Source organism: Stomoxys calcitrans, chromosome 1 (assembly GCF_963082655.1).
Source record: "Stomoxys calcitrans chromosome 1, idStoCalc2.1, whole genome shotgun sequence".
Lineage (NCBI taxonomy): Eukaryota > Metazoa > Arthropoda > Insecta > Diptera > Muscidae > Stomoxys > Stomoxys calcitrans.
In genome coordinates this window covers 103,738,264-103,810,352 of record NC_081552.1, presented here as the reverse complement: position 1 = coordinate 103,810,352, position 72,089 = coordinate 103,738,264, and the positions used below count along the sequence as shown (strand labels likewise).

The following is a 72,089-nucleotide window of genomic DNA, read 5'->3' as shown; positions in this document are numbered from 1 at the left end:
GACATCATGAGAATATCTTATATACCATCCACAATGGATCGCATTTGTCGAGCTCTTGCCACGATATCTCTTTTAGGCAAACAAAGGTAAACGAAAATAATTGCTATGTTATTGGTACAATATCAAGTTATGGTTCATTTCGGACCATAATTGAACTGAATATTAGAGACCATAGTAGAAGTCATTATGTAAAATTTCAGACAAATCTAGTAAGTATTGCGCACTTTAGGGGTTGAAGAAATAAAATAGGGAGATCGGTTTAAGGGGAGCAGCATTAGGCTGTAAACCGATTCATGCCATTTTCGATACATATGTAAAAGGTCATGAGAGAAGCCGTTGTACAAAATTTCAGCTAAATTGGATAATAATTGCGCCCTCTAGTGGCTCAAGAAGTCAAGACCCCAGATCGGTTTATATGGCAGCTGTATCAAAACGTGGACCGATATAGCCCATTTACAATCCCAACCGACCTACACTTAAAAGAAGTGTTTGTGAAAAATTTCAAGCGGATAGCTTTACTCCTTCGAAAGTTTGTGTGCTTTCGACACACAGACGGACGGACATGGCTAGTTCGACTTAAAATGTCATGACGATCAAGAATATATATACTTTATGGGGTATTGGACGAATATTTCGAGGAGTTACAAACAGAATGACGAAATTAGTATACCCCCACCCTATGGAGGAGGGTATAACATGTAAAAGAGTGCTTAGTTCTGCCGGGCAGAATCTTATATACCCTCCATTATGGATCGCATTTGTCGAGTTCTTTTCCCGGGATCTCTTCTTAGGCAAAAAAGGATATAAGAAAAAATTTGCTCTTCTATTAGAGCGATTTCAAGATATGGTTTGGTTTGGACCACAATTTAATTATATATTGGAGACCTGTGTAAAATGTCTGCCAATTCGAATAAGAATTGCGCCCTTTGGGGCTCACGAAGTAAAATAGAGAGATCGATTTATATAGGAGCTGTAAACAAGTATATTGATGGTCATGAGGGAATTCGTGATACAAAATTTCAGGCAAATCGGTTAATATTTGCGACCTCTAGAGGCTCAAGAAGTCAAAATCCCAGATCGGTTTATATGGCAGCTATATCAGGTTTTGAACCGATTTGAACTATATTTGGCGCAGTTGTTGGATATCTTAACATAACCGGATGAGAATTGCTTCCTCCAGTAGCTCAAGAAATCAAGATTCATGATCAGTTTATATGGTAGCTATATCAGGTTATGGACCGATTTGAACCTAACTTTGCACAGTTGTTGGAAGTCATAGCGAAACTCGTCATGCAAAATTTCATTCCAATCGGATAAGAACTGCGCTCTCCAGAGGCTCAAGAAGTCAAGTCCCAAGATCGGTTTATATGGCAGCTATATCAAAACATGGACCGATATGGCCCATTTACAATCCCAACCAACCTACACCAATATGAAGTATTTGTGCAAAATTTTAAGCAGCTAGCTTAACTCCTTCGAAAGTTAGCGTGCTTTCGACAGACAGACGGACAGACAAACTGACGCACATGGCAAGATCGACATAAAGTGTCCCAACGATGAAGAATATATATACTTAATGGGGTGTCAGACGAATATTTACTACTCGAAATATTCGGATGACGAACTTAGTATACCCCCATCCTATGGTGGAGGGTATAAAAATCAATTTGTATTTGTTTGTATGTTTGTTTGTGTATTCTTTATAGACTCAAAAACGGCTGAACCGATTTTCTTGAAATTTTCACAGATGGTGCATAATGATCCCGTGGTGAAAATAGGGTACTACATTTTTTATATCTGAAGGAGGGGCGGACCCTCCCATTACCCTAATTTTCAGAGCGCCAGATCTCGGTAAAGTGTGATGCGATTTAAGCGAAATTTTGTGTGCTTTCTTATAGTAACCTAAAAATAAAAATTTGGTAACCAAATTTCGGATGGAGTACCTAGGGGGGCAGCCCCACCCCCCAGTACCTACAAAAAAATATATATAGACCAATCATGATAATATGGGACTGAAATGAAAGGAATTTAAGAGTAGAAAACGTATCTGATATCCAATTGTCGGACTAAGTGTTTGGAGGACCACCCCAACTCCAAAAACAACACCAAATTGGACATATTTACCGACCTTGACAGTATGGGACTCAAATAAGAGGTATTTACGAGAAGAAAATGGATTTTTTTATCCGAATGTGGGACCAAGTTTTTGAGGGTGCACCCCTTTCCAAAACACCCCCCAAGCAGGACTTATTTACTGACCATGGAAATATGGGGCTCGAATAAAAGGTATTTAAGTGTAAAATACGAACCTGATATCCAAATGTGCGACCAAGTGTATGGGGGACTGCCCCTTCCAAAAAAAACCCCAAAGAGGAAAAATATAGTACAATTTCAATATGGGGCTCAAATAAGAGGTCTTTGGGAGTAAAGCGCGAATTTGATATTAATATTCCGGAAAAAAGTGTGTATGGGGCCACCCCACCGCCATAACACCACCCATATAGTGCTGTAATAAGGAGTATTTTACAGTAGAACACGAATTTGATATATATTTTCAGAACCAAGTAACCAAAAGACCCCCCAAAATGATCATATTTGCTGGCTATGAAAAAATGGGTCTCAAATGAAAGGTATTTTGGAGTAGACCATGCATTTGATATAAATATTCGAGACAAACAGTCTAGGTGACGTCCCACCACCATAACAACCTCAAAAAAGGACAGTGGAGCTCGAAATTCATAGTTTTTAGGGCCCATACCCCAAACCGGACATATTTCCTGGCTTTTGCAACAAGGGTTTTAATGAATGGTATTTGCGATTAGAAAACGAATTTGATATCCAATTCTGAGGCCAATGGCAATATGGGTTTCAAATAAATGATATATAGACACATGAGAATAGAGCACGTTGCCGATATATTTTTAGGGCTTAATGTTTGGGTCACCACCCCACTCCACAAAACTCCCATAAATCGGGCATATGCACCGACCATGACAATGTGGGGCTCAAATGAAAGTTATTGGGGGGTAGAGAAGGAATTGATACCCATTTTCGGGACCAATTTTCATTGGGAAAAGGGGTAGACCACTCTTCCCAAAATACACCACAAACAGCAATTTTTTACTGACCATCGCAATATGGGGCTCAAATAAAATTATTTGGTATTTCTCAAACCACCACCCATATGGTTAACATTTTTCGACCATGTCAATATGTGGCTTAAATGAAAGGTATTTGAAATTAAACAACTAAAAAGGCGTTAAGTTCGGCCGGGCCGAACTTTGGATACCCACCACCTCGGGTACATATATAAACCACCTTTCATCAAAATCCGGTGAAAATTGCATACCTTATGTCCCGTAGGAGTTATATCGAAATATGAACCGACTTGGACAAAATACTAATAAGTGCAAGTCAATGTTTAATTGTGTATAACAAAATATAGGTATTTTTATTAGATCTATCTAAAAATAAACCGATCTGAACCATATACAACATGGATACAGAAAAACCAATGTGTCAAATTTAAATTAAATCGATTATAAATGCGCCTTTTTTGGGGCCGAGACTTTAAATCGAGCTATCGGTCTATATGGCTGATATATGCAAATCTTGATCGATCTAAACCAAATCGCAGAAATATGTGGAGGTTTAACTTAACTCTCTGTCCCAAATCTCGGCGACATCGGACAACAACTGCGCCTTTTATGGGCCTTAAACATTAAATCGAGAGATCGGTCTATATGGCAGCTATATCCAAATTGGATCCGTATAATAAACGTGGCTTTTATGGGCCTAAGACCCTAAATCGACGGATCGATCTATATGGGGCTATATCAAGGTATAGTGCGATATAGCCCATCTTCGAACTTAACCTGCTTATGGACAAAAAAAAAAAGAATCTGCGCAAAGTTTCAGCTCAATATCTATATTTTTGAAGACTGTAGCGTGATTTCAACAGACAGACATACGGACGGACATGTCTAGATCGTCTTAGATTTTTACGCTGATCAAGAATAAATATACTTTATAGGGTCGGAAATGGACATTTCGATGAGTTGCAAACGGAAAGACAAAATGGAACAAGTAAAAGCGTGCTAAGTTCGGCCGGGCCGAATCTTATATGCCCTCCACCATGGATCGCATTTGTCGAGTTCTTTTCCCGGCATCTCTTCTTAGGCAAAGCAGGATATAAGGAAAGATTTGCTCTGCTATTAGAGCGATATCGATATATAGTCCAGTTTGGACCACAATTAAATTAAATGTTGGAGACCTGTGTAAAATGTCAGCCAATTCGAATAAGAATTGCGCCCTTTGGGGGCTCAAGAAGTAAAATAGAGAGACCGATTTATATGGGAGCTGTATCAGGCTATAAGCCGATATAAACCATACTAGGCACAGTTGTTGGATATTGCAAGAAAATCGGTCGTGCAAAATTTCATTCCAATCGGATAAGAATTGCGCCCTCTATAGGCTCAAGAAGTCAAGACCCAAGATCGGTTTATATGAGAGATATATCAGGTTATGAACCGATTTGAACCATACTTGTCACAGTTGTTGAAGATAATAACAAAACATGTCGTGCAAAATTTCATTATAATCGGATAAGAATTGCGCACTCTAGAGGCTCAAGAAATCAAGACCCAAGATCAGTGGTTATGGCGGCTATATCAGGTTATGGACCGATTTGAACCATACTTGGCTCAGTTATTGGATATTATAACAAAACATCGGATAAGAATTGCGCCTTCTACAGGCACAAGAAGTCAAGACCCAAGATCGGTTTATATGACAGCTATATCAGGTTATGGACCGATATAAACCATACTTGACACAGTTGTTGGATGTCATAACAAAACACGTCGTGCAAAATTTCATTCAAATCGGATAAGAATTGCGCACTCTAGAGGCTCAAGAAGTCAAGACCCAAGATCGGTTTATATGGCAGCTATATCAAAACATGGACCGATTTGGCCCATTTACAATCCCAAACGACCTACGCTAATAAGAAGTATTTGTGCAAAATTTCAAGCGGCTAGCTCTAATGCTTCAAAAGTTAGCGTTCTTTCTAGTTCGACTTAAAATGTCATGACGATCAAGAATATATATACTTTATGGGGTCTTAGATGAATATTTCAAGGAGTTACAAACAGAGTGACGAAATTAGTATACCCCCATCCTATGGTGGAGGGTATAAAAATGAATTTGTGTTTGTTTATTTGTTTGTATGTTTGTTTGTATGTTAGTTTGTTTGTATGTATTTTTGTTTGTGGGTTTCTAAGAATTGCGTCCTCTAGAGGCTCAAGAAGTCTAGACCCAAGATCGGTTTATATGGCAGCTATATCAAAACATGGACCGATATGGCCCATTTACAATCCCAACCGACCTACACTAATAAGAAGTGTTTGTGGTATATTTCAAGCGGCTAGCATTACTCCTTCGAAAGTTAGCGTGCTTTCGACAGGCAGACGGACGGACGGACAGACGGACGGATAGACGGACGGACGGACAGACGGACGGACGGACGCACAGACGGACGGGCATGGCTAGATTGACATAAAATGCCGCGACGATCAAGAATACATATATTTTTTTTTGGGGTCTCAGACGAATATTTCGAGTAGTTACAAACAGAATGACGAAATTAGTATACCCCCATCCTATGGTGGAGGGTATAAAAAGGAGTAGCGGAGCGGGCCCGGGTCAGATAGTTTGTTATAATAAGTAAAATTTTAATTTGCAAGGACTTGATAGTTCCTTGATTTTTGACGGAAAAGAGTTAGCTAGTAAAGTTACCCTCTATATAGTCTTTGATTTATTTAATTATGGGTGACTGATGTTAATTGTTCACCCATCGTAAAATGTTTTCTTGTGGCCTTCACTCCAACTATGTACTATGGGCGGAAATCCTAAAACAGCGGCAAAAATTAAAATTACAAAATGACACTTTTTATACATTCCACCATAGGATGAGGGTATACAAATTTCATCATTCTGTTTGTAACTCCTCTAAATATTCGTCTAAGACCCCATAAAGTAAATAGATTCTTGATCGTCAGGACATTTTAAGTCGAACTAGCCATATCCGTCCGTCTGTCCGTCCGTCCGTCTATCTTTCGAAAGCACGCTAACTTTCGAAGGAGTAAAGCTAGCAGCTTGAAATTTTGCACAAATACTTCTTATTATTGTAGGTCGGTTGGTATTGTAAATTGGCCATATCGGTCCATGTTTTGATATAGCTGGCATATAAACCGATCTGGGGTCTTGACTTCTGGAGCCACTAGAGGATGCAATTGTTATTTGATTTGGATGAAATTTTGGTTGAGGTGTTTTGTTATGACTTTCATCAACTATGTAAAGAATAGTTCAAATCGGTCCATAACCTGATATAGCCGTCATATAAACCGATCTAGGGTCTTGATATCTTGAGCCTCTACAGGGAGCAATTCCTATCCGATTTGGCTGATATATTGCGTGAAGTATTTTTTTATGACTTCCAACAACTGTATTAACAATGGTTTAAATCGGTCCATAACATGATATAGCTGCCATACAAACCGATCTGGGGTCTTGACTTCTTATGCTTCTGGAGGACACAATTATTATCCGATTTGGCTGAAATTTTTTATGACGTATTTTGTTGTGACATTCTGTGTTAAGAATAATTCAAATGGGTCCATAACCTGATATAGCAGCCATATAAACCGATCTGGGGTCTTGAATTCTTGAGCCACTAAAGGGCGCAATTATTATCCGATTTCAATGAATTTTTGCACGAAGTATTTTGTTATGATATCCAACAATTGTGCCAAGTATGGTTCGAATCGGTTCATAACCTGATATAGCTGCCATATAAACCGATCTGGGATATTGACTTCTTGAGCCTCTAGGGGACGCAATTATTATCCGATTTGCCTGATTTGCCGATTTTGTACGACGGATCCTCTCATGACCATCAACATACGTGTTTATTATGGTCTGAATCTGAAACCGCTCCGCCACTCCTTTGTATACTCTCTACCATAGGATGGAGGGTATACTAATTTCGTCATTCTGTTTGTAACTACTCGAAATATTCGTCTGAGACCCCATAAAGTATATATATTCATGATCGTCGCGACATTTTATGTCCATCTAGCCATGCCCATCGGTCTGTCCGTCCGTCCGTCCACCCGTCCGTCTGTCTGTATTTCGAAAGCACGCTCACTTTCGAAGAAGTAAAGCTAGCCGCTTGAAATTTTGCACAATTACTTCTTATTAGTGTAGGTCGGTTGGGATTGTAAATGAGCTATATCCGTCCACGTTTTGACTTCTGGAGCCACTAAAGGATGCAATAATTATTTTATTTTGATGAAATTTTGCTTGGGGTGTTTTATTATGACTTTCAACAACGGTGCAAAAGAATAATTCAAATCGTCCATAACCTGAAATAGCTGCCATATAAACCGATCTGGGGTCTTGACTTCTTGAGCCACTAGAGGGCGCAATTATTATCCAATTTCAATGAATTTTTGCACGAAGTATTTTGTTATGATATCCAACAACTGTGCCAAGTATGGTTCGAATCGGTTCATAACCTGATATAGCTGTCTTCTTGAGCCTCTAGAGGTCGCAATTATTATCCGATTTGCCTGATTCCTCTCATGACCATCAACATACGTGTTTATTATGGTCTGAATCGGTCTAAAGCCCGATACAGCTCCCATATAAATCGATCTCTCTATTTTACTTCTTGAGCCCCCAAAGGACGCAATTCTTATTCGAATTGTCTGACATTTTATACAGGTCTCCAACACATGTGGTCCAAACCGAACCATATCTTGATATCGCTCTAATAGCAGAGCAAATCTTTTCTTATATCCTTTTTTGCCAAAGAAGAGATGCCGGGAAAAGAACTCGACAAATGCGATCCATGGTGGAGGGTATAAAAGATTCGGCCCGGCCGAACTTAGCATGCTTTTCCTTGTTTTAAATTTTCTAATTGAAGTTGGTTTGGAACAACTTGGAGAATACAAACACAAGTAATTATAAAATTCGGCAACCCTGATTATTAGCAAACAGTTGCTAATGTTAAGAACATTGAAACAACCAGTAAGCAGCAAACAGAGTTGAAATTTCAAGTATACCGTTGGTTATATATTCTTTTAAGGTTTTTGAATGTTGGAAGTCTTAACTCAAGATTTTGTGCCAAATTTTAGCCAAACCGGATGAAAATTGAGGCTTCTAGGGACTCAAGAAGTCAAATCGGGGGATAGTTTTATGTGGGGACTGTATCCAAATCTGAACAGTTATGGCCTATTTGCATTCCCCAACGACCTACGTCAATAAGAAGTATCTTTTCAAAATTTAAAAGTAAACATTTGATTTACGCGTTGACCGCTATCGAGATTTCGACAGACGGACGTGCATGGCTATATTGGCTCAGAATATCGAGACGATTCAGAATATACATACTTTATGGGGTCGCAGATCAATATTTCGAGCTGTTACAAACGGAATGACTAGATTAGTATACCCACATACTATGGTAGTGGGTGTAAAAAATGTGGTAAACATTTTAAATATATTTTTGCTGTAATAGTTGTGTTTGGGTTTTAAACAGTGATGTTTATTTGTGAAAATTTCAAGACTTCCTATTTTATTTGGAGTAGAACTAGAGCTGTTATTGATACCTTTCACTGTTTATTGTTCGTGAGAGTATACATATTGAGACATCAAAAATAACTTCTTGTACAAAATTTTGTAATGATCGGATCAAAACTGCGTATCGCACGAAATAATATATGAGCTGTATCTAAATCTGAAGTGATTTTGATAAAATTTTGCGCACGTATGGAGACATAAAAAAAAACTTCTCTTGCCTTTGTAATGATCGGACCAAAATTGAGACTAATGCAGCTTAAAACCTGCATACCGGAGTTATATCTAAATTTGAAACGATATTTTCCAAACTTATTTGTATATATTTTTTTTGATAAGAAATACCAACTTAAAAGCTTGGAAACACTGGTTTGATTGCAAACAATTTTTGCCGAAAATTTTCAGTTTCCGCCCATAGTGCAATGACGTGGATGGTGAAAGCAAGAAACCACCCCCAATAATTGGTTGCTAACACGTTTGCACAACCAAGGTAAACTGGAGGCGATATTAAAGTCAAGTACCGTTTCCTATGTGGGGCGTTTTGTTTGTCACAATGGTGTTTTATTGGCTTAATTACCTTTGTCCGTTTTTCACGTCATGGTGGCGTTCCACCCTCACACATTCTTTATTGGTGTTTACAGGAGAACAAAATGCTTGAGTCAGGGCGAAAATGATTTAAATGATAGCCAGGGGAATTCATGAACGACGACATTAAAGAAGGGCTGAACGAGAGTCACATGTAACGTGTTTGTTGAATTATAGCACTGCACTTGTGTTTTAATTAATTTCTTTGTAATTTGAGCCTCTTTTTGCTATGCGTTGTGTTTATTTCCAGTCCTTACTGTTCTTAATAAGGATTTTCTTTTATGCTGTTACAGCTCCATTGGCATTTTTGTGTCCAATGAAATGCTCTCATCGTCCATTCGGGAATGGCTATAATGGCCATTTAGCATCCATAAATTAATTTGTGGTCAATTAGTTTTGGTTTAATTTGACTTTATGGTATTAATTTGCGTTTTTTGTCCGCAGGAAAAATAACATACAAAGATATATTGTAAGTAAATACTTAATTTGTTGGACAATACCCTAGTGCTTTAAGCGGCATGACATTTGTTGCCTGATACTAATTTCGTCATTCCGCTTATAACATATGGAAATATTGATCTCAGACCCTACAATGGGTATATATTCATGATCGTCTTGATATTCTTAGTATATTTAGCCATGTTCGTCCGCCTCTCTGTCCGTCTGTCTGTCTGTCTCTAGAAAGCACGCTAACTTCCGAAATACTTCTTATTATAGTGCATGTTTGGATTGTAAATATGGCTAATCGATCAATGGTTTGGGATAGCTGCCATATAAACCGATATCGGATCTTGACTTCTTAAATCTCTAGAGGGTGCAATTCTTATTCAATTCTTATTAACTGCGACAAGTTTGGTTCAAATCGGTTCATAGCCTGATATAGCTCCAATATAATCGATCTGTTTCGATTTGGCTGAAATTTTTCATGAAGTGTTTTGGTTTAACCACAACCAACTGTGCCAAATCGGTTCACAACCTGATATAGCTTCAATATAAACCGATTTCCGATTATACTTCTTGAGCTTCTGGAGGGAGCAATTCTTATCCGATTTGGCTGAAATTTTGCCCAACGACTTCTTGTATGACCTTGTGTTAAATATGTCCTGAATCAGTCCATAATCTGGTGTAGCTCCCATATAAACAGATCTCCCAATTTTATTTCTTGAGTCACTATAGGGCGCAGCTCTTATCCGATTTGGCAGAAACCTGAATTCCGCTTTAGTCTCCAACATAGCTGAATTAGCATAGCATAAAGAGATATCGGCCAAATAACTTGACAAATGTGATACATAGTGGAGGATATATAAGATTCGGCCCGGTCGAAATTAGCACGCTTTTACTTGTTAAAATTACAATTGGAAGAAGCATTGTAACTGTGGGTAAACAGCACATCTTTGTGGCCATATTAGATGCATTTATAAATTAATCTTGAAGAATATGGAATATTGACTCAATGGACAACATATTGTGTAGATATTAGCAATATATGCATCTAAATGCAGGTTTCTGTGGGGGGCAAACTTAAAGTTGAGATATTAAAATTTTTTAAAAGAAGAAAGATAAATAAACTTTATTGTGGTAGAAAATAATTATTGGGTTGCCCAAAAAGTAATTGCGGATTTTTTGAAAGAAAGTAAATGCATTTTTAATAAAACTTAGAATGAACTTTAATCAAATATACTTTTTTTACACTTTTTTTCTAAAGCAAGCTAAAAGTAACAGCTGATAACTGACAGAAGAAAGAATGCAATAACAGAGTCACAAGCTGTGAAAAAATTTGCCAACGCCGACTATATGAAAAACCCGCAATTACTTTTTGGGCAACAATAGCTCGAGGCATCCTAGTACTGATATACGGAGAGGACTACGGGAGCCATTGACGAGCTAGCATCAGTCGGGCGGGGGGATTCGGTCCTTTCATATTAAAGCCTTTTTTCCACTACACAAATTATTATAGACTCCCTTTTCTGTATCCAAAAACACAAGCTACTATCTAGAAACTAAACGGTGGGCCAAGCTAACAAGTTATCTGAAATCGTCCATAACTAGTTATGAGAAAAACGAAAATTAAACAAAAGGCAAAGGTATCTAATGATGGGCTACCAGAACTAAATTCCCACTGATGTCATTGTGAGATGCACATCTTTACACACTCCAACCTATGTCTTCTTAGTGCAATATTTCATTGAAGACCCCTAGTATACCCACCACACCTTTACTCTATGATTTCGCACAAGAAAACATCTCACATTTTTCTTACCAATTCATCATAACATATATACAGAAAAATATTTACTGACTAAAACTAATAATTCAAACTTCATTTTTAGAATAATTCAAAAGAAACAAAAAAAAAATTATCATATTTTAAAGAGCTCATATGAACGATCAAATTAGTTGCGTCCCTTAAGGGGTTAATTATATTTTAGTATCTTTTAACTTTGATCGTCTTATTTGACTAGGTTTCTATGCAAGCGAAACAAACATACAAACATTAAATAAAGGAAATAAAAAAATTATGGTATGTACAGGGTGGCTGATGAATATTGCTACAATGATGAATATTGCTACATTTTTTTTTCGGTGTATGGAATACATTTTTCTTTTATTCATGTTAAATTAAATTATTAAATTAATTATTAAATTATTATTAATTAAATTAATTAATTAATTAATTAAATTAATTATTAAATTATTATTATTAAATAGAAAAAAAGTTATTACATTTTTTTTTGGTAGCGGCTTTCATCAGCCACCCTGTATGTTTGTACCATTGAATGGAAAAAAGGCGCTAAGTTCGGCCGGGCCGAACTTTGGATACCCACCACCTCGAGCATATATGTAAACCATCTTTCATCAAAAACCGGTGAAAATTTCATACCTTATGTCCCATAGCAATTATATCGAAATATGATCCGATTTGGACCAAATACTAATGAGTACAAATCATTGTTCAATTGTGTATAACAAAATATTGGTTTTTTTAGTACCTATATCTAAAAATAGACCGATCTGAACCATATACAACATGGATATAGAAAAACCACTGTGTCAAATTTCAGTTAAATCGATTATAAATGCTACTCTTTTGAGGCCGAGACTTTAAATCGAGGGATCGGTCTATATGGCAGCTATATGCAAATTTTGATCGATGAAAATTGCATACGTTATGTCTTATAGCAGTTATATCGAAATATGTTCTGATTTGGAACAAATACTAAAAAGTACAAGTTATTGTTCAATTGTGTATTACAAAATATTGGTCTTTTTAGTAGCTATATCTATAAATAAACCGATATGAACCATATACGACACGGATGTCGAAAAGCCTAACATAAGTTACTGTGTAAAATTTCAGTGAAATCGGATTATAAATGCGCCTTTTATGGGGCCAAGACTTTAAATCGAGATATCAGTCTACATGGCAGCTATATCCTAATCTGGACCGATTTTGGCCAAGTTGCAGGAAAATGTCGAAGAGCCTAACACCAGGCACTGTCCCAAATTTCGGCAAAATCGGACAATAAATGCCCCCATTTATGGGCCAAAAACTTAAATCGAGAGATCGGTCTATATGACAGCTATATTCAAATCTGGACCAATCTGGGCCAAATTGAGGAGGGCCGTCGAAGGGTGTAACACAACTCGCTGTCCCAAATTTCAGCGGTTCGGACAAAAAGTGCGCCTTTTATGGCCCCAAAACCTAAAACCGAGAGATCGGTCTATATGGCAATTATATCCAAATCTGAAGCGATTGAAGAAACACGTCGAAGGGTCTAAGACAACTCACTGTCTCAAATTTCTGCGATATCGGACCATAAATGCGCATTTTATGGCCTGAAAACCTAGAACCGAAAGATCTGTCTATATGGCAGCTATATCCAAATCTGGACAGATATATCCAAATCTGGCCAAATTGATGAAGGATGTTGAAGGGCCTAACACAACTCACTGTCCCAAATTTCAGCAAAATCGGGTAATAAATGTGGCTTTTATGGGTACAAGACCCTAAATCGGAGGATCGGTCTATATGGCGCTATATCCAAATCAGAACCGATCTGGACCAAATTGACGAAGGATGTCGGAGGGCCCAACACAACTCAACTTTCCCAAAATCGGGTAATAAATGTGGTCTTTATGGGCCTAATACCCTAAATCGGAGGATCGGTCTATATGGCAGCTATATCCGAATCTGAACCGATCTGGACCAAATTGACGAATGATGTCGAAGGGCCTAACACAACTTACTGTCCTAAATTTTAGCAAAATCGGATAATAAATGTGGCTTTGATGGGCCTAAGACCCTAAATCGGAGGATCGGTCTATATGGCAGCTATATCCAAATCTGATCCGATCTGGGCCAAATTAATGAATGATGTCGAAGGGCCTAATGCAACTTACTGTCCCAAATTTCAGCAAAATCGGATAATATATAGTCCGATTTGGCCCATCTTCGAACTTATTCTGCTTATGGACAAAAAAAGAATCTGTGCAAAGTTTCAGCTCAATATCTCTATTATTAAAGAATGTAGCGTGATTTCAACAGACAGACGGACAGACATGTCTAGATCGTCTCCAACTGGAACAAGTAAAAAGGCGTTAAGTTCGGCCGGGCCGAACTTTGAATACCCACCACCTCGGGTATATATGTAAACCACCTGTCATCAAAATTCGGTGAAAATTTCATAACTTATGTCCCTTATCAGTTATATCAAAATATGTTCCGATTTGGACCAAATACTAATAAGTACAGTATATCTAAAAATAAACCGATCTGAACCATATACGACATGGGTGTCAAAAAGCCTAACATAAGTCACTGTGTCAAATTTCAGTGAAATCGGATTATAAATGCGCATTTTATGGGGCTAAGACTTTAAATCGAGATATCAGTCTACATGGCAGCTATATCCAAATCTGGACCGATTTAGGCCAAGTTGCATAAAACTGTCGAAGAGCCTAATTCAAAGAACTGTCCCAAATTTCGGCGAAATCGGACAATAAATGCCTCTTTTATGTGCCCAAAACCTTAAATCGAGAGATCGGTCTATATGGCAGCTTTATTCAAATCTGGACCGATCTGGGCAAAGTTGAAGAAGGACGTCGAAGAGCTTAATACATCTCACTGTCCCAAATTTCTGCGACATCGGACAATAAATGCGTCTTTTATGGCCCCAAAACCTAAATATCCGTCTATATGGCAGCTATATCCAAATCTGGACCGATCTGCGCGATATTGCAGAAGTATGTCTAGCGGCTTAACTTAACTCACTGTCCCTAATTTCGGCGACATCGGACAGTAAATGAGCATTTTATGGGCTAAAAACCTTAAATCAAGAAATCGGTCTTTATGGCTGCTATATCCAAATCTGAACCGATCTGGGCCAAATTAAAGAAAGATGTCGTAGGGCCTAGGACAACTCACAGTCCGAGACTTCAGCAAAATCGGATATATGTGGCTTTTATGGGCTTAAGACCCTCAATCGGAGGATCGGTCTGTATGGCAGCTGTATCCAAACTGGACCGATCTGGGCCAAATTGACGAAGGATGTTGATGGGCCTAACACAATTCACTGTCCCGAATTTCATCAAAATCGGTTAATAAATATTGCTTATGTGGGCCTAGACCCTAAATCGGAGGATCGGTCTATATGACAGCTATATCCGAATCTGAACGGATCTGGTCCAAATTAACGAAGGAAGTCGAAGGGCCTAACACAACTCCCTGTCCCAAATTTCAGCTAAATCGGATAATAAATGTGGCTTTTATGGGCCATAGACCCTAAATCGGAGGATCGGTTTATATGGCAGCTATATCCGAATCTGAACGGATCTGGTCCAAATTAACGAAGGAAGTCGAAGGGCCTAACACAACTCCCTGTCCTAAATTTCAGCAAAATCGGATAATAAATGTGGCTTTTATGGGCCAAAGACCCTAAATCGGCGGATTGGTATATATGGTGGCTATATCAAGATATAGTCCGATATAGCCCATCTTCGAACTTAACCTGCTTATGGACAAAAAAAGAATCTGTGCAAAATTTCAGCTCAATATCTCTACCTTTTAAGACTGTAGCGTGATTTCAATATACAGACGGACAGACGGATCGTCTTATATTTTTACGCTGATCAAGAATATATATATATACTTTATCGGGTCGGAAATGGATGTTTCGATGTGTTGCAAACGGAATGACAAAATGAATATGAATATCCTTCGGTGGTGGGTATAAAAATAGTGCAGATCGTAGGCAACTTGGTGTAAAGATATGGCCGGCGCCAAAATACATCAGGTTGAAAATAGTTATAGGAAGTGATATCAAAACTCGTAGTGCCAAATTTAAGCCAAATCGGATAAGAATTGCGCCCCCTAGAGGCTCAAAAAGTCAAGATCCAATATCGGTTTATATGGAAGCTATATCAAAACGTAGACCGATATAGCCCCTTTACAACCCAACCGACCTACTCTAACAAAAAGCATTTGTGCAAAATTTCAAGCGGCTAGCTTTACTCCTTCGAAAGTCAGCGTGCTTTCGCCAGACAGACGGACGGATGGAAGGACGGACGGACGAAAGAATGCACGGACGGAAGGACGGGCGGAAGGACGGACGGAAGGACGGACGGAAGGACGGACGGAAGGACGGACGGAAGGACGGACGGAAGGACGGACGGAAGGACGGACGGAAGGACGGACGGAAGGACGGACGGAAGGACGGACGGAAGGACGGACGGAAGGACGGACGGAAGGACGGACGGAAGGACGGACGGAAGGACGGACGGAAGGACGGACGGAAGGACGGACGGAAGGACGGACGGACGGAAGGACGGACGGAAGGACGGACGGAAGGACGGACGGAAGGACGGACGGAAGGACGGACGGAAGGACGGACGGAAGGACGGACGGAAGGACGGACGGAAGGACGGACGGAAGGACGGACGGAAGGACGGACGGAAGGACGGACGGAAGGACGGACGGAAGGACGGACGGAAGGACGGACGGAAGGACGGACGGAAGGACGGACGGAAGGACGGACGGAAGGACGGACGGAAGGACGGACGGAAGGACGGACGGAAGGACGGACGGAAGGACGGACGGAAGGACGGACGGAAGGACGGACGGAAGGACGGACGGAAGGACGGACGGAAGGACGGACGGAAGGACGGACGGACGGACGGACGGACGAAAGAATGCACGGACGGAAGGACGGGCGGAAGGACGGAAGGACGGACGGAAGGACGGACGGAAGGACGGACGGAAGGACGGACGGAAGGACGGACGGAAGGACGGACGGAAGGACGGACGGAAGGACGGACGGAAGGACGGACGGAAGGACGGACGGAAGGACGGACGGAAGGACGGACGGAAGGACGGACGGAAGGACGGACGGAAGGACGGAAGGACGGATGGAAGGACGGACGGACGAAAGAATGCACGGACGGAAGGACGGGCGGAAGGACGGAAGGACGGAAGGACGGACGGAAGGACGGACGGAAGGACGGACGGAAGGACGGACGGAAGGACGGACGGAAGGACGGACGGAAGGACGGACGGAAGGACGGACGGAAGGACGGACGGAAGGACGGACGGAAGGACGGACGGAAGGACGGACGGAAGGACGGACGGAAGGACGGACGGAAGGACGGACGGAAGGACGGACGGAAGGACGGACGGAAGGACGGACGGAAGGACGGACGGAAGGACGGACGGAAGGACGGACGGACGGATGGAAGGACGGACGGACGAAAGAATGCACGGACGGAAGGACGGGCGGAAGGACGGACGGAAGGACGGACGGAAGGACGGACGGAAGGACGGACGGAAGGACGGACGGAAGGACGGACGGAAGGACGGACGGAAGGACGGACGGAAGGACGGACGGAAGGACGGACGGAAGGACGGACGGAAGGACGGACGGAAGGACGGACGGAAGGACGGACGGACGGAAGGACGGACGGAAGGACGGACGGAAGGACGGACGGAAGGACGGACGGAAGGACGGACGGAAGGACGGACGGAAGGACGGACGGAAGGACGGACGGAAGGACGGACGGAAGGACGGACGGAAGGACGGACGGAAGGACGGACGGAAGGACGGACGGAAGGACGGACGGAAGGACGGACGGAAGGACGGACGGAAGGACGGACGGAAGGACGGACGGAAGGACGGACGGAAGGACGGACGGAAGGACGGACGGAAGGACGGACGGAAGGACGGACGGAAGGACGGACGGAAGGACGGACGGAAGGACGGACGGAAGGACGGACGGAAGGACGGACGGAAGGACGGACGGAAGGACGGACGGAAGGACGGACGGAAGGACGGACGGAAGGACGGACGGAAGGACGGACGGAAGGACGGACGGAAGGACGGACGGAAGGACGGACGGAAGGACGGACGGAAGGACGGACGGAAGGACGGACGGAAGGACGGACGGAAGGACGGACGGAAGGACGGACGGAAGGACGGACGGAAGGACGGACGGAAGGACGGACGGAAGGACGGACGGAAGGACGGACGGAAGGACGGACGGAAGGACGGACGGAAGGACGGACGGAAGGACGGACGGAAGGACGGACGGAAGGACGGACGGAAGGACGGACGGAAGGACGGACGGAAGGACGGACGGAAGGACGGACGGAAGGACGGACGGAAGGACGGACGGAAGGACGGACGGAAGGACGGACGGAAGGACGGACGGAAGGACGGACGGAAGGACGGACGGAAGGACGGACGGAAGGACGGACGGAAGGAAGGCTGGAACGTCGGACGGACGGAAGGACGGACAGACATACGGACGGACAGACGGATGGACAGACGGACATGCCTAGATCGACTTAAAATGACATGACGATGAAGAATATATATACTTTACTTGCTGACCCGGGCCCGCTCCGCTGCGCCTTCGTTTACTTTATATGGATTAAAAGTATCCTTGGAATATTTTTTTTCGACAATTAAAGATCCTTTAGTGAAATACCATGCTACGAAAATAGTATATCGCTTGACTAACAGTTTAAGAATATAAGAGCATTTATCTGAATCCCATATGATCTTTATTGGTCTACGAATTTAAGTTTGGATGTAAAGTGTACTCCATTCTTAAAAACTTTATTTCAGGCCGATATTCTCATGATATCTGATTTAGGGGTGTTTTCGGGGAGAGGTGGCTCCCCAGATTCTTGGCGCTGAAAAAATATCAGCATTGTGTTCTTTTCTCAAATACGATTATTTAAACCCCATATTGCCAATATGGGGTTTCATTTGAGCCCCATATTGCTATGGTCGTAAATTTATCCCCTTTGGGGGATGTTTTTAACCATGAATCGTCTTACAAACGAACAACTCTTGCAAATTATGGAATTTTATTATCGAAATCCATGCTACGTTAATAAATTTCATCCCGCGCTTCTTCTATTTTACAACGACGCTCATTTTTGTCCCAATGGGTACGTAAATAAGCAGAATTGCCGATTTTAGAGTGAAGATCAGCCAGCATTGCAAAAGCTACAAATGCATGCAGAACGAGCAAAAAGGAGTTAAGTTCGGCCGGGCTGAACTTTGGATACCTCGGGTATATATGTAAAGCACTTTCGTCTTAGTCTGGTGAAATATGTATAATTTATGCCCCATACCGCTAAATCGATATTATGGTCCGATTTGGACAAATTCGGCACGGACATTGAGTGGTCTAATAAGAACAAATCATTGGTTAATTTTGTAGAACAAAATATCGGTCTTTTTGGTAGCTATATCGAAATAGACCGATCTAAACCATATACGACACGGATGTCGCAAAGCCTAACATAAGTCCCTGTTTCAAATTTCAGCGAAATCGGATTATAAATGATCTTTTATGGGGCCAAGAGATCGGTCTATATGACAGCTATATCCAAATATAATCCGATCTGGGCCCAATTGCAGATAAATGTGGAGGAGCCTAACGCAACTCACTATCAGCGAAATAGGACAATAAATGTGCCTTTTATACCCATGGGTATAAAAACGTATCTGATATCCAATTGTCGTACCAAGTGTTTGGGGGACCACCCCAACCCCCGAAAACCCCTAAATCGGGCATATTCACCGACCATGGCAATATGTGACTCAAATGAAAGATATTTGCAGTAGAATACGAATCTGATATCAAATGTGGGACCAAGTTTCTGGGTGTTCACTCCTTCCCCTAAACACCCACCAAACAGGACTAATTTATTGGCCATTACAATATGGGGCTTAAATAAAAGGTATTTGCGTGTAGAATATGAATCTTATACCCAAATGTGGGACCAAGTGCTTAGGGGGGCGCACCTCCTAAACACACCCTCCAAAGAGGAAATTTGCGACCATAGCAATATTGGGTTCAAATGAAAGATCTTTCGGAGCAAAGCACGAATTTGATATTAATATTCGTGAAAAACTATCTATTGGGCCACCCAACCCCTATAACACCACCCAAATAGGAAGTATTTGCTGACCATTGCAATATGGGGCTCATATCTAATATATATTTTCACTGAGTTGCCGCTCCATCCCCACTCTAATAAAAGGTGTTTGGGAGTAGACCACGATCTCAAATCTGATGATTTGTTATTAGAAAACGAAATCTAATTTTGATGCCAATGGCAATATGGGGTTCAAATTATTAATGTATAAATATATGAGAGTAGAGCACGATGCTGACATATTTCCAAGTCTAAGTGTTCGAAGGACACCCAAAACACACACCAAAATCGGGCCCATTTACCGACCATGTCAATGTGGGGCTCAAATGAAAGGTATTGGGGAGGAGAGCACGAAATTGATACCCACATTGGGGACCAATTTTCTGGGTCCCCGTTTCCCAAAATACCCCACAAACAGCAATTATTTACTGACCATCGCAAAGTGGGCTCAAATTAAGGAATTTGGGAGTAGAATACGAATCTGATATCCAACTGAGGGACCATGTATTTGGGGCACCGCCCCTTTTCCAAAACACTTCCCAAAATCTAAAAATTTACCGATCATGGCAATATGTGGCTCAAATGAAAGGTATTTGAGATTAGAACAAAAATTTGATAACCAATTTTGGGGCCAAGTGTTTGGTGACGTCTCAAACACTTGTTTGTTTGTTTCATTGTACAATATGTTTGTGTTCCTTATAGACTCAAAAACGGCTGAACCAATTTCCATGAAATTTTCACTGATGGTGCATAATGATCCCGTGGAGAAAATGGGGTATTACATTTTTCGATATCTGAAGGAGCCGACTCTCCCCCTTATCCTTATTTTCAGAAACGCCAGACCTCGGTGTTGGGCGGTGTGATTTAAGCGAAATTTTGTGTGCTCTTTTATAGTTCCCTAAAAATAAAAATTTGGTATCCACCCCAAAACATACCAAATATATATTTAGACCAATCACGACAATATGGGATTCAAATTAAAGGTATTTAAGTAAAAAAACGTATCTGGTATCCAATTCTCGGACCAAGTGTTAGGAGAAACACCCCTAAATCGAACATATTTACCGACCATGGCAATATGGGACCCAAATGATAGGTATTTGGAAGTAGAATACGAATATGATGTCCAAATGTGGGACCATGTTTCTAGGGTTACACACCTTCCCCAAAACTCCCCCAAACAGAACTTATTACCTAACCATGGCTATATGGGGCTTAGATAAAAGGTATTTGCGAGTAGAATACGAATCTGATATCCAAATATGGCCAAGTGTTTGGGGGCCCCCCCTCCCAAAAACAACCCCAAAAGAGGACAAATTTATGACCATAGTAACATGGAGCTCCAATGAAAGGTCTTTGAGAGTAAAGCAGGAATCTGATATCAATATCCGGGAAAGCATGTCTATAGGGCCACCCCACCCCCACAACAGCACCCATATAGGACGTAATTAGAGATATTTTAGAGTAGAACACGAATCTGATATATATTTTCAGGAACATGTCACTGAACGGCCGCTCCATCCCCCAAAAGCTCCTCAAACCGGTTATGTGTTCGACTATGGAAACCCGACATATTTGCTGACTTTTTTCAATATGGGGTTAAATGATAGGTATTTAAGATTAAAAACGAATTTGTTATCTAATCTTGAGGCCAATGCTAATATGGGGTTCAAATAAATGATATTTGAGAGTAGAGAACGATGCTGATATATTTTCAGGGATAAGTGTTTGGGGGACCACCCCACTCCTCAAAACACCCCCAAATCGAGCATATTTACCGATCACGACAATGTGGTGCTCAAGTAAAGATATTTGAAAGGAGAAAACGAATCTGATATCCAAATGTGGGACCATATTTTTGGGGCACCGCCTCTTTTTCAACACACCCCCCAAAGAGCACTAATTTTGGGGCCAAGAGTTTGAGGACGCCTCATCTCATAAACTCGCCTTAAACCAATGGCAATATGGAATTCAAATAAATGGTATTTGAGAGGAGCACGATGCTGAAATTTTTTTCAGCTCCAAGTGTCTGAGGGACCCTGAAATAAAGACTTTTAAGAATAGAGTATATCCAACAACCAAACGTTAATGACCGTAAACCCTCCGAGCGAATTCATAGACCAATAAGGATCGTATAGGATTCAGATAAAGGTATTATATTCTTATACTGTTAGTCAAGCGATATACATATACCATTTTCATAGTATGGTCTCTCTTTAATTTTCGAAAATACATATTCAAAAGATAATTTTTTTCCATATAAAGTAAGAGATGGCGCAGCTGAGCGGGCCAGGTTCAGCTAGTATTATATTAAATACTAGCTGACCCGGGTCCGCTCCGCAGCGCCTTCTTTTACTTTATATGTTTCCTTGGAATATTTGTTTTCAAAAATTAAAGAACTTTTAGTTAAATACCATGCTAAGAAAATAGTACATCGCTTGACTTATAGTTTAACAATATATTGGGTTGCCCAAAAAGTAATTGCGGATTTTTTAAAAGAAAGTAAGTGCATTTTTAATAAAACTTAAAATGAACTTTAATCAAACATACTTTTTTTACACTTTTTTCTAAAGCAAGCTAAAAGTAACAGCTGATAACTGACAGAAGAAAGAATGCAATTACAGAGTCACAAGCTGTGAAAAAATTTGTCAACGCCGACTATATGAAAAATCCGCAATTACTTCTTGGGCAACCCAATAAGTGCCTTTATCTGAATCCCATTTACCATTTAATTAAACCCCATATTGCCATTGGTTTAGGGGAGTTTACACGATGAGGCGTCCCTCAAACACACGGCCCCAAAAAGGGTTATCAAATTCGTTTTCTAATCTCAAATACCTTTCATTTGAGCCACATATTGGCATGGTCGAAAAATGTTTACCCTTTGGCGGGTGTTTTGGAGAAGGGGTGATGCCCCAAATACATGGTCCTAAATTTGGATTTCAAATTCGTATTCTTCTCCCAGATACCTTTATTTGAGCCCCATATTGCGATGGTCAGTAAAAATGTGCTCTTTGTGGGGTATTTGGGGAAAGGGGTAGACCCCCAGATAATTGGTTCCGAAAGTGGGTATCAGATCTTGCTCTACCCCTAATACCTTCCATTTAAGCTCCACATTGACATGGTCAGTAAATGTGCCTGATTTGGGGGATCACCCCAACCCCCAAAACACTAAGCCCGGAAAATATATCAGCAGCGTGCTCTATTCTCATATATCCTGTATCATTTATTTGAACCCCATATTGTCATTTGCATCAAAATTGGATATCAAATACGTTTTCTAATCTCTTTAAACTCCTTATTGCAAAAGTCAGCAAATATATTCGGTTTGGGGTATTGGCCCTAAAAACTATAAATATTTAGTTTCACTCTCTTTAAGACCCAAATTGTCTTGGTGAGCAAATACGTCCTATTTGGGGATTGTTATGGTTGTGGGACGTCCCCTAGACAGTTGGTCCCTAATGCTGATATCAGATACGTAGTCTACTCCCAAATACCTTTAATTTGAGCCCCATATTTCCATAGTCGGCAAACATGGCCAGCTTGGGGGGTGTTTTGGGGGATGGGAGGCCACTCAGTAAATGGGCCTTAAAAATATATATCGGATTCGTGTTCTACTCTAAAAACCCTCTTATTTGAGCCTCGTATTGCAATAGTCAGCAAATACTTCCTATTTGGATGGTGTTGTGGGGGTGGGGTGGCCCCATAGACACTTTCCCCGAATATTGATATCAGATTCGCGCTTTACTCTCAAAGACCTTTCATTTGAGCCCCATACTACTATGGTCAAATTTGTTCCCTTTGGGGATGTTCTTGGGGAGAAGCGGCCCCCCAAACACTTGGTCTCATATTTGGATATCAGATTAGAATTCCACACTCAAATACCTTTTATTTAAGCCCCATATTCACATGGTCAGTAAAAAAGTCCTGTTTTGGGAAAGTGGTGAACCCCCAGAAACGAGGTCCCACATTTATATATTAGATTCATATTCTACTTGCAAATACCTTTCATTTGAGTCCCATATTTCTGTGGTCGGTATATATGTCCGAATTAGGGGTGTTTTGAGGCTTGGGGTGGTTCCCCTAGCACTTGGTCCGACAATTGGATATCAGATACGTTTTGTTATACTAAATGCCTTTCATTTGAGTGTCATATTATCGTGATTGGTGTAAATATATGTTTGGTAGGTTTTAGGGTGGGGCATCCCCCATGGGTACCCTATCCGAAATTTGAATACCAAATTTTTATGGATATTATGGAAATGGATATTTCGATGTGTTGCAAACTGAATGACAAAATGAATATACCCCCATCCTTTGGTCTTGGGGTATAATATAACTCAAGAAAAGTTTAGTGTTTTTTTATTCGAAGAAATACAGTAACTTGGAATGAAAAGGTGCTTTGATCACAGTGTTCTCATTTTCCCGTGCAAACTAGTTTTAGAAGAATTTTATTAAGATTTTGACGAATTTTTTTATACAAGATTTTTTCTATCAAGGTTCAGCACACACGTATCACCTTTAAAAAATTTAAAATGAAAAAATGTGACAAACATGAAGATTACACCAATTTAATAAAATTTTACATAAATTTACGTGGTAAATTCGGCCGGGCCGAATCTTTTATACCCTCCAACTAGATTCGCATCTGTCGAGTTCTTTGCGGAGTATCTCTTTTTAGGCAAACAAAAAATAATGAATAAGGACGGAGGAGGATCTATATCAAGTTATAGTCCGATTCAGGGATCAAGAAGCAAAATCGGGAGATCGGTTTATATGGGAGCTGTATCAAGCTATAGATCGAAGGCTATGGGAGAAGCCATTGTACACAATTTGTGCCAAATCGGATGAGTCAAGATCCCAGATCAGCTAATGTGAAAGCTATATCAGTTTATGTACCGATTTGCGCCATACTTATCACAAATTTTGAAAGTCTTATCAAAACACCTCATGCAAAATTTTAGCCAAATTGGATAAGAATTGCGCCTTCTAAAAGTTCAGAAAGTCAAGTCCCAAGATCGGCTTATATGGCACCTATACCAGGTTATCAACCGATTTAGACCATACTTCGCACAACTGTTGGAAGTGAGGAGGAGAATTGCGCCCTCTAGTGGCTCAAGAAGTCAAGACTCAAGATCGGTTTATATGGCAGCTATATCAAAACATGGACCGGTTTGGCCCATTTACAATCCTTTCCGACCTACACTAATAAGAAGTATTTGTGCAAAATTTCAAGCAGCTAGCTTTACTCCTTCAAAGTTAGCGTGCTTTCAACAGACGGACGGACGGACAGACGGACGTATATGGCTAGTTCGACTTTAAATGTCACGACTATCAAGAATATATATACTTTATGTGGTCTTAGACGAATATTTCGAGGAGTTGCAAATAGAATGACGAAATTAGTATGCACCCATCCTATGGTGGTGGGTATAAAAATCGGTCAAGATGACCGGTTGGTCCTTCTAGTATTAAAAACAAAGATATTCCTGGTGGTGATGTTCTTCCTAAGAGAAATGTTCTCATTAGGGAAGGGATGGCACCTCTGACATTTCGACTCAAAAATGGATATTAAATTCGTGCTGCACTTCCAAATCCCTTTAATTTGAGCCCCATATTGCCATGGCCGGTAAATATGAACCGTTTGGAGGGTGTTTTGAGGCTGGGGCCACCGGCACTTTGCACTGAAAATAGATATCAAATTCGTTCTTTATTCCCAACGGAATAGAAATTCAGTTTAGGGGGTGCTTTAGGGATGAAGAGCGCCACCTAGACTTGAACCCAAATTTCAATGTCATATTCGTAATCTACTCCCTAATACCTTTCATTTAATTGCCAAAAAGCCATGGTCGACTAATACACCCATTTGGGGGTATTTGGTGGTGTGCGACCACCATTACATGGACCTAATATTTTATGCCATATTTGGAATTTACTGCCTAATACTTTTCATTTTAGTCCCATATTGACATGAACGGCAAATATATCTGTTTAGAGAAGTTTTGGGGTTGGGGGGGGAGGTTTTGGGGATGGCCGCTGGGTACTTGGGCGATTTTGTGGGGGTGGGGTGAGCCTCTATACATCGACATTAATTTGTATGCCAGATTTGTCATCTACTCCCGCATACTTTTCATTTGATACTCATATTGTCCTTATCGGTCCACTTTTGATTATGGGTGGTGTTTTTGGGGTAACGGTGGAGGGTTCGCCCCTTCCGTTATCAATAAATTATAAAGCCTATTCCTACTTCCTGACCATATTCGCAATCTACTCCCGAATACCTTTCACTTGAGTCCCATATTGTCATGATCGTCAAGTAAATTTATTTTAAGGGATTTTGGGGCTGGGGCAACCTCCCAGGTACTTGGATCCAACTTTTATTATGAAACTCATATTCTACTCTTAAATACCTTTCATTTGAATCTCACATTGTTCCGATCGGTCGACTATTATTTTTGGGTAGTACTTTTAAGTAAGGGGGAGGGTCCGATATCAAAAAATTATATAGCCTATGTTTCCTTCCAGACCAACCTACACAATCTGTGAACATTTCAAGGTAATCGGTTCAGCCGTTTCTGAGTCTATACGGAACAAACAAACAAACCGACAAACAAACAAACGAACATACAAACAAACAAGCAAACCTAAATTGAATTTTATATATAGGTTATTGTTGCCGCATTTTAAATGAAAACATTTGAATTTACTTATTTAAAGATAATCAATTTTCCAACTTTTTAAGGAGTATTCACTTTGGTGAAAACATTTCCTTGTAAGTTAGGAAATTCACCTTGGGACAAGACAACACTGAACCGTTGTAAAATACACAAAATTGCTTTACAAATAGGTGCGTCTTAAAAACAAGAAATTTTAAAAAATAATAATAGGACAGTCATCTATGAAGTAAAACAAGTAAAAGCGGCCGGGCCGAATCTTATATACCCTCCACCATGGAATGCATTTGTCGAGCTCTTTCCACGGTATCTATTTTTAGGTAAACAAAGGATAAAAGAATATTGAATATTGGAGACCATGGTGGAAGTCATTGTGTAAAACTTCAGCCAAATCTAGTAAGAATTGCGCACTTTAGGGGCTGAAGAAATAAAATAGGGAGATGGGTTTATAGGCGAACTGTATTAGGCTATAATCCGATTCATGCCATATTCGACACGTATGTTAAAGGTTATGGGAGAAGCCGTTGTACAAAATTTAAGCCAAATCGGATAATACTTGCGCCCTTTAGAGGCTCAAGAAGTCTAGATCCCATATCGGTTTATATGGCAGCTATAACAGGTTATGGACCAATTTGAACCATTCTTAATACAGTTGTTGGAAGTCATAACAAAACACTTCATGCCAAAATTTCAGCCAAATCGGATAGGAATTACGCACTCTAGATGCTTAAGAAGTCAAGACCACAGATATGTTTATATGCCAGCTATATCAGGTTATGAACTGATTTATATGGCAGCTATATCGAAACGTGGACCGATATAGCCCATTTACCATCTCAACCGACCTACTCTAATAAGAAGTTTTTGTGCATAATTTCAATCGGCTAGCTTTACTCCTTCGAAAGTAAGCGTTCTTTTGACAGACAGACGGACGGACGGACAGATGGAAGGACATGACTAGTTCGACTTAAAGTGTCATGACGATCAAGAATATACATACTTAGACAAATATTTCGAGTAGTTACAAACAGAATGACGAAATTAGTATACCTATGGTGGAGGATATAATAAAAATGCTAAAATCCTACGAATAAGGAAACATCTTTTTTTATTATACCCTCCACCATAAGATGGGTGGTATACTAATTTCGTCATTCTGTTTGTAACTACTCGAAATATTCGTCTGAGACCCCATAAAGTATATATAGTCTTGATCGTCGTGACATTTTATGTCGATCTAGCCATGTCCGTCCGTCTGTCCGTCCGTCCGTCCGTCCGTCCGTCCGTCCGTCCGTCCGTCTGTCTGTCTGTCGAAAGCACGCTAACTTCCGAAGGAGTAAAGCTAGCCGCTTGAAATTTTGCACAAATACTTCTTATTAGTGTAGGTCGGTTGGTATTGTAAATGGGCCATATCGGTCCATGTTTTGATATAGCTGCCATATAAACCGATCTTGGGTCTTGACTTCTTGAGCCTGTAGAGTGCGCAATTCTTATCCGATTGGAATGACATTTTGCATGACGTGTTTTGCTATGATATCCAACAACTGTGCCAAGTATGGTTGAAATCGGCCCATAACCTGATATAGCTGCCATATAAACCGATCTTGGGTCTTGACTTCTTGAGCCTCTAGCGTGCGCGATTCTTATTCGATCAAAATGAAATTTTGCACGACGTGTTTTGTTATGATATCCAACAACTGTGCCAAGTATGGTTCAAATCGGTCCATAACCTGATATAGCTGCCATATAAACCGATCTTGGGTCTTGACTTCTTGAGCCTCTAGAGTGCGCAATTCTTATCCGATTGAAATGAAATTTTGCACGACGTGTTTTCTTATTATATCCAACAACTGTGCCAAGTATAGTTCAAATCGGTCCATAACCTGATATAGCTACCATATAAACCGATCTTGGGTCTTGACTTCTTGACCCCTAGAGGTCGCAATTATTATCCGATATGCCTGAAATTTTGTACGATGGATCCTCTCATTACCATCAACAAACGTGTTTATTATGGTCTGAATCGGTCTATAGCCCGATATAGATCCCATATAAATCGTTCTCTCTATTTTACTTCGTGAGCCCCAATGGGCCCAATTCTTATACGAATTGGCTGAAATTTTACACAGGTCTCCAACATATAATTTAATTGTGGTCCGAACCGGACCATATCTTGATATCGTTTTAATAGCAGAGCAACTCTTTTCTTATATCCTTTTTTGCCTAAGAAGAGATGCCGGGAAAAGAACTCGACAAATGCGATCCATGGTGGAGGGTATATAAGATTCGGCCCGGCCGAACTTAGCACGCTTTTACTTGTTTTTAATGTATACGGATCATTTTGTTTGAGGTGTTATTTCTTGGAACCAAACTTCATACCTCCTTAAAGAAACCTACATTATTATTTCATATTTCAACACATATTTCAAAAAGAACGACAAACTTTTTAAAATTTTCCTTTAATCAGAAAGTTAAACAAAATACCCTCATCATCGTTAAATATATGTCTATTAATATCTAAATGTTTGTTTTCATAAAAAATTTCATCTACCATGAATAATATACAAATTAAACATTTTAGCAATCCCTTCTTTATTTTCGCCATGAGTTCCTGCTGTACGACTCCAGGAGTTTTTGGCGCCATTAAAACACTGAACTCATAGCCGTGGTTTACCTCCCCGGCTGTGAATAAATGAAATCTGTTGTAACCCCCGTGTTTTTTTATTGTTGGTGTATTAAAAAGTTACAATTTTATATTCATAATAATAATTAATTTCAAGTATTTAATGGATTTCCCCTTTTCCCTTCAACCATTAAATGGTCTATATCCTCCAGTGTGTACGACAACAGCAATGTTTGTTCTACTCCTTGCTATACAAAGGCCATAAATGTTCGACTCCCTCACGCTACGCCTTGCGAAAAGGGTTGAGCGTTGAAACAAGGAGGGGATGGGGAATGTAAAAAACAGGAGCAGCAGGTGATTTGGTGAGGGGCGGCCTCTATGTAATAATGATTAATTGAAATTTTATGTAATACTTATAACAATTAAAATAATTAAAAACAATTGCTAGCTCCGAGCGAAATCATAATTTTCGAAAATAATGTTTGCGGTTATGGCGCAAATGAAAATGCCTTTATTTTTTATAGCTCATTGCTGGTTGTGGTTGAATATGGCTTGATTACCCGAAAGTGGCAATTGTAATTTAATAATTACTTATTAAATACAATTATAAATGCAGCATTCTGGTAGTTACAAATCGTTTATAAGTAATACGCAATTATTGTCGTCCTTTAAATATGTATATTGAAATATATTTCATGTTTTAGCATTTGACTTACGTTTACAATGCAGGATGCCCAAAAGAAAATTTATTTAAATTTTATAAGCATTAAGTAATTGTGGTGTTCTTGTAACGTTATGCTTTGATAGTAAAAAAATGATTTTGTGTAAATCCATGAAGAAATCTCGGATGCTAAGATTTTAGCTGAGGTAATTGAGGGGACATGCACTATACAGATAATTAAACAAACTGCGGACTAAGTCGTGGATTTAAAAAAATTTCATCGGGGTTTTAAGAGAAGTTAATCGAATGCAAACGATTACTAAACGTCTTGCTATACACACCCGGGTGACCATTTCGGCTTTTTTAGCTTCGCATTCGTCAATTGTGATACCACAGAAACAGAAGAAGGAAGATGCCTTCTAGTTTCTGCCGTTGAACCACCCAGATCGCTTTAAAAAGCTCAACAACTTGCGAATGTTTACACCCGCTAAGTCAGACAGTTTCGCAAAGAAATGAGAACCTGAAGTGGAACTTCCTCTGACTGCTAGTACTTCTGCAAAAGTCGGTGCTGGCAGCCTTAAGTCTGTCAGCATGTTTTCCGATTAGACAGTGACCTGTCGTGACGGACACACTGACTGAGACGTCTGTCCTAGCCAGTGACAGCAAAGCGGTAGACCTCTAGATTAGGCCACATAGTTTTGGAATGCTCACAGCCCCCTCTTTGTGATCATCTATCATTCGTTGTCCTTCGGGTCTGGTCCTGAAACCTAGCTTGCATGTCCCTAGAGGCATACCCACAGATTCTAGTTTCCCTGGAATGTGGAAGGTAGTTCTTAGTCTCGCAAACTCGTCCGCTTTACAATTCCCTGGGATACCTTTGTGACCCGGCACCCAGAACAGATGAATTTTAAACGGTTCAGCCAACTCGTTGAGTGATCCGCGACATTCGTTTTTGTGTTCGAAATACGTTCCTCAGGGATTTAATGGCTGCCTAGCTGTCTGAGAAGATATGTATGCCAATCGTCGTTATGACATTACTTAATTGCAAGGATCTCCGCTTGATACACACTGCTGTGCTCGGGTAACCTTTTGATATGACCAGTTCTAGATCTTTAGAGTACAGCCCAAAGCCCACCAGGTCGTTTAGCTTGGAACCATCCGTATAGAAGTCTATGTAACTTCTGTTACCTTGGATATCGTAGTTCCAATCGGATCTATCAGTATTAGAGGTACAGTACTTTTCATCAAAAAGTGGCTTAGGTAGGGTAGGTAGGTAGGTAATCCTTGCGGAGCGAAATAACATAATGTTCGCTACACACAATGGTTCAAACAAGAATTTACTAATTCATTTTTATACCCTCCACCATGGGATGGAGGTACACTAATTTCGTTATTCTGTTTGTAACACCTCGAAATATGCGTCTAAGACCCCATAAAATATATTCTTGATCGTCGTGACATTTTAAGTCAAACTAGCCATGTCCGTTCGTCTTTCCGTCCGTCTTTCTGTCGAAAGCACGCTAGTCGCTTGGAATTTTGCACAAATACTTCTTAATGGTGTAGGTCGGTGGGATTGTAAATGGGCCCAATCGGTCCATGTTTTGAAATAGCTGCCATATAAAGCGATCTTGGTTCTTGACTTCTTGAGCCTCTAGAGGGCGGAATTCTCTTCCGATTTGACTGAATTTTTCCACATAGTATTTTGATATCATTTCCAACAACTGTGCGAAGTATGGTTCAAATCGGTTTATAACCTGATATAGCTGCTATATAAAATGATCTTAGGTCTTAACTTCTTGAGCCTCTAGAGACCGCAATTCTCATCCGATTTGGCACAAATTTTGTACAACGGCTTCTCCCATGGCTTTTAACACATGTGTGCAATATGGTCTGAATCGATCTATAGCTCGACACAGCTCCCATATAAACCAATCTCCCGATTTTGCTTCTTGAGCCTCGAATCGGACTATAACTTGATATAGCTCCTCCTCCTCCATGCATATTCATTATTCTTTGTTTGCCTAAAAAGAAATACTGCGCAAAAAACTCGACAGATGCGATCCATGGTGGAGGGTATATAAGATTCGGCCCGGCCGAACGTAGCACGCTCATACTTGTTTATTATACATACTTTTTTACGAAGATATGGTATTTATTATCTTTTGGTGGAATTTCGCAATTCGTTTAAATGATTTTTTTCATAAATGTTTGCTAATTCTTAGAGTGTTCCTCGCAGTAGAAGTCATGTGGTTTGATGCCGCAATATGACAATTTACTACACATAACAAATAAAAGCGCGCTAAGTTCGGACGGGCCAAATTTTGGAAACACACTACCATGGATTCTACTAACAAGTAAAAAAGGCGTTTAGTTCGGCCGGGCCGAACTTTGGATACCCACGACCTCGTGTATATATGTAAACCAATTTTCATCAAAAACCGGTGAAAAAATACCCTATGTCCCATAGCAGTTATATCAAAATATGATCCGATTTGGACCAAATACTAATGAGTACAAGTCATTGATCAATTGTGTATAACAAAATATTGGTCTTTTTTGTAACTATATCTAAAAATAGGCCGATCTGAGCCATATACAACATGGATATAGAAAAACCATTGCGTCAAATTTCAGTTAAAACGATTATACATGCGCCTTTTTGGGGCCGAGACTTTAAATTGAGGGATCGGTCTATATGGCAGTTATATGCAAATCTTGATCGATCTAGATCAAATTGCAGAAATATGTGGATGGGCTTAATTCTCTGTTCCAAATTTCAGCAACATCGGACAATAAGCGCCTTTTATGGGCCCAAAACATTAAATCGAGAGATCGGTCTATATGGCAGCTATATCCTAATCTGAACCGATCTGAGTCAAATTGAAGAAGCATATCGAAGGGCCTAACACAATTCACTGTCCCAAATTGCGGCGACATCGGACAATAAATGCACCTTTTATGGCCTAGAACCTTAAATCGAGGGATCGGTCTATATGGCAGCTATATCCAAATCGTATCCGATCTAGACCAAATTGACGAAGGATGTCGAAGGGCCTAACGCAACTCACTGTCCCAAATTTCAGCAAAATCGGATAATAAATGTGGCTTTGATGGGCCTAAGAGCCTAAATCGGAGGATCGGTCTATATGGCAGCTATATCCAAATTTAGACCGATCTGGGCCAAATTGACGAATGATGTCAAACTGCCTAACATAACTCACTGTCACATATTTCAACAAAATCGGATAATAAATGTGGAATTGATAGGCCTAAGACCCTTAATCGGAGGATCGGTCTATATGGCAGCTATATCTAAATCAGAACCGATCTGGTCCACATTGACGAAGGATGTCGGTGGGTCCCGAATAACTCACTGTCCCAAATTTCAGCATAATCGTATAATAAATGTGTCTTTGATGGACCTTAGACCCTAAATCGGTGGATCGATCTATATGGGGGCTATATCAAGATAGAGTCCGATATAGCCCATCTTCGAGCTTAACCTGCTTATGGACAAAAAGAGAATCTGTGCAAAGTTTCAGTTCAATATCTCTATTTCTAAGGACTGTAGCGTGATTTCAACAGACAGACGGACGGACATGTTTAGATCGTCTTAGATTTTTACGCAGATCAAGAATATATATACTTTATAGGGTCGGAAATGGATATTTCGATGTGTTGCAAACGGAATGACAAAATGAATATTCTCACCCCATCCTTCGGTGGTGGGTATAAAAATTTATGCAAAATAAATAAAGTTGAAGGGCCTAATTTAATCCAAATACCAACCTCTATCAAACCAGCAAAAATTAAAGGATCTAGATACCGAACAAGGATGATCGAGAGACCGGTTTACATGAGAGCTATAACAGGTTATAGACTGATGTGGACCGTATTTAGCACAGTTGTTTGAAATAGTAACAGAACACCGCATACACAATTTCAGCGAAATCGGACCAAAATTGCGGCTTGTAAGGGCTCAAGAAGTCAAATCGGGAGATCGGTTTATATGGGAGCTATATCAGGGTATAAACCGATTTGGGCCGAAGCCATAACGAAACACTAAATACAAAATTTTAGCCAAATCGGACACAAATTGCGGCTTCCAGGGGTTTAAGAAATCCAATCAGGGGATCAGTTTATATGGGAACTATATATAAATCTAAACGGATATGGCCCATTTGCAATTCCCAACGTCCTTCATCAATATAAGTGTCTGTGCTAGCTTCACGATTTGGAAAACATCAAGGATATAAATACTTTACTAGCTGGCCCAGGCCCGCTCCGAAGCGCCTTTTTTTATTTTATATGGAACAAAAGTTTCCTTGGAATATTTACTTTTGACAATTAAAGAGGTTTTAGTTAAATTCCATGCTACGAAAATAGTATATCGCTTGACTAACAGCTTAACAATATAAGTTCCATTATCTGAATCCCATATGATCTTTATTGGTCTACGAATCTAAGTTTGGATGCAAAGTATACTCCATTCTTAAAATACTTCATATTCTCATGATGTCTGATTTAGTGGTGGCCCTGAAAAAATATCAGCATCGTGCTCTTCTCTTAAATACCATTTATTTAAACCCCGTATTGCCATTGGTTTAGGGGAGTTTACACGATGAGGCGTACCTCAAACACATGGCCCCAAAAAAGGTTATTAAATTCGTTTCCTAATCTCAAATACCTTTCATTTTAGCCACATATTGGCATGGTCGACAAATGTTTACCCTTTGCGGGGTGTTTTGGGGAACGGAACGTTTTGCATGGTCCTACATTTGGATATCAAATTCGTATTCTTCTCCCAAAATACCTTTATTTGACACCCATACTGCGATGGTCCGTAAAAAATTGCTGTTTGTGGTGTATTTTGGGAAAGGGATAGACCCCCAGAAAATTGATCCCGAAAGTGGGTATCGATTCTTGCTCCACCCCCAGTACCTTTCATTTAAGCTCCACACTGACATGGTCGGTAAATACGACCGATTTAAGGGTGTTTTGAGGATTGGGGTGATCCCCCAAACACTAAGCCTGGAAAATATACCAGTAACGTGCTCTATTCTCATATATCCATATATCATTTATTTGAACCCCATATTGCCATTGGCCTCAAAATTGGATATCGAACTCGTTTTCTAATCTCATTTAAACTCCTTATTGCAAAAGTCAGCAAATATACCCGGTTTGGGGTATTGGCCCTAGAAACTATAAGTATTTAGTTCCACTCTCTTTAAGACCCAAATTGTTTTGGTGAGCAAATGCGTCCTATTTGGGGGTTTTTATGGTTGTGGGACGTCCCCTAGACAGTTGGTCCATAATGTTGATATCAGATACCTGTTCCACTCCCAAATATCTTTATTTTAAGCCCCATATTTTCATAGTCGGCAAATATGACCAACCTGGGGGGTGTTTTTTGGAGGGATAGGAGTCCACTCAGTAAATTGGCTTTGAAAATATATATCGGATTTGTGTTCTACTCTAAAAACCCTCTTATTTGAGCCTCATATTGCAAAAGTCAGAAAACACTTCGTATTTGGGTGGTGTTGTGGGTTTGCGGTGGCCCCATAGACACTTTCCCGAATCTTAATATCAGATTCGTGCTTTACTTACAAAGACCTTTCACTTGAGCCCCATATTGCTATGTTCACAAATTTGTTCCCTTTGGGGATGTTTTGGGGAGAGGCGGCCGCCCCAAAGCTTGGTCCCATATTTGGATATCAGATTAGAATTCTACACTCAAATACCTTTTATTTAAGCCCAATATTCCCATGGTCAGTAAATAACTCCTGTTTGGGGGGTGTTTTGGGGAAGTGGTGGACCTCCAGAAACGTGGTCCCACATTTGTATAATAGAATCGTAGTCTACTCGCAAATACCTTTCCTTTGAATCCCATATTGCCATGGGCGGTAAATATGTCCAATTTAGGGTTGTTTTGAGGGTTGTGGTGGTCCCTAATACTTGGTCAGAGAATTGGATATCAGATACGTTTCCTTACCCTAAATACCTTTAATTTGAGTCCCATATTGTCGTGAGTGGTTTTAATATATGTTTGGTAGGTTTTAGGGTAGGGCGGCCCCCTAGGTACCACATCCGAAATTTGGATACCAAATTTTTATATTTGGGGTACTATTTGAGAGCAGTTGAAGGCCACCGTAGCGCAGAAGTTAGCACGTCCGCCTATGACGCTGAACACCTGGGTTCGAATCCTGGCGAGACCATTAGAAAAATTTTTCAGCGGTGGTTTTCCCTCCTAATGCTGCAAACATTTGTGTGGTACTATGCCACGCAAAACTTGTCTCCTTAGAGGTGTCCCACTGCGGCACGCCGTTCGGACCCGGCTATAAAAAGGAGCCTCCTTATCATTGAGCTTAAAATTGAATCGGACTGCACTGATTGATATGTGAGAAGTTTGCACCTGTTCCTTAGTGGAATGTTCATGGGCAAAATTTGCGTTTGCATATGAGAGCACACAAAATTTCGCTTAAATCGCACAACCCATCTCCGAGATCTGGCGTTTCTGAGAATTAGGGTAAGGGCGTGGGTCCGCCCCCCTTTCAGATATCAAAAAATGCAGTTCCCTATCGTCATCACGGGATCATTATGCACCATCTGTGAAAATTTCAAGAAAATCGGTTCAGCCGTCTCTGATCCTATAAGGAACACGCCAACAAACAAACAAACAAACCTACAAACAAGTAAAAAGACGTTAAGTTCGTCCGGGCCGAACTTTGGATACCCATCACCTTGGGTATACATATAAACCACCTTTCGTCAAAATCCGGTGAAAAATGCATACCTTATGCCCCATAGCAGCTATATCGAAATATGTTTTGATTCGGACCAAATACTAATGAGTACAAGTCATTGTGTCAAATATGGTCTAAATCGATACATAGCCTGATATATTGTAGTTGCCATATAAACCGATCTTCCAGTGTGACCTTTAGAGACTTGACCTTTACAAAGCACGCTTACCAACGAGTTGGGCTAGACGAAGGAGTTAAGCTAGCCTCAAAAATTTTACAAAAATACTTTTTATTAGTGCAAATCCGGTTGGATTGTAAATGGGTCAAATCGGTCCGACCCGAGTTTGGTCTGAACCGGTGCAAAATCTGATATAGATAGCATTTTAATTCGATTTCGCTTAAATTTTGAATGTGGAAGTACTTATCTCGATACAACTCCCATATAAACGTTTTTGCATTTTATGCCAAAAATTCAAAACTCTATAAAGGCGATTTATTCGGGCAGGCCAAACTAAGCGGAATTGTCTTTTTATACCCCCCACCATAGGATGGGGGTATACTTATTTCATTATTCTGTTTGTAACTCCTCGAAATATTCGTCTAAGACCCCATTTAGTATACATATTCTTCATCGGCATGATATTTTAAGTCGATCTAGCAATGTCCGTCCGTCTGTCTCTCTGTCGAAAGCACCATAACTTTCGAAGGAGTAAAGCTAGCCGCTTGAAATTTTGCACAAATACTTCTTATAGATGTAGGTCGATTGGGGTTGTAAATGGGCCATATCGGTCCATGTTTTGATATATCTGCCATATAAACTGATCTGGGATCTTGACTTCATGAGCCACTAGAGGACGCAATTCTTATCCGATTTGGCTGAAATTTTGCATGCGGTGCTTCGTTATGACGTCCAACTATTGTGACAAGTACGGTGTAAATCGGTCAATAACCTGATATAGCTGCCATATAATCCGATCTTGGATCTTGACTTCTTGACCCACTAGAGGGCGCAATTCGTATCCGATTTTACTGAAATCTTGCTGTGCTAAATATGGTTCAAATCGATCAATAATCTGATATAGCTCCCATATAAACCAATCTGGAATTTTGACTTCTTGAGCCTCAAGAGGGCGTAATCATTATCCGATTTGGTTGAAATTTTGCACAACGGCTTCTCCCATGACCTTCAATATACGTGTCAATTATGGCCTGAATCGGTCTTCAGCCTAATACAGCTCCTCTATAAACCGATCTTCCAATTTTACTTTTGATCCCCTAAAAGGCCCAATTCTTACTCGATTTCGCTGAAATTTTACACATAGACTTCTACTGTGGTCTTCAACACTTAACTCTATTGGCATAGCAATTCTTTTCTATATCCTTTGTTTGTCTAAAAAGAGACACCGGGAAAGAACTCGACAAATGCGATCTATGGTGGAGGGTATATAAGATTCGGCCCGGCCGAACTTAGCACGCTTTTACTTGTTTTGTTTTGTTATACCCTCCACCATAGGATGGGGGTATACTAATTTCGTCAATCTGTTTGTAACTACTCGAAATATTCGTCTGAGACCCCATAAAGTATATATATTCTTGATCGTCGCGACATTGTATGTCCATCTAGCCATGCCCGTCGGTCTGTCCGTCCGTCCGGGCCGAATCCGTTTTGCACAAATACTTCTTATTAGTGTAGGTCGGTTGGTATTGTAAATGGGCTATATCGGTCCATCTTTTGATATAGCTGCCATATAAACCGATCTTGGGTCTTGACTTCTTGAGCCTCTACAGTGCGCAATCTATCCGATTAGAATGAAATTTTGCACGACGTGTTTTGTTATGATATCCAATAACTGTGCCAAGTATGGTTATAATCAGTCCATAACCTGATATAGCTGCCATATAAACCGATCTTGGGTCTTGACTTCTTGAGCCTCTAGAGGGCGCAATTCTTATCCGATTTGAATGCATTTTTGCGCGAAGTGTTTTGTTATGATATCCAACAACTGTGCCAAGTGTGGTTCAAATCGGTTCATAACCTGATTTAGCTGTCATATAAACAGTTCTGGGGACTTGACTTCTTGAGCTTCTAGAGGGCGCAATTCCTATCCGATTTGGCTGAAATTTTGCATGACATATTTTATTATGACTTTCAACAACTGTGTCAAATAAGTTTCAAATCGGTTCATAACCTGAAATAGCTGCCATATAAACCGATCTGGAATCTTGACTTCTTGAGCCTCTAGAAGTCGCAATTATTATCCGATTTGCCTGAAATTTTGTACCCATATAAATCAATCTCTATTTTACTTCTTGAGCCCCCAAAGGGCGCAATTCTTTTTCGAATTGGCTGACATTTTACACATGTAATTTAATTGTGGTCCAAACCGGACCATATCTTGATATCGCTCTAATAGCAGAGCAAATATTTTCTTATATCTTTTTTGCCTAAGAAGAGGTGCCGGGAAAAAAACTCGACAAATGCGATCCATGGTGGAGGGTATGTAAGATTCGGCCCGGCTGAACCTAGCACGCTTTTACTTGTTTTACAATTGGAACCTTTTATTATTAAAATTGATATTATTTGATAATTTCTTTGCAGATTGAGTTAGACATCAGGAATTTGGCATGTACAACTAAGAAATATATGATGGGTGACTAAATGTTCCATTAAAAATTCGTAAATGTTGGTACCTAAATTCGTACTGTTTGATACTTTTTTATACCCACCACCGAAGGCTGGCGGTATATTCATTTTGTCATTCCGTTTGCAACACATTGAAATATCCATTTCCGACCCTATAAAATACAATATATATATTCTTGATCAGCGCAAAAATATAAGACGAGCTAGACATGTCCGTCCGTCTGTCCGTCTGTCTGTTGAAATCACGCTACGGTCTTCAAAAATAGAGATAATAAGTTGAAACCTTGCACAGCACCTTTTTTTGTTCATAAGCAGGTTAAGTTCGAAGATGGGCTATATCGGACCCCCCATATAGAACGATCCGCCCATTTAGGGTCTTAGGTCCATAAAAGCCACATTTATTATGCGATTTTGCTGAAATTTGGGACAGTGACTTGTCTTAGGACCTTCGACATCCTTCGTCAATTGGCTCAGATCTGTTCAGATTTGGATATAGCTGCCATATAGACCGATCCTCCGATTTAGGGTCTTAGGTCCATAAAAGGCGCATTTATTATCCGATGCCGACAAAATTTGGGACAGTGAGTAGCATTAGGTCCTTCGACATCCTTCGTTAAATTGGCACAGATCGGTCCAGATTTGGATATAGCTGCCATATAGACCGATCTCTCGGTTTTAATAAAAACGCATTTATTGTCCGATGTCGCCGCAATTTGGGACAGAGAGTTGAGTTAAACCCCTCCACACATTGCTGCAATTTGGTCTAGATCGATCAAGATTTGCATATAGCTGCAATAGGTACCGATCTATCGATTTAAAGTCTTAGCCCCAAAAAAAAAAAAAATCCACATTTTCAACCCGATTTTACTTAAATTTGACATAGTGACTTATGTTAGGCTTTTCGTCATCCGTGTTGTATATGGTTCAGGTCGGTTTTTTTAGACGTAGCTACTTTAAAGACCAATATTTTGTTATACACAAATGAACAATATTTCGATATAACTGCATACCTTATGCCCCGTAGCAGCTATATCGACATATGTTCCGATTTAAACCAAATACTAATAAGTACAAGTTATTGTTCAATTGTGTATAACAAAATATTGGTCTTTTTAGTAGATATATCTAAAAATAAACCGATCTGAACCATATACGACACGGTTGTCGAAAAGCCTAACATAAGTCACTGTGTCAAATTTCAGTGAAATCGAAGAGCCTAACACAACGCACTGTCCCAAATTTCGGCGAAATTGGACAATAAATGCGCCTTTTATGGGCCCAAAACCTTAAATCGAGATATCGGTCTATTTGGCAGCTATACCAAATCTGATCCAATCAGGGCCAAATTGAAGAAAGACGTCGAAGGGTCTAAGACAACTCACTGTATCAAATTTCAGCGATATCGGACAATAAATGCGCCTTTTATGGCCTTACAACCTTAATTGCTCCCTGTAGAGACCCTAGATCGGTTTATATGGCAGCTTTATCATGTTCTGGACCGATTTGAACTATTTTTAGCACAGTTGTTGAAAGTCATAATAAATCAACTCATGCAAAATTTCAGCTAAATCGAATAATAATTGCGTCCTCTAGTGGCTCAAGAAGTCAAGACCCCAGATCGGTTTATATGGCAGCTATATCAGGTTATGGATCGATTTGAACCATACTCAGCACAGTTTTTGGAAGTCATAATAAAATATATCATTAAAAATTTCAGCCAAATCTTGCCCTATAACGGCCCAAGAAGTCAAGATCCCAGATCGGTTTATATGGCAGCTATATCAAAACGTGGGCCGATATAGCCCATTTACAATTCCAATTGACCAACACTAATAAGAAGTGATTGTGCAAAATTTCAAGCGGCTAGTTTTTCTCTTTCGAAAGTTAACGTGCTTTCGACAGACAGACGGACGGATGTGACTAGTTCGACTTAAAATGTCATGACGATCAAGAATATATATACTTTATGGGGTCTTAGACGAATATTTCGAGGAGTTGCAAACAGAATGACGAAATTAGTATACCCCCATCCTATGGTGGAGGGTATAAAAATGTATGCAGTTTTGTACCAAAATTTATGCCATTTGTTACTTTCTTAAGACATGGAGCTAGAGGTCTGAAATTTGGCATGGAGGTACAACTAGGATGTATATGATGGGTGATTAAATAATCTATTCACATCTCCTACATTTTGGTACCATTTGGTACTTTCAGATGGACCTAGAAATCTGAAATTCGGCATGAAATATATAATTGGTGAATAAATGATGTCAAAAAGTGCATTTTGAAGCCAAAAAGCGCAAAACAATAATATTATCGCAGTCTTGACAAAACTACTATATGTGGAAGAAAACTTACTAGCTGTGGTGCAATTGGTACCTTGAAAGAATATATTGGGCAGCAAGATGATATTTTTATTCGTATATTTGGGTACTAAAACCAACAAACGTAGTGAACTAAAGCTCTCAAAATTGGGATACAAGTATACCTTGACTATAAATTTTGGATGACCAGAAGATTATTCAAAATTAAACATTTAGGTACTAAAACGTTCAAAATGGTACATTATTTACAGAGTGATCTTAAGCACTCAAAAATGGGATATGGTTACACCTTGGCAATAATTTATGGGCTTAGGAAATTTTGTTTCTAATTCGTGCGATTAGGTACTAAAACCTACACAATGGTACTTTTTTACATATTGATCTTAAGCTCTCAAAATTGGGATACAGCTACGATCAGAATTTTTTTTTAATCATACATTTAGGTAGGAAAACATACAGAATGGTACTTTCTTAACGAATTGAGCTAAAGCGCTCAAAATTTGGATTCATTTATACATTGACAATATATATTGTGCGACTTAATGATATTTCCTATGTATGGTTATTTTTAGTACTATTTGGTAATTTCTTTACAGAGGGGGACAGATTTCTGAAATTTTATACGCAATTATTACAAAACTACATAATCTTATAAACTGAGTGACTACATAGGTTTTGTGATGTCCTACACTAAAAAAAGGGTATCCAAAACTGGGGTAGCGAAGCGGACCACCGGAATGCTAGTCTAATATTTTAAAAATTTGCGTGACTGACTTATTGCTGACTGACTGATCATCGCACAGCCCAAACGGCTAAAGCTAGAGTCGGAAACTTTGCACGCTGGACTTGGGTCATAGGTACGGCGTAAGGCTGGATTTGGTGATATTTAGGCACTAAAAAGTGCCAAAAGGTACTAAATGGTAAATATTTGCCCAGCGCGAACGGAAAGGGCAAGAATAATGTTCTTGGGCTCAAATTAAAGAGCGTCTCGAAACAATAAGGTACATTTCGGTATTACAATTGGTACCATTTGGTACTTTCCTTATAGATGGAGTTAGAGGTCTGAAATTTTGCATTCCAGTACAACGAGGAAAAACAGTATAGGTGTCTCGATGCATTATTCAAAACTTGTACATTTTGGTACCAAAATTGGTACCATTTGGTACTTTTTTTGTAGATGATGCAACAGGTCTGAAATTTGGCTTGTAGGTGCTAGCAAGAAATAAATAATGGATAACTAAATGACTTATTTAAATTCGAACATTTTCGTACCAAAATTGATACCATTTGGTACTTTCTACATAGATTGAGCTACTGGTATGAAATTTGCTATGTATTGACAAAAAAAGGAAAAAAATATGGGTGACTTAATGATCTACTTAAAATTCGTAAATTGGAGATGGAGCTAGAGGTCTGAAATTAAGCATGCAAGTAGGTAAAATATGTTGGGTGAGTGAATGGTCTCCTTAAAATTCATATATTTTGGTACCAAAATTGTACCATTTGGTACTGTTTTTGTCGATAAAAAAAAATTATCATGTAGGTAAAACCAATAAATAAATAATGGATGACTAAATGATCTGTTTAAAATTCAAACTTTTTTGTACGAAAATTGGTATCATTTGGTACTTTCTATATAGATGGACCTACAGGTCTCAAATTTTGCCTGTAGGTACCACGAGCAAAATTTTATGAGTAATTAAATGATCTATTCACAATACGTACATTTTGGTACCATTTGGTACTTTCTTTACAGAGGGAAATAAATAATCGGTGACTTAATGATCCATCCAAAATTTGTACATTGTGGTATCAAAAAGTGCAAAATAACACGAAATAGTTTATCTTCACCTAGAGGAACATCTAAAAAACTTACTAGTTGTGGTGTAATTTGTAGGTTGAAGTATATATTGGGTTGCCCAAAAAGTAATTGCGGATTTTTTAAAACAAGTAAATGCGTGCTAAGTTCGGCCGGGCCGAATCTTGAAAACTCACCACCATGGTTTCTGCTAAAAATGTACACAAAATAAACTAAGTTGTAGGGCATAATTTTATTCTACATACCAAACTTCTGTCAAAACAGCAAAAATTAAAACTTCTAGGAACTGAACAAGGATGATCGAGAGACCGGTTTACATGGGAGCTATACCAGGTTATAGACTGATTTTGACCATATTTGGCACAGTTGTTGGAAGTCTAAACAAAACATCGCATGCAAAAGGTCAGCCTAATCGGAAAAAATTGAGGACTGAAAGGTCTAAAGAAGGCAAATCGGGAGATCGGTTTATATGGGAGCTTTATCAGATTATAGACGGAAATTAAGGCTTCCAGGGTCTCAATAAGTAAAATCGGTTTATATGGGAGCTATTTTAGGTTCTATACCGATTTGAGCCTTATTTAGAAGTTATTGGAAGTCACAAAACAATACTACATGTAAAATGTCAACTAAATCGGACAAAAATTGCGACTTCCAGGGGCTCAAGAAATTAAATCGGGTGATCGGCTTATATAGGAGCTACATCAGATTATAGACCGATTTCGATCGCACTTGGCACAGTTGTTGGAAGTTATAACAGAACACTATGTGTACTATGTGCAAATCTCAAATCAGACCAAACTTGCGGCTGCCAGGGGCTTAAGAAATCAAATCGGGAGATATGGCCCATTTGCAATCCCCACTTACCTACATCAATGTTAAGTATCTGTGCAAAATTTCAAGTGGCTAGCTTTACACATTCGACTTCTATCGTGGTTTCGACAGACGGACGGACATGGCTAGATCGACTCCGAACGCGGAGACGATCAAGAATATATATACCTTATGTGGTCTTAAACGAATATTTCGAGGTGTTACAAACGAAATGACTAGATTAGTATACCCCCATCCTTTGGTGGTGCGTATATATATTTTGTATATATGCGCAAAAGTTGAAAAGAATTGAATTTTGTATTAATTCCTTAAGCATCGAAGAAAAGTGCGGTTAAAATTACAAAAGTGACGTTAATAGCAATAAAGAAATTTTTCACAGAGGTTTTTATACCATAAATATTTTTTATACCCACCACCGAAGGAAGGGGGTTTATTCATTTTGTCATTCCGTTTGCAACACATCGAAATATCCATTTCCGACCCTATAAAGTATATATATTCTTGATCAGCGTAAAAATCTAAGACGATCTAGACATGTCCGTCCATCTGTGCGTCTGTCTGTTGAAATCACGCTACAGACTTTAAAAATAGAGATATTGAGCTGAAACTTTGCACAGATTCTTTTTTTGTCCATAAGCAGGTTAAGTTCAAAGATGGGCTATATCGGACTATATCTTGATATAGCCCCCATATAGACCGATTGGCCTATTTAGGGTCTTAGGCCCATAAAAGTCACATTTATTATTCGATTTTGCTGAAATTTGGGACAGTGCGTTACGTTAGGCTCTTCGTCATCCTTCGTCAATTTGGCCCAGATCGGTGCAGATTTGGATATAGCTGCAATATAGACCGATGTCTCGATTTAATGTTTTTTTTTCCATAAAAGGCGAATTTATTATCCGATGTCGCCGAAATTTGGTAAAAAGGCATTAAGTTCAGTCGAGCCGAACTTTGGATACCCACCACCTCGGGTATATATGTAAACCACCTTTCATCAAAACCGATTAAACCAATTAAATTATGTGTTGGAGACCTGTGTAAAATGTCAGCCAATTCGAATAAGAATTGCGCTCTTTGGGGGCTCAAGAAGTAAAAAAGAGAGATCGATTTATATGGGAGCTGTATCAGGCTATAGGCCGATTCAGACCATAATGATGGTTATGAGAGGATCCGTCTCTGGTTATGTTGATGGTTATGAGAGGATCCGTCATTCAAAATTTCAGAAAAATCGGAAAATAATTGCGACTTCTAGAGGCTCAAGAAGTCAAGATCCCAGATCGGTTTATATGGCAGCTATATCAGGTTATGAACCGATTTTAACCTTATTTGACGCAGATGTTGAAAGTAAGAATAAAATACGTCTTGCAAAATTTCAGCCAAATCGGATAGGAATTGCAACCTCCAACAACTCAAGATGTCAAGTCCCCAGGGGTGTTTATATGACAGCTTTATCAGGTTCTGAACCGATTTGAACCATACTTGGCACAGTTATTGGATATCTTAACAAAATACTTCGCGCTTCATTCCAATCGGATAAGAATTGCGCCCTCTAGAGGCTCAAGAAATCAAGACCCAAGATCGGTTAATATGACAGCTATATCAGGTTATGCAACGATTTTAACAATACTTGTCACAGTTGTTGGATATCATAACAAAATACGACGTACAAAATTTCATTCCAATCGGATAAGAACTGCGCACTGTAGAGGCTCAAGAAGTTAAGACCCAAGATCGGTTTATATGGCAGCTATATCAAGTTATGGACCGATTTGAACCATACTTGGCACAGTTGTTGGAGGTCATAGCGAAACACTTCGTGCAAAATGTCATTCCAATCGGATAAGAATTGCGCCCTCTTGAGGCTTAAGAACCAAGGTCGGTTTATATGGCAGCTATATCAAAACATGGACCGATATGGCCCATTTATAATCCCAACCGACCTACAGTAATAAGAAGTATTTGTACAAAATTTCAAGCGGCTAGCTTTGCTCCTTCGAAAGTTAGCGTGCTTTCGACAGACAGACAGACGGACGGTCATCGCTAGATCGACATAAAATGTCACCACGATATACTTTATGCGGTTTCAGACGAATATTTCAAGTAGTTACAAACAGAATGACGAAATTAGTATACCCCCATCCTATGGTGGAGGGTATAAAAAAACTAGTTTTCTGCTAGAATGTCATCATGGCTATATCAACTTTATTTTATCACAATATATAAATCGGCTAAACGGTCGAACAATTTTGGACCTTCCTCAAAAGGCTATTGTTTCTCCCTTTTATCAAGGATGGAAAATTAGCGAAATAACCCCTAAATATCTTGTTGCAATTAAACCTATAATATCACGGACAGTTTTAAAACCACCCCTTATTTATTAATTTTTTTGACATTTTTTCCAGTGGACCAAAATAATTCAACCCAAAATATCTCATGGTCACATTTCGCACACAAACCTTTTAATAAAATTAACAAAATGAGAGAAAAAGGTACGCATATTTAAATTATTATTAATTAAGAAAAATTTTATAAACTGAATCGAATTTATCTTTTATTTAACCCTTTCTGTTTGGCAGGTTAAATGACAAAGAAAAAAAAGAGAATTTGTTGTTCATAAAGCTTTGAAATATTTTGTAAGAGCAGAGCTCACGGCACATCATTTATATTTTTCGTTAGTACCAAAGAAAGACATACGCATACCCAATGCTACACAATCTTGCCTTCAATCCTTTATATTTCAGTATTCCTTTCGTCATACCCACGCAACTTTTCAATTGTCTGTCTTTCATCCTTTGTTTGGGCATTTATTGTCCAATAAAACTTTTTTTGATTTAAATTTTCATCTTTCATGCCTTATTTGCTCTTGTCTGCAACATTTACCTAGGGAAATTTTTATTTTTGTCCTTTCTTTTTTTTGTATTTTTTCATTCTTTATTGGTCATTCGTTTTTACTCTGGAAAACTAATTAAAAATGGGGATGAAATTATTTCAATTAAATTTTGTGAAAATCTTACTAAATTCGCTTGAATTTTTTTGTAAATAATTTAGCGTGAAATATGGCGCATGCTGTCAGAACAAATTGAAAGCAATTTTTTTCATTAAAATTTTTGTTATTGAAAGGAAATTTTTTACCTTTGACGGCTTTGCCTTACCGTTGTGCTCAATTGTCCGTGACGTTTATGCTGCCTTCTTGCTAATGGTAGATTTTTTCGTTTTTGAGACGAAAAAGGATTGATTCTACGAATAAGAGGCTAATAACAAAGGTATGATTTTGAAGTATGCATTCAGCAAATAAATACGGATTTTAATGGCAAAAGAAGACAAATCGTGGCACAGATTTTTATAGGGTTATGGGGCCATATATACTCTAGGCGTTACTAATAGGAGCAAACTCCGATGAAATATTCCAACATAGCCCCGATTAGTGTATGTCAATATTTCTATATTGATATAAACTAGAACAAGTAAGAGCGTGATGAGTTCGGCCTCACGCAAAATTTTTGTCGAATCGAATGATAATTGCGCTCTCGAGCGGCTCAAGAAGTCAAAATCCCACATCGGTTTATATGGCACCTAAACCAGGTTATGGACCGATTCGGACCATACATCGCACAAATGTTGGATGTGATACCTAACCACCACATGCAAATTACAGCTTAATCGGATAATCATTGCGCCTTCTAAAAGCTCAAGAAGTCAAGATCCAATATCGGTTTATATGGCAGCTATATCAGGTTATGAACCAATTTTAACCAAACTCAGCACAGTTGTTGGAAGTCATAATAAAATATTAATACAGCCCAATCGGATAAGAATTTCGCCTTCTAAAAGCTAGACCCAAAATCGGTTTATATGGCCGCTATATCAGGGTATAAACCCATTTTGACCATACTTAGCACAGTTATTAGAAGTGATATCAAAACACTACGTGCAAAATTTCAGTCAAATCGGACGAGAATTGCGCTCTCTAGAGGCTCATGAAATCAAGACCCAAGATCGCTATAGCTCCCATATATATGTTCGTCCGATTTGCAGTAATAATGCAATAAAAAGGTGATTTGTTAACCGATTCTCTCGAAATTTGTGACGGAAGGATTTTTTTATGACTCTCGATATTACATAGAAATCGGTTCAGATTTAGATTTTATTATACCCACCACCGAAGGATGGGGGTATATTCATTTTGTCATTCCGTTTGCAACAAATATCCATTTCCGACCCTATAAAGTATATATATTCTTGATCAGCGTAAAAATCTAAGACGATCTAGACATGTCCGTCCGTCTGTCTGTTGAAATCACGCTACAGTCTTCAAAAATAGAAATATTGAGCTCAAACTTTGCACAGATTCTTTTTTTCCATAAGCAGGTTAAGTTCAAAGATGGGCTATATCGGACTATATCTTGATATAGCCCCCATATAGACCGATCCGCCTATTTAGAGTCTTAGGTCCATAAAAGCCACATTTATTATCCGATTTTGCTGAAATTTGGGACAGTGAGTTGTGTTAGGCCCTTCGACATCCTTCGTCAATTTGGCTCAGATCGGTCCAGATTTGGATATAGCTGCCATATAGACCGATCCTCCGATTTAGGGTCTTAGGCCCATAAAAGCTACATTTATTATTTGATTTGCTGAAATTTGAGACTGTGAGTTGCCTTAAGCTCTTCAACATCCTTCGTCAGTTTGACTCAGATCGGTCCAGAGTTGGATATAGCTGCCATATAGACCGATCTCTCGATTTAATGTTTTGGGCCCATAAAAGGCGCATTTATTGTCCAATGTTGCCGAAATTTTAGACAGAATGTTAAGTTAAGCCCCCTTCAAATATTTCTGTAATTTAGTCTAGATCGGTCAAGATTTACATATAGCTGCCATACGGACCGATATCTCGATTTAAAGTCTTGGCCCCAAAAAAGGCGCATTTATAATCCGATTTAACAGAAATTTGACACATTGACTTATGTTAGGCTTTTCGACATCCATGTTGTATATGGTTCAGATTGGTTTATTTTTAGATATAGCTACTAAAAAGACCAATATTTTTGTTATACACAATTGAACAATGACTTGTATCTATTAGCATTTGGTCCAAATCGGATCATATTTCAATATATCTGCAATGGAACATAAGGTATGCAATTTTCACCCAATTTTGATGAAAGGTGGTTAAATATATACCCGAGGTGGTGGGTATCCAAAGTTCGGCCCGGCCGAACTTAACGCCTTTTTACTTGTTTTGTTTTTAATTGGCTATGACAGAATATTTGTTCCACTAGCCGAACGTAGAATAGCGTTCCAAGCGCCTCGATATTCTGCGCTCATTGTAAAATCTCTGACACTAAGCTTTGAGGTTTCTCCCACCACTTGATCTTTCCATCGGGCTTTTGGTCTTCCTGGTTTGCGTGTACCACCGTTTTTGCCTTCAAAAGACTTCTTTGCTGGAGCTTTTTCATTTATTCTGACAACATGACCTAGCCAACGCAGCCGTTGTATTTTGATACGTGTAACTATACTATCGTCGTCATACAGCTCGTGGATCATAAGACGCCTATACTCTCTATTAACGCCAACTGATCCATATACAATATTTTACGAATAATCTTTCCCTCAAATACTCCAAGCACTGCCTGATCTCCTTTCAAAAGTACCCATGCTTCAGAACCATATAACAGCACGGGTAGTATCTGTGTCTTGTATAGTGTAAACTTCGTCTGTCGAGAGGTGGCCTTGTTTCAAAACTGCTTACTCAGTCCAAAGTAGCACCTATTTGCCAGTATTATTCTTCGCTTAATCTCAAAACTGGTGTCATTCGTTTCGGTTACGACGTTGCCGAGGTAGATAAAGTTACTGTTACTTTCTCCATTTTCTTTATCTACTCGGTAGTGCAAAGGCTTTTGGGAGTTGAAACCATTCATTTCGTCTTATCTCCATTTACTGCCAGACCCATTTTCATTGACTGTCTTTCGATTCTTTCAAAGGCTGCAGTTACTACTTCCAGTGACCGACCAATGATATCGATGTCGTCGGCATAGGCGAGTAGCAGGTGCTCTCTTGTGATTAGTGTGCCATATCTATTCACTTCTGGATCTCGTATAATCTTCTCCAGCAGGATATTAAGGAGATCACACGATAGGCTGTCTCTTTGTCTGAAACCTCGTTTGGTATTAAATGGTTAAATTAACTGAGGAACGCGTGTCAGCAAATGTCATCCTGCAGAGTCTTATTAATTTTGCAGGGATACCAAACTCAGACATGGCTTGATAAACCTTTGAACGTAAAGGAGTATCAAAAGCGGCTTTGTATTCAACAAAGAGATGGTAGATGTTGATTTGTCCTTCTCGGGTCTTTTCCAGGATTTGGCACAGTGTGAATATCTGGCCCAGGGTGGATTTACCAGGTCCAAAGTCGCATTTATAGGGTCAAATTATCTCATTGAGTTTAGGTTTTAATCTTTCACACAGTACGCTGAGAGTATCTTGTATGCGATGGGGAGCGGACTTATTCCTCTGTAATTGGCACATTCCGTCTTGTCTCCTTTCTTGTGTACGGGGCATAGTATGCTGAGGTTCCAATCATCGGGTATGCATTCTTCTAGCCAGATTGCGCAGATAAGCTGATGCATACGCCTTCTCAGCGTGTCGCCTCCGGTCTTAAATAGTTTAGCGGGTATCCCGTCGGCTCCAGCTGCCTTGTTGTTCATTAGTCGGGTCACTGCTACTTGGACCTCATTCTGACTAAGAGATTAACATTCTATACCATCATCAGGGATTGGTTGTGCGGTACCCTCTTCGCCGCCAACGTCGGACACTAGCAGTTGAGCAAAATGTTGTTTCCATATCCTCGGCATGTTATCTGTGTCAGTTACCAGATTTCCTTCTTTGTCTCTGCAGGAGGATGTGCCTGCACCAAAGCCATCGGTTTGATGTTTAATTTTTTGGTAAAATTTCCGGACTTCATTCTGCCTCCTGTACATCTCAATCCGCTCGCACTTACGACTTTCCATTTCCATTTTCTTTCTGCGGAAAAAATGTTTCTCCTCTTTCCTTTTCTCCCGATACCTGTCCTTTATCTGGCGCGTTGCAACTGATTGCAGGGTTGCTCTATATGCCGCATTCTTGGCTTCAGTAGCATCTTGACACTCTTGGTCGTACCATGGGTTTCTTGGAGGAGGCTTGCGGTACCCAAGTACGGATTTCGCGGCATTTTCCATGTAGTGGGCAATAGTTTGCCACTGTGCCATTATCTCATCGAAACAAGGAGTGCTTTCATGAAGCAGTCGGGTCAGTCGAGTGGAGAATGTCGCTGCCATTTGTTGTGTTTGCAGCTTTTCAATGTCCAGCTTCCGTGCATTGTCAGATCGTACTTTCCTCGCCAAGCTCAAACGGGTACAACCCTTTGCTGCAACAAGGTAATGATCCGAATCTATATTCGCTCCACGGATCGATCGTACATCTAACACGCTGGATGAATGCCTTCCATCTATCACAACGTGATCAATTTGGTTCCTCGTGTTTAATCGGGTACAGAGCTTTGTGAATATTTTTATACCCTCCACCATATACCCACCATTCTGTTTGTAACTACTCGATATATTCATCTGAGACCCCATTAAGTATACATATTCTTGATCGTCGCGACATTTTATGTCGATCTAGCCATGTCCGTCCGCCTGTCCGTCCGTCTGTCTGTCGAAAACATGCTAACTTCCGAAGGAGTAAAGCTAGCCGCTTGCAATTTTGCACAAATACTTCTTATTAGTGTGGTCGGTTGGTATTGTAAATGGGCCATATCGGTCCATGTTTTGATATAGTTGCCATATAAACCGATCTAGGGTCTTGACTTCTTGAGCCTCTAGAGGGCGCAATTCATATCCGATTTGAATGAATTTTTGCACGAAGTATTTTGTTATGATATCCAACAACTGTGCCAAGTACGGTCAAAATCGGGCCATAACTCGATATAGCTGCCATATAAACCGTTCTGGGATCTTGAATTCTTGAGCCTCTAGAGGTCGCAATTATTGTCCGATTTGCTTGAAATTTTGTACGACGGATTCTCTCTTATTCGAATTCACTGACATTTTACACAGGTCTCCAACATATAATTCAATTGTGGTCCAAACCGGACCATATCTTCATATCGCTCTAATAGCAGAGCAAATCTTTTCTTATATCCTTTTTTGCCTAAGAAGAGATGCCGGGAAAAGAACTCGACAAACGCGATCCATGGTGGAGGGTATATAAGATTCGTCCCGGCCGAACTTAGCACGCTTTTACTTGTTATGTTGAAATCTGGTGCTACTACCATGTTTTTTGACGCGGCGAAATCAATCAGCTTCAACCAAAAATGTCTTCCTTCCCTATCTTCGCATTAAAATCTCCCAGAACATTTTTAATATCGCTCGTAGAAAATATCCTTGGCTCGTCTTTGTCTTCCGTTGGGGCATGGGCACAAATAAGGCTGATGTTGAAGAATTTGGCTTTTATGCGGATTGTGGCTAGCCTCTCATCCTCCGGAGTTTTCTGGGATTGCACATGTATCCCTCTTTGTGGCGAGCCGCTTGCTCCAAGATCCGGGAACAGACGCTGATGTTGACCATTGGTTATTTGAAGGCGCCAATAACTCGCCTTGTCATCTCGAGTATCATTGGCACTCAGCATTTAATAAGGAGCCAGTACCACCTGACTCCTCACTGAGACTCTCCTCACGAAAATCGCATAAAAACGGAGCTTTCCACTATCCGCAACACGTGGACGCGCCCGGTAGCTTTCAGCTATGCTTTTCGTGATAACAATGGACACCATACAAGTCGGAGCTCAAAGTTCTAGCCTGTGTGGTGCTCATAGTAATCCCGTATCGGCCGGGATGACTCTATGCCTAATTCTTTTAGGTTAAGATGCTAAGCTTAAAAAAAAATATTTTTTCAAAAAAAAAATAAAAAATACAATAAATAAATACACGATTTCCTAGAAATTTTGTTGTGTTGTCCTTTATGACGTTCAACATCCATTTCGAGTATAGTCCAAGTCAATGTATAACCTGAATTAAATCTCATATCAAGTAAAAAGGCGTTAAGTTCGGCCGGGCCGAACTTTGGATACCCACCAACTCGAGTATATAGGTAAACCACGTATCGTCATAATCTGGTGAAAAATGCTTAATTTATGCCCACATAGCAGCTTGGGCCCAAAACCTTAAATCGAAATATACAAATCTGGACTGAAATATACAAGTCTTAAATCGAAATATACAAATCTGGACTGATCTGAGCCATATCGGCGGATCGGTCTATATGGGGCTATATCATGATATAGTCCGATATAGCCCATCTTTGAACTTAACCTGCTTATGGACAAAAAAAGAATCTTTGCAAAGTTTCAGCTCCATATCTCATTTTGTAAAGACTATAACGTGATTTCTACAGACAGACGGACGGACATGGCTAGATCGTCTTAGATTTTTACGCTGATCAAGAATATATATACTTTGTAGGTTCGGAAATCGATATTTCGATGTGTTCAAACGGAATGACAAAATATACCCTCATCCTTCGGTGGTGGGTATAAAAACCGCTTAATTTGCCAATCAGAAAATCGTTCAAAGAACTTTTTAAATTCGACCCATGGTAAGACCCGAACAAACTTGATAACATTTTTAAGTTTGATTCAAAAATATTTAATATTAAATTCAGAAATCCCCATTGACATTGCTATTGTAATTGATGAATTGCATATAACTTTACCTATTGGTGAATGGAATGTATTTTATAGTAACTGTCTACATGTAAAATTCATGCATCAACCGTGACAACTCTGTCCAAATAATCTTGTAATCATATAAATATTTATTATTACGTATGTTGGTTCCCTTAAAAATGTGTTAGCAACACTTTATTTGGGCTATTACAGATTGTGGGACTTTTATGCATAAGGCCGTATCATTGCTGACACGTGACCCAAACACGTGATCAGATCACAATCAAAACATTTGCATTAATAATTAAAAGCAACACCAACATAAATTTTGGCGATTTCTGATTTCTGCCAAACTCTGAGAACATTTTACACTTAGGGCTGGTTTCTCGTAGAAAAAATAAAGTTCGTGTTGGCTAACCGGAACATTAATTTATCGTGCGGCCAATTAGAGTGTTGGCGTACTAAAAAATAGCACAAACTTTTACGGTAAGTCGTTCGTTTCATATGAAAAAGTCAGCGAAACGTGGGAGAACAAATAAAAGACGTTAAGTTCGGCCGGGCCGAACTTTGCATACCCACCACCTCGTGTTTATATGTAAACCACCTTTCGCCAAAATCCGGTGAAAAATCCATACCTTATGTCCCATAGCAGCTATATTGAAATATGTTTTGATTTGGACCAAATACTAATAAGTACAAGTCATTGTTAAATTGTGTATAACAAAATATTGATATTTATTAGGGGCTATATCTAAAAATAAACCGATCTGAGCTATAAACGACAAGAATGTCGAAAAGCCTAACATAAGTCACTGTGTCAAATTTCAGTGAAATCGGACTATAAATGCTCCGTTTATGGGACCAAGACTTTAAGTAGAGATATCGGTTTATATGGCAGCTGTATTCAAACCTATGCCGATCCGGGCCAAATTGAACAAAGATGTCGAATGCCTTAACACAATTCACTATTCCAAATTTCGGTGAAATCGGACAATAAATGCGCCTTTTATGGGCCTAAGACCTTAAATCGGTAAACCTTCAATTAGAGAACAACGTTGAGGAAAGAGATTCAAGAGCACCCAAACGCGACCGAGAGAGCCTTATCCGTCGATCTTTCGAAAATTCAGCGAAGACACTTCGGTTATCTGATTCGCTCTTCCGAATTGTGCAGATGCCCGATGACCGTTTCTCCAAGCTAAGCGAAAGGTTAATGAATCAATTCAAAGAACTGCTAAGAGAAACAGAAACACGTATTTTGAATGAGTTTGACCATAAATTGGCAGCAGTGATACATCATTTAAATAATGTCCACGCACGCGTCTCTATCTTGGAAGAACGAACTGATGAATTCACTATAACGCAATCTGAAATAGTAGAACTCCAAAAACAATTTCGAAGGCAAGCAAATGCACCTTTGGCTTGTGAAATTCACTTGAATGGAGTACCATTCCAGAGAGATGAAAATTTAATTGACGCGTTCAGCAACATTTGCAACTCAATGAACATAGTCCCACCTTGAATTAAATCAACTCACCGCTTGCAGAACAGAAATAACACTAAACAATGTATTCCGCCGGATGGAGTAATCCTTATTAAGTTTATGTCGCCATACGACAAAAATTTTTTCCTAATATCTATAACAAGCTATAAGAAACGAAATAACAACAAATTATTATTGTGTGATATTGGGTTTAACTCCAATTCCCAATATTATATCAATGAGAACATATCAAACACAAACTACCAACTTTTGCAAGATGCAATTCAAATAAAAAGAAATAGTCTTTTAAAGGCAGCTCATACTTTTCGTGGCCTTGTAAATATCAAACGCCTCGATTGCGATGATCCAATATGCGTTTTTCATCCCAAAATCCTTGATGAATATAGGAGCCGGCGGGACGAAGCTGGCATGGATTTACAATCCTAACTTTATAGCTTGTTTATTATATATTCTTCTACCACATAACCATATAATTGCATTTTTAATCATATTTTTGATAAGATTTTTACTGTGTATCACTTTAATGCTTTTTTAAACACTTATAGCCGTTTTAAATTCAATCTTGCCATCCACAAAGGAAATTCTATACGTAATTGCGCTGCTGATGCCATATTTCTTAAATGTTTAAAATTGATAAATGATGCAAATTGGTAATGTTAATACAAATTCCAAAGACGGAACAAAAAACTTGGTTCGAATATTGGCTAGGCAAAGAAATGGTTGAAAGATATGCCACATAAATTCTCAAAGTCTGGTAAGGAAGATTGATGAATTTAGATATATTTTTGAAGGATTAGGCATTGATATTATATGCCTCTCGGAAACATGGCTAAGCCCTTCCATAGCTGACAGTCTCGTCAAATTAAATGGATATACTGTGTTCAGATCTGACAGGGGAAGTCGCGGAGGTGGTGTTGCCATTTATGTCAGAAGAAACCTGAAAGCTAGAATTCGTTTAAAGTCTGAATTCGGGGACCAGATAGAATACGTGTTTGTTGAACTAGCTTCAAATCGTGAACAAGTTTTAGTTGGTTTGGGGCTCAAGGGCTTCAGGTTGTACTGGAGTCTATAACACTGGGTTATACTGATGTTATAATCACTGGAGACTGTAACTCAAACATACTTATAGATTCAACTCTGACTGATGCTATGTTGACACTTCGCCTATTCGTCACCAATAATACAAACTCCACACATTTTACGTCAACCGTCAATACACTGTTAGATTTGTTCTTTGTCAATAATTCTTTGAAGATATCATTGTATTTCTGTTCCATGTTTCTCTTAGCATGATCTGATTTATCTCGCCTCCGATTTTGATTTGCGGGAGGAAGAGGAGGACGTATCTTATCGGGATGACATATTTACACTTTTAACGGTCGATCAGCTGGCGGCTTTCATGACGGATAAAATTTTACGTCTCTATGATGCAACAGTTCCAATACGGATTAAAAAGGGCTTTGGCCAAAACAAACCCATGGTTCAATTCAAGAACCAAGGTGCTTATTGGGGATAGGGACTTGGCTTACAGTAGATGGAAGCGTATCAAGTCTCCAGAGCTGAAAGAAGAAGCCAGGAGGAAAGTTAACAGTTTTGTTAATGCTGCTAAAATGGAGTATTTTCTTCAAGACATGATTGCGCAGTGGGCTCGAAGAGTAAGTGGAAGGTGATACATGACATCCGAGTGGGTAAACCCAAGTCGAACACTCGATAACATGGGGATCTAGATGAACTCAACAGGACCTTCGTAAGCAAACCCGATATACAAACGGACATGCAATTTTACAGTGATGATGATGGGCCGGCTTTTGTTTTTGATGCCCGTAGTAGTTTTGAGTTTAGATGTGTTAGCCATTATGAGAGTTTTGTCCGTGTTAAGTCAAATGCAGTTGGCTTGGACGTAGTTTATCCGAGATTTGTACGAATGTTACTTCCATATCTCCTACCGTACTTTTCGTGCTTGTTTAATACAATTTTGAGCTCCAGTGTGTATTCTATTACGTGGAAGCATGCAAAGATTATCCCCATTCCCAAATCCAACGTTGATTATTGGCCGATATCAATCTTATCTCTCTAAGGTTTTCGAGAAAATTCATCATGGACAGATGTCCGTATATCTTCACCAAGAGTCCCTGTTGTCAGAAAGACAGGCTTCCGTTCTGATCGCTGAATCGATCAGAAATGAAATTGATGAGAACAAAATTGGCTTTCTGGTTCTTTTGGATCACTCCAAAGCTTTCGACACGGTTGATCATCTGAATTTGTGCATGAAACTATGGAATTTGTTTAACTTCACATCAACGGCAACGAGTCTGATTATGTCGTATCTGAGCGATAGACGGCAGTCTGTATGCGCAGGGAATATATTATCTAACCCCTTGTTCGTGCGTAAGGGGGTTACCCAAGGCTCGATTATAGGTCCACTTCTTTTTTCATTATATGCGAACGACTTGCCTCGCCAACTTGCACACGGTCAGATTATGATGTATGCTGATGACGTGCAGATTTTTCAAAGCGGCTTTGTGGACAATTTAGACGACTGCATAAGTAAACTTAACGCGGACGTACATCGCGTTTATGCCGGACGACTGCAAATGGTTTGTTGTTAAATCCAAATAAGCCTAAATGTTTGGTTGTTCACAAAAACAAGAATTTCAACATGCGACAACTGGATATTTACGTTAATGGCCAGAGGATTGATATTGTATCTAGTGCGAAGAATTTAGACGTGACTTTTAACAGTTCTTTGAGCAGGTCCGATCATGCTTACATTGCAGCCGAGCAGACTTATGCAAAGCTTCGTGCTTTATGGATCACACACTCTTTTATACCTATAAATATCCGAATTCTTCTGGCGAAAACATTCCTAGTTCCAGGTTTGATATATGGTTGTGAATTTTTTTCGAATTGTGATTCTTCGAGCCTCCGAAAATTGAATGTAGCTTTTAAAGCATAGTCCGTTTAGTTGTATGGTTTCAAAAGGAGTCAGCATGCTTCACAATATGTAGATTCTCTATTTGAACTTAGTTTCAACAACCTTCTAAATACCAGATCATAAATATTTTTACACAAGATTATTGTGGAAAAGAAACCCAGATATTTGTTTGAGAGACTGAGGTTTGCCCAATCTGCTAGAGGAAGAAAGTTAATACCTTTTAGAAGACGGAGTCTTATGTCTCAACAACAATTTTATATTACCAACATACGTCTTTGGAATAATTTACCACAAGATATTCAATGCATCAGCAACACGATTACATATAAACAAGTAAAAGCGTGCTAAGTTCGGCCAGGCCGAATTTTATATACCCTCCACCATGGATCGCATTTGTCGAGTTCTTTTCCCGGCAAAACAGGATATAAGAAAAGATTTGCACTGCTATTAGAGCGATATCAAGATATGGTCCGGTTTGGACCACAATTATATTATATGTAAAATGTCAGCCAATTCGAATAAGAATTGCGCCCTTTGGGGGCTCAAGAAGTCAAATAGAGAGATCGATTTATATGGGAGCTGTATCGGCCTATAAACCGATTCAGACCATAATAAACACGTATGTTGATGGTCATGAGAGAATCCGTCGTACAATTTCAGGCAAATCGGATAATAATTGCGACCTCTACAGGCTCAAGAAGTCAAGACCCCAGATCGGTTTATATGGCAGCTATATCAGGTTATGGACAAATTTTATTTATCTAAACTCAGTTGTTGGAAGTCATAACAAAACACGTCGTACAAAATTTCAGCCAAATCAGATAGGAATTGCGCACGCTAGATGCTCAAGTAATGAAGACCATAGATAGGTTTATATGACAGCTATATCAGGTTATGGGCCGATTTCAACCATACTCAGAACAGTTGGTGGAAGTCATAATGAAACACCTCATGCCATATTTTTGCCAAATCGGATAAGGATTGTGCCCTCTAGTGGCTCAAGAAATCAAGATTCCAGATCGGTTTATATGACAGCTATATCAAAACATGGACAATATAGCCCATCTACAATCCCAACCGATCTACACTAATAAGAAGTATTTGTGCAAAATTTCAAACGGCTAGCTTTACTCCTTCGAAAGTTACGACGATCACAAATATATATACTTTATGAGGTCTCAGGCGAATATTTCGAGCAGTTACAAAGAGAATAACGAAATTAGTATACCCCCATCCTATGGTGGAGGGTATAAAATTTTTTTTAATTAATGTTTTTAAATGAAGTATTTTACATCAGCAATGAAAAATTTCAAGGCACCGGTTTAGATTAATTTACATTTTAAAATATTGTAATTATTTCAAATAAAACCACTTCGTTTTTATAACCACCTCCGTAGGATGGAGGTATACTTCCGTTTATAACACCTCGAAATATTCGTCTAAGACTCCATAAAGTATATATATTCTTGATCGTCTCGTCCGACCGTCTGTCGACAAAAACTTAATATTAATGGTGGTCGTTGGGAATTGCAAATGGGCCATATCGGCTCAGATTTAGATATAGCTCCCAATAAACCGATCCCCCGATTGGAATTCCTCAGCGCCTGGCCGATTTGGCTGACATTTCGCATGCGGTGTTCTGTTACGATTTCCAACAACTTTGCTAAGTACGGTCCTAATCGGTCTATAACCTGATATATCTCCCATATAGAGGTTATAGACCGATTTAGACCGTACTTAACACAGCTGTTGGAATAGTAACAAAGCAAAACATGCTTAATTTCAGCCAAATCGAATAAAAATTGCGGCTGTTGTTGGAAGTCACAAAACAATACTACATGCAAAATTCCAGTCAAAAAGGAATAAATTGCGGCTTCCAGGGGCTCAAGAAGTCAAATCGGGAGATCGGTTTATGTGGGAACTATATCAGGTTATATACTGATTTGGACCGTGCTTGGCACAGTTGTTGGAAGTCATAACAGAACACTACGTGCAAAATTTCAGCCAAATCGGACAAAAATCGGTTTATATGGAAGCTTTATCTAAATCTGAACCGATGTGGCCCATTTACAATCCCCAACGACCTACATCAATATTTAGTATTTCTGCAAAATTTCAAGCGGCTAGCTTTACGTGTTCGACCGCTATCATGATTTCGACAGACGGACGGACAGACGGAAATGGCTATTTCGAATCAGAACGTCGAGACGATCAATAATATTGATACTTTATGGGGTCTTAGACGAATATTTCGAGGTGTTACAAACGGAATGACTAGATTAGTATACCCCCATTCTATGGTGGTGGCCATTAAAATATTAATTTTCACTGTGAAACACGAACTTAATACCCACCTTAAGTAAAGAAATATATTAAAATAATATTATATAGCAGACTTTTATCTATAGGGGCAAGTTTTATACAACAGTTACGATTATCGCTAGGTTATTTGACATCCATTAGTGGGCAAAGAAAAATTAAAGTTTACAACTGCAATAACGTAGAAATCTCTTCATGTTTCTGATTTTTAGTTCTCCAATAAATTAGAAAAACTTCAGGACTTATAAATATATGATGCAAATTATAAGCATATACGGCAATAGTTGCATGCAATTTTTACCGGACTTCTTTTCCATCAAAAACTTTTCGACAGATTTTAATTAAGTTCGAAGAAGAAATAAGTTTATTTAACATTCTACATTCTGCAGATGGGTACTCGTAAAAATTGGTCAACATTTTTTTTAATCATTAATCATATATAGTTGCTCTATGTTTTCATTTTGTTTGCGTAAAACTTTATTGAAATTAAAGTCATTTAAAACCAATAGAACGATACAAACAATAACCTGTTGAAATCATAAAACTATTTTGAGAGCAAAAATGAGAGCAAATGAAAAAATTTCATCAAATGACCGAAGTTGATTCGCCGAAACTTTCACTATAAAACTAAGATATTCGCAAAGGCAATCACACTTTGAAGGCTTTGAAAGACTACGATCGGCCTATTAATAGTGTGTTGGCAATCAAAATTCACTTCTGACTTTATGACCAAATGTCACCCCCGATGAGTGAACTTACTCATTGGTGGTAACAATTGCGACCACAATTAAAAAAAAAAAAATCGAGGTATATTTGCCAATTTCACAGCAACAGAAGAATTTTGACATTTTTCGATTATTAAAAAATGTGTGGGGTGGGCCCCTTCCAAAATAAAATCCTGTCTACGTCCCTGATGGAGTACGTTATTCAAGGGTCGGCTTTGCCTGACTTTAGTCTCTTCTAAATTGTTTTGTTTCGACATAATTTATGAAGGATTGTGGCTGATCCTTTTAAAGTTATCCCAGGTATTTTAACCTTTCGATCTAATCAAAATTGTCATTACATCTCGGGAAAACAAAGTTTCAGAATATAATAAATAAAATGTTGAAAATGTAAGACGTGTTTTTTGCTTAACACATATGATCGTAACATTAAACAAGTAAAAAGGCATTGGATACCCACCACCTCAGGTATATAAGGAAACCCCCTTTCGTCACAATCCGGTGAAAATTGGGTAACTTATATACCCATACACGGCACGGACATTGAGTGGTCTAAAAAAAAAAATATTGAGCTTTTTGGCAGCTATATCCAAATATAAACCGATCTGAACCATATAGGACAAGGATGTTGAAAGCCAAACATAAGTCACTATGTCAAATTTCAACGAAATCGTATAACAAGTAAGAGCGTGCTAAGTTCGGCCGGGCCGAATTTTATATACCCTCCACCATGGATCGCATTTGTCGAGTTCTATGCATGCGGTATCTTTGAGGCAAACAAAGAATATAGAACAAGAACTCTTATGCTATTGGACCTATATCAAATAATAGTCCGATTCGGACCATAAATGAATGCTAAACATTGTAGAAGTCGTTGTGTAATATTTCAGTTCATTCAGATATGAACTGCGTCTTGTAGGGGCTCAAGAAGCAAAATCGGGAATGGAAGATCATGATAGAAGCAGTTGTACAAAATTTCAGGCAAATCGGATGAGAATTGCGCCCTCTAGAGGCTCAAGAAGTCAAGATCCCAGATCGGTTTATATGGCAGCTGTATCAAAACGTGGACCGATTTGGCCCATTTACAATGCCAACCGACCTTCACTAATAAAAAGTATTTGTGCAAAATTTCAAGCGGCTAGCTTTACTCTTTCGAAAGTTAGCGTGCTTTCGACAGACAGACGGACGGACAGACGGACAGACGGACGGACAGACGGATGGACAGACGAACGGACATGGTTAGATCGACTTAAAATGGCATGACGATCAAGAATATATATACTTTATGGGGTCTCAGTCGCATATTTCGAGGTGTTACAAACAGAATGACGAAATTAGTATACCCCCATCCTATGGTGGAGAGTATAATAAATGGCTTTTTATGGGGCCAAGATTTTAAATCGAGAGATCGTTCTATATGGCACCTATAGCCAAATCTGGACCAAATTAAACAAGGATATAATAATCATCCTATTTTATTATAACTCCACTACTATATATGTAGTTATATCTTAATAGGGACTGGTTTCGATCATATTTTATTCAGATCCCAAGAACTCATATTCAAGCAACATTTTCAGATAATAAATCAGCTTTTCATGAGATTAAGTTCCTAAATTGGATGATCAATCTATATGGTAGCTATATCTAAATATAGTTCGATTTGAAGCATATTAAGGTCGATTATCGGGAGGCTCAAAACAACTCACTGTTTCAAATTTCAGCGAAATTGGGTATAACTGCAGCTTTTATTGGCTTCAGACTCTTTATCGGCTGATCGGTCGATATGGCAGCTATAACCAAATATGACGGGAGTCTTAAGATAACTCACTTTATCAAATTTCAGCAAAATCGGGTAATAAAAAAAGATTTTATGGGCTTCAGACCCTTAATCGGCAGATCGGTCTATATAATAGCTGTATCTAAATATAGTCCGATATGAAACATATTTGGGAGCGATGTTAGTAGGCCTAAAAGTACACACTGTTTAAAATTTCAGCTGAATCGAATAAAGAACCACTAAGGAAAGCCAAAAGTCGGGCGGAGCCGATTATATAATACCCTACACCTATCCTAAAATTATAAATTCGGGCAACATACAAACAAAAAAATAGACGTTAAGTTCGGCCGGGCCGAACTTTGGATACTCAGTAGTAGCTATATCGAAATATGTTCCAATTTGGACCAAATACTTATAAGTACAAGTCATTGTTGAATTGTGTAAAAAAATATTTGTCTTTTAAGTAGCTATATCAAACAATAAACCTATCTGAACCATATACGATACGGATGTCCAAAATCCCAACATAAGTTACTGTGTCAAATTTCTTGGCCTTTATGGGCCAAGATTTTAAATCGATATATCGGTCTATATGGCACCTATATAAAATCTGGACCGATCTGGGCCAAATTGCAGAATAAAGTCGAACGTTCAAACATAACTTACTGTCCCACATTTCGGCGACATCGGACAATAAATGCGTCTTTTATGGCCCCAAAACTTTAAATCGAGAGAACGGTCTATACGGCAGCTATATTCAAATCTGGACCGATCTGTGCCATATTGCAGAAGTGTGTCGAAGGATTTAACCTAAGTCACTGTCCCAAAATTCGACGACATCGGACAATTAATGCGCCCTTTATGGGCCCAAAACCTCAAATCGAGAGATCGGTCTATATGGCAGCTATATCCAAATCTGGAACGATCTCAGCCAAATTGCAGAAAGATATCGAAGGGTGTAACACAACTCACTGTCCCAATTTTTGGCAAAATCGGACAATAAATGCGCCTTTCATAGGCCCAAAACCTCAAATTAGTATGGGTGCTACATCCAAAACTGCACCGATTTTGATGAAATCTGGCACATATATTAAGATCAGTAACAAAACAATCCGTGCCAAATTTTGTGCAGATCGGTTACAAATTGTGTTTATGACAGCCTTATAAGTGTAAATCGGGCGATACATATATATTGGAGCTATATCCAAAACTGCACCGATATTCATGAAATCTCGCACACATGTTAAGATCAGTAACGAAACATTTGGTGCAAAGTTTTGTGCAGATCGGTTGAAAATTGTAGCTACTGTGGCCATTTAAGTGGAAATCGGGCGATACATATATATGGGAGCTATATCTAAATCTGAATCAATAGCGTCCATCCTTGGGTTAAAAATGTGATATGTACAAAATTTCCTGATGATTGGACAACAAATAGGACCTGCACTTTGATTACAAGAATACATGGACTCACAGACGGACAAGGCTTAATCGAATCAGAAAGTGATTCTGAGTCGATCTTATCAATGGGTCCAGCTCTTCTCCTTCTTAGCGTTGCAACAAATGCACAAATCTATAATACCCTGTACCATAGTGGTGGTGTAGGGTATAATAAAGCTTTTATGTACTATAGACCTTTATCTATATGGCAGCTATATCCAAATATAGTCCGATCCGAACCATATTTGGGTCAGATGTCGAGGGCCTAAAACTAGTCACTGTTTAAAATTTCAGCGAAATCGGATAAAAAATAATGCATTTGTGGGCATTAGACCTTTTATCGGCAGATCGGTCTATAAAGCAGCTATATTCATATATGATCTGATTTTGCCCGTTCAAAAACTTAACCAGCGTGCATCAAAAAGACGTAGCTCTGCCAAATGTCAGCTCAATATCTCAATTTTTTCAGGCTGTACAGTAAATGCAACAGACGGACGGTCAGATGGATAGACGGACAGACACACGGACATCATTAAATCGTCTTAGAATTATACGACTATCGGAAATATATATACTTTGTAGGGTCGGAAATTTATAATTCAAAGTGTAGCAAACGGAATGACTAAATGAATATACCCCGCATCCTATGGTGGTGGGTATAAAAAGGGTATTTCTAACTCAATTGTATTATAATTTTGCGAAGCTTTACAGAAATCAAACATTAAAGATTTTACCACAAAGAGCATGCACTATTGTGTTGTGTCTCGAAGATTAAGACATAACATAATAACATAAATTCGGCAATGAAAAATGGAATGCCACAACAAGTGTATCTATTGACAAAAAAAAAAACACTTCTGTATGATTTTACTTCTTTCAAAGGCTGTTCTGTCTGGGATTTTCCATTTTCCTACCACTATTAAGCATTCTAACTAAAATATTAATGTGAAATCATAACGAAGAATATGTTTACATTTTCAACTCGTTCAGTGATCCGGATGAGCAATGCTGGACATTGCATTGCTCATCCTAGTGTAGTGTAGCATGAATGTTAGATTGAGGTAGTGCAATAAATCTCATGTAACTATGTTTAAAAACATTAGGGTATTTTGTTAAATTTTTTCTCAACATTTCCGAAAGCTGAACGGAATACTCTGCTTGAAGTAATGCGTTTTCTAAAAAGCAAGTCCTTGTTATTTTGTCAGAACTAATGGGCGAATTTTTAAGAGCTATAGGAAAGTTTTTCAAAACCAAAACAACACATATAAAATTCAGAAAAATGTACGAAAATTTAATATTTAAAGATCATTTCATGCAAATGTTGACCGTGACTGCGCCTCAAATGGTCCATCCCCTTAGTTAAATTTTGACATACTCTTTCCAAAATATCGGCCGGTATCTCACGAAGAAATGCTTCAATGTTGTCTTCCAATGCGTCAATTGAAGCGGGCTTGTCTGTATAGACATGAGCTTTAACATAGCCACACAAAAAATAGTCTAAACGCGTTAAATCACACGACCTAGGCGGCCAATCGACCAGTCCTGAACATGAAATGTTCACCGATCTCGCCTCTCAATAAGTCCATTGTTACGCGTGCTGTGTGGCATGTGGCACCGTCTTGTTGAAACCAAATGTCATGTCAATGTCGTGAACCCATATGATGTTGCATTTCAAGACTACTGAAGAGCGAGACACTGAAGATAGAGTAAAACGAACATGTTGCTGTTGAGTAGATAATTTTGAAAAACAACCACCATTCAGTGGTTGGGACTATTTTTATTTCGAATTCATCGCCGCTACTGTTTGTTTTCTCATATAGAAAAACTAGGTGTGTATGTGTGTTTACCCATGCTTTTGCCAAATTCACTACGTTGCCTCCATACGAATTTCGTACTACTAAAGCAAACGACAAGAAACAAGTTCTATGCGCGGTATCTCTTTTTAGACAAACATAGAATATTGAATAAGAACTGTTATCCTATTGGAGCTATATCAAGTTATAGTCCGATTCGGACCATAAATGAATGCTGATTGACATTGTAGAAGTCATTGTGTAATATTTCAGTTCATTCGGATAAGAATTGCGCCTTGTAGGGGCTCAAGAAGCAAAATCGGGAGATAGGTTTATAAAAGAGCTGCATCAAGCTATTGATCGATTCAGACCATACTAGACACGTATGTTGAAGGTCATGAGAGAAGCTCTTGTACAAAATTTCAGCCAAATCGGATGAGAATTGCGCCCTCTAGAGGTTCAAGAAGTCAAGATCCCAGATCGGTTTATATGGCAGCTATAGCAGATTCTATATCGATTTACGCCATACTTAGCACAGTTATTGGAAGTCATAACACAACACCTCATGCAAAATTTCATGAGAATTGGATGAGAATTGCGCTCTCAATTGGCTCAAGAAGTCAAGATCCAAGATCGGTTTATATGACAGCTATACCAGATTATAAACCGATTTGAACTATACTTATCACAATTGTTGGATATCATAACAAAATACGTCGTGCAAAATTTCATTCAAATCGGATAAGAATTGCTCATTCTAGAGGCTCAAGAAGTCAAGACCCAAGATCGGTTTATATGGCAGCTATATCCAAACGTGGACCGATATGGCCCATTTACAATACCAGCCGACCTACACTAATAAAAAGTATTTGTGCAAAATTTCAAGCGGCTAGCTCTACTCCTTCGGAAGTTAGCGTGCTTTCGACAGACAGACGGCGGACGGACGGACGGACGGACGGACAGACGGCTAGATCGACATAAAATTTCGCGACGATCAAGAATTTATATACTTTATGGGGTCTCAGACGAATATTTCGAGGAGTTACAAACAGAATGACGATATTAGTATACCCCCCATCCTATGGTGGAGAGTATAAAAATAGTACTTTATCTGAAGCAAAATGTACCCGAATACATGCATTGTACAACGTGCACTCACTGTAATCTGAATCAATATTCGTTTTTGCTAAAGGGCTCATTTTTATACCCACCACAATAGGATAGGGAGTATATTAATTTAGTAATTCCATTTGCAACACATCGAAATATCAATTTCCGACCCTACAAAGTATATATGTTTCATGTCTGTCCGTCCGTCTGATGTAATCACTCTTTACTTTTACTTTACTTTAATTGGCTATGACAGAATATTTGTTCCACTAGCCGAACGCCTCGATCTTCTGCGCTCGTTCTAAAATCTCTGACACCAAGTTTCGAGGTGTCTCCCTCAACTTGATCTTTCCATCGGGTCTTTGGTCTTCCCGGTTTGCGTGCTTCTTCATCCATTCTGACAACATGACCTAGCCAACGCAGCCGTTGTATTTTGATGCGTGTAACTATGCTATCGTCGTCATACAGCTCATACAGCTCGTTCATACGTCGCCTATATTCTCCGTTAATGCAAACTGGTCCATATATTTTACGAAGAATCTTTCTCTTAAATACTCCAAGCACTGCCTCATCTGCTTTCACAAGTACCCATGCTTCAGAACCATATAACAGCACGGGTAGTATCAGTGTCTTGTAAAGTGTAGTCTTCGTCTGTCGAGAGGTGGCCTTGTTTCTAAACTGCTTACTTAGTCCAAAGTAGCATCTGTTTGCCAGTATTATTCTTCGCTTTATCTAAAAACTGGTGTCATTCGTTTCGGTTACGGTGGTGCCGAGGTAGATAAAGTTACTGACTGTCTCAAAGTTGTGGTTCCCAACTTTCTCCCTTTTCTTTATCTGCTCGGTTGTGCAAGGCTTTTTGGGAGTTGAAACCATCCATTTCGTCTTATATCCATTTACTGCCAGACCCATTTTCATTGACTGTCTTTCGATTCTTTCAAAGGCTGCAGTTACTACTTCCAGTGACCGACCTATGATATCGATATTGCTGGCATAGGCGAGTAGCATGTGCTCTTTTGTGATTAATGTGCCATATCTATTCACATCTGCATCTCGAATAATCTTCTACAGCAGGATATTAAAGAGATCACACGATAGGCTGTCTCCTTGTCTGAAACCTCGTTTGGTATTAAATGGCTCGGAGAGATTCTTTCCTATTCTTACTGAGGAACACGTGTCAGCAAGTGTCATCCTGCAGAGTCCTATTAATTTTGCAGGGATACCAAACTCGGACATGGCTTGAAATACCTTTGAACGTAAAGGAGTATCGAAGGCGGCTTTGTAGTCATTAAAGAGATGGTAGGTGTTAATTTGTCCTTCTTGGGTCTTTTCCAGGCGCAGTGTGAATATCTTTGTCTAGGGTGGATTTACCTGGTCTAAAGCCGCATTGATAAACCCAATTATCTCATTGACTTTAGGTTTTAATCTTTCACACAGTACGCTCGAGAGTATCTTGTATGCGTTGGGGAGGAGACTTATTCCTCTGTAGTTGGCACATTCCGTCTTGTCTCTTGTTTCTTGTGTACGGGGCATAGTATGCTTAGGTTCCAATCATCGGGTATGCGTTCTTCTAGCCATTTTGCGCAGATAAGGTGATGCATACGCCTTCTCAGCGTGTCGCCTCCCGTCTTTAATAGTTTAGCGGGTAACCCTTCGGCTCCTGCTGCCTTGTTGTTCTTTAGTCGGGTTACTGATACTTGGACCTCATTCTGACTAGGAAGTAAACATTCTATACCATCATCAGGGATTGGTTCTGCGGTGCCCTCTTCGCCGCCAACATCGGACACTAGCACTTGGGTAAAATGTTCTTTCCATATCCTCGGCATGTTATTTGTGTCAGTTACCAGATTTAATTCTTTGTCTCTGCAGGAGGATGTGCCTGCACCAAAGCCAACGGTTTGGTGTTTAATTCTTCGGTAGAATTTCCGGACTTCATTCTGACTCCTGTACATCTCAATTCGCTCGCACTCACGTCTTTCTATTTCTTTTTTCTTTCTGCGGAATAGACGTTTCTCCTCTTTCCTTTCTCCCGATACCTCTCCTTCATTTGGCGCGTTGCTACTGATTGCAGGGTTGCTCTATATGCCGCATTCTTGGCTTCAGTAGCATCTCGACACTCTTGGTCGTACCATGGGTTTTTTGGCCAGCTTCCGTGCAGTGTCAGATCGTACTTTCCTCGCCATGTTCAAACGGGTGCGAACCTTTGCTGCAACAAGGTAATGATCCGAATCTATATTCGCTCCACGGATCGATCGTACATCTAATATGCTGGATGAATGCCTTCCATCTATCACAACGTGATCAATTTGGTTTCTCGTGTTTTGATCGAGTGACAGCCATGGGGTTTTGTGAATTTTTTTATGTTGAAATCTGGTGCTACTAACTACCATGTTTTTTGCCGCGGCGAAATCTATCAGCCTCAACCCATTACTGGACTTTATCTCGTGGAGGCTTAACTTTCCGACTGTTGGACAAAAACGTCGTCCTTCCCTATTTTCGCATTAAAATCACCCAGGACGATTTTAATATCATAGGCGGGGCAGCGGTCATATTCTCTCTCTAGGCGCTCGTAGAAAATATCTTTGGTCTGCTCGTCTTTGTCTTCCGTCGGGACATGGGCACAAATAAGGCTGATGTTGAAGAATTTGGCTTTTATGCGGATTGTGGCTAGCCTCTCATCCACCGGAGTAAAGCTGGAGACAAGGTGTTTCAGTCTTCGACTAACCACAAATCCGCAGCCAAATTCACGCCTTGTGTAATGGCAGCTATAGTATAGTTCATCACCGTTTGGTGTTGTAGTAACGCCATTCCCAGTCCATCGCACTTCCTGTAAGGCGGTTATATCTGCCTTGTACTTCTCTAATACATCCGCCTGCGCGTATACTGCACCTTCTCTATAAAGATTGCGGACATTCCAGGATCAGATCCGCAAATCATGGTCCTTTTTTCGTTTGCGTGGGTCGTCAACGTTGGGGGTCCGTTTTTACTATTCCTTTGTTTTTCATAGTAGTATTAGGTTTTCCGGGGGCGTGTTAATGGCCCAGCGCTCCAATCGCATGGGTTTTGTGGGATTGCATGTATCCCTCGTTGTGGCGAGCCGCTTGCTCCAAGATCCGAGATATTGAGCTGAAATTTGGCACGGATACGTCTTTTTGATGCACGCTGGTTAAGTTCTTGAACGAGTCAAAGCGGACCATATTTGGATATAGCTGCTATATAGACCGATCTGTCGATAAAGGGTCTGAAGCCCATAAATGCTTTTTTTATCCGATTTCGCTGAAATTTGAAACAGTGGTAGTTTCAGGCCTCCTGATATCTGACCCAAATATGGTTCAGATCGGACTATATGTATATATAGCTGCCACATAGACCGATCTGTCGATTAGGGGTCTGGAACCCATTAAAGCTGCATTTATAACCGAATTTTGTTGAAATTTAAAACAGTGAGTAGTTTTAGGCCTCTCGATTCTGACTCAAATATGTTTTAGATCGAACTATATTTGGATATAGCTGCCATATAGACTGATCTGCCGATTAAGTGTCTGTAACCCAAAGAAGCTGCATTTATTACGCGATTTCGCTGAAATGTGAAAAAGTGAGATTTTTTAGGCCTCCTGTCATCCAACCTATATTTGGTTCAGATCGAACAATATTTAGATATTATTGTCATACAACCCGATATACCGATTACTGAAATGTGAATCAGTGAGTTGTTTTAAGCCTCCCGTTATCTGACTCAGATATTGTAAAGACCGGATGATATTTAGATATAGCTGTCATATAGACCGATATGACGATTAGGGGCCTGAAGCCCACAAAAGCTTTATGTATTACCCGATTTCGTTGAAATTTGAAATAGTGAGTTGTTTTAAGCCTCCCGACATCCGACCCAAATATGGATCAGATCAGACTGTACAGATAAAGCTGTCATATAGACCGATCTTCTAATTTTGGGTCTTAATCCCATAAAAAGTGAATTTCTTGCCTGATTTTGCTGAAACTTTTACTTGTTTATGAATTCTTGCGACCTGAAAAAAATATGATCGAGACCAGCCCATATTTAGATATGCCTATGGATATAGTAGTGAAATTATAATAAAACAAGTAAAAGCGTGCTAAGTTCGGCCGGGCCGAATCTTTTATACCCTTTTTACACCATGGATCGCATTTGTCGAGTTCTTTTCCCGGCATCTCTTCTTAGGCAAAGAAGGATATAAGAAAAGATTTGCTCTGCTATTAGAGCGATATCAAGATATGGTTCGGCTTGGACCACAATTAAATTACATGGTGGAGAACTATGTAAAATGTCAGCCAATTCGAATAAGAATTGCGCCCTTTGGGGGCTCAAGAAGTAAACTAGAGATCGATTTATATGGGAGCTGTATCGGGCTATAGACCGATTCAGACCATAATAAACACGTTTGTTGATGGTCATGAGATTATCCGTCGTACAAAATTTCAGGCATATCGGATAATAATTGCGACCTCTAGGGGTCAAGAAGTCAAGATCCAAGATCGGTTTATATGGGAGCTATATCAGGTTATGGTCCGATTTGAACCATACTTGGCACAGTTTTTGGGTATCATAGCAAAACACGTCGTGCAAAATTTAATTCCAATCGGATAAGAATTGCGCACGCTAGAGGCTCAAGAAATCAAGACCCAAGATCGGTTTATATGGCAGCTATATCAGGTTATGGTCCGATTTGAACCATACTTGGCACAGTTGTTGGATATCATAACAAAACACGTCGTGCAAAATTTCATTCTGATAGGATAAGAATTGCGCACGCTATTGGCTCA

General features: G+C 39.5%; 1 long non-coding RNA gene across 1 annotated transcript; it reads right to left on the bottom strand.

Moving 5' to 3' along the window:
• Positions 1-46,536: 46,536 nt before the first annotated feature.
• Positions 46,537-47,215, bottom strand: LOC106094524 (uncharacterized). The gene is made up of 3 exons (XR_001222567.2): positions 47,124-47,215; positions 47,006-47,057; positions 46,537-46,952 (listed from the first exon to the last, which is right to left on the bottom strand). It is a non-coding gene; the product is annotated as an uncharacterized LOC106094524 (long non-coding RNA).
• Between the last annotated feature and the right edge of the window lie 24,874 nt (positions 47,216-72,089).